Source organism: Triticum urartu, chromosome 2A, assembly GCF_056163025.1.
Source record: "Triticum urartu cultivar PI428250 chromosome 2A, HENAU_Tu73, whole genome shotgun sequence".
NCBI lineage: Eukaryota > Viridiplantae > Streptophyta > Magnoliopsida > Poales > Poaceae > Triticum > Triticum urartu.
In genome coordinates this window covers 144002252-144073299 of record NC_141874.1, presented here as the reverse complement: position 1 = coordinate 144073299, position 71048 = coordinate 144002252, and the positions used below count along the sequence as shown (strand labels likewise).

General features: G+C 45.7%; 4 protein-coding genes, 1 long non-coding RNA gene and 2 pseudogenes across 16 annotated transcripts; 2 read left to right on the top strand and 5 right to left on the bottom strand.

Moving 5' to 3' along the window:
• Positions 1 to 3517: 3517 nt before the first annotated feature.
• Positions 3518 to 10521, bottom strand: LOC147984306 (uncharacterized; annotated as a pseudogene).
• Positions 10522 to 11304: 783 nt separating this feature from the next.
• On the top strand, positions 11305 to 15888 carry LOC125529095 (uncharacterized). Of its 6 annotated transcripts, XM_087543479.1 has the most exons (5): positions 11305 to 11675; positions 11748 to 12106; positions 12964 to 13014; positions 13712 to 13776; positions 14230 to 15888. In XM_087543479.1, exons 1-4 carry the CDS (start codon positions 11452 to 11454, stop codon positions 13729 to 13731), a joined length of 654 nt encoding a protein of 217 aa, XP_087399605.1. In that variant the 5' UTR covers positions 11305 to 11451; the 3' UTR covers positions 13732 to 13776; positions 14230 to 15888. The 6 variants fall into 6 exon arrangements, 1 of the variants encoding a protein (XP_087399605.1); XR_015615939.1 differs by lacking the exon at positions 11748 to 12106 and having other exon boundaries at positions 11308 to 11675; XR_015615938.1 differs by having other exon boundaries at positions 11312 to 13014; positions 14230 to 14328; positions 14808 to 15888.
• An 11978-nt stretch (positions 15889 to 27866) lies between these two features.
• Positions 27867 to 28518, bottom strand: LOC125522256 (uncharacterized). Its single transcript, XM_048687333.2, has one exon. The coding sequence runs from the start codon at positions 28451 to 28453 to the stop codon at positions 28079 to 28081; it is 375 nt and encodes a 124-aa protein (XP_048543290.2). The 5' UTR covers positions 28454 to 28518; the 3' UTR covers positions 27867 to 28078.
• A 1254-nt stretch (positions 28519 to 29772) lies between these two features.
• On the bottom strand, positions 29773 to 30415 carry LOC125522049 (uncharacterized). The gene has a single exon (XM_048687120.2). The coding sequence runs from the start codon at positions 30343 to 30345 to the stop codon at positions 29905 to 29907; it is 441 nt and encodes a 146-aa protein (XP_048543077.1). The 5' UTR covers positions 30346 to 30415; the 3' UTR covers positions 29773 to 29904.
• Positions 30416 to 30721: 306 nt separating this feature from the next.
• On the bottom strand, positions 30722 to 35465 carry LOC125522048 (Transducin/WD40 repeat-like superfamily protein). Of its 2 annotated transcripts, none has more exons than XM_048687118.2 (14): positions 35178 to 35465; positions 34988 to 35088; positions 34789 to 34895; positions 33590 to 33625; positions 33289 to 33371; positions 33084 to 33151; positions 32877 to 32987; positions 32650 to 32784; positions 32104 to 32247; positions 31679 to 31787; positions 31462 to 31598; positions 31331 to 31366; positions 31124 to 31252; positions 30722 to 31009 (listed from the first exon to the last, which is right to left on the bottom strand). In XM_048687118.2, the coding sequence occupies exons 1-13, from the start codon at positions 35323 to 35325 to the stop codon at positions 31160 to 31162; spliced, it is 1308 nt and encodes a 435-aa protein (XP_048543075.2). In that variant the 5' UTR covers positions 35326 to 35465; the 3' UTR covers positions 30722 to 31009; positions 31124 to 31159. The 2 variants fall into 2 exon arrangements, with proteins under 2 accessions (XP_048543075.2, XP_048543076.2); XM_048687119.2 differs by having other exon boundaries at positions 31145 to 31252.
• A 1011-nt stretch (positions 35466 to 36476) lies between these two features.
• LOC147984304 (uncharacterized) lies at positions 36477 to 48336 on the bottom strand. 6 transcript variants are annotated; one of them, XR_015615929.1, is made up of 9 exons: positions 47796 to 48335; positions 46469 to 47084; positions 45724 to 46189; positions 44818 to 44917; positions 44597 to 44693; positions 44197 to 44285; positions 43839 to 43938; positions 37527 to 37676; positions 36481 to 37032 (listed from the first exon to the last, which is right to left on the bottom strand). It is a non-coding gene; the product is annotated as an uncharacterized LOC147984304 (long non-coding RNA). The 6 variants fall into 6 exon arrangements; XR_015615931.1 differs by lacking the exon at positions 37527 to 37676 and having other exon boundaries at positions 36575 to 36785; positions 36939 to 37032; XR_015615932.1 differs by lacking the exon at positions 43839 to 43938 and having other exon boundaries at positions 36477 to 37032; positions 47796 to 48336.
• On the top strand, positions 38581 to 41390 carry LOC147984305 (uncharacterized; annotated as a pseudogene).
• Positions 48337 to 71048: the final 22712 nt, after the last annotated feature.

The window sequence follows — 71048 nt, the reverse complement described above, 5'->3', positions numbered from 1 at the left end:
TGATGACATCTTCGCTATCTTTAACCTTCATCCGCTGCACTACACCTTCGTTCAGCTATTTTCGCTGAGTATGGAGATGCGGATCATTAGAGACAAGACCCCGGGCGTCGTGATAGTCGACCCCTTCTATGTGCGTGCCAAGATCTTGGGCAGCGCTGGGGACCAGCAAGTCACGAGTTCATACCCCGAAGGCATCATTCTGGCAAACCCAGATAAGGATAACTTCCTCGTGCCTTACTTTCCCGAGTAGGTCATCCCATCACCGCCCCGTAACATATGATTTCTTAGATTTCGATCGTTCTTTTTTTTCTTCTAACATTTCGTGTTTTGTGCAGTGACACACATTGCACACTCACCCTCTTAAGCCCGAAATATTCCATGGCCACGTATTTCGACTCAGACCGTCAGTCGAAGAAAGACTACACAAATATCAAGAAAGTTCTTGATGATGTTCTCCCCGGCTACGCCAGATCTGGAGGCACCTTCAGCAGGCCAATTCGTAGGTAAGGCAAGCACGTGTTCGCCCATAATACAGCGTTCCCCTGCGTCAAGCAGCTGCCTGGCGGTTAGAAGGATGCCTACTAGGCCCTCCATCACATGCAGGCGATCATACGGGACCATAATCACCTACTGCTACCAAAAAATCTCAAAGATTGGGCTGCAAGCTTGTCAGCAATCCAGGACGCGGACATCAGACAAGAATTCTTTCTCATCCAGTCGGAGTTTGCGGAAATCATCCACCAAGATGTCCTTCGTACCTCGGGGCAGTTCTACCTCAGATATCAACCGTCCAACAGTGAGATAGAAACAACGCTACAAATGCAGGCTGACAACGCCCGCGATTTCATGAACATCACGATAGACGACGGCTTCATCCATGCTCCGGTCCTTGAGTTGAGTCGAAAGTAGTGATGCTATGTGTAGTTCTGAAATATCGATTAGCTCATGTTGTAATTAAACTTTAATGAACTTGTATGTCTTTTTGGTTTGGACAGTCGTTCAACTTATATGTAATCGATGCTATTTATTAGTAGGACCATGAATCATGCTATTAATGTCTTGCTTTTCTCTTCCGATCCTTTTGTTGCATTCTTATATATTGCTTATGTATTGTCTCTGAATTGCTACTAACGTTTTGTTTGGCTAGTGCATAGAGATGCCGTTGCATGTCGTGTACAAGGGTAAGGTTTCCGGAGTCTACGACGACTAGGAGGAGTGTCGGAGACAGGTTCACCATTTCAGCGGTAATAGTTACAAAGGGTACACCACTAGGGCGGAGGCGGAAGCTAGATACGCGCGCTATCTAGTGGGAGAGAGGAGGGAGCGGAGGAGGAACCAGATGAAGACCAGTTTCATCGCGATGATGCTAATCGTGATGACCGCAGCTCTCTTCTATGTGATGGTAGTTTAGATGATCGATATCGACTTCTAATGTGAAGACAAACTCGCTACTCGCGGTCTCGAGACTTGTAATGTTCTAACTTTGTTCGGTCTTTTGAATTCGGAGACTAATATGATGAATTGTATTCGAAGACTAATCTTCTATTGTATTCGATAAATCTGTTGTTGCTGTGTGGTGCTGTCTATATTCTGTCCAGTAATAAATTTTGTAACCTATGCAAATATCAGAAAAGGAAAAAAAATAATTCCTAATATTCATACTAGTGACGCACCACACAGCACTTTAGTGACGCACCGCAATAAACACACTAGTGGCGCACTGCCTAGTAGTGCGCCATTAGTAACCCAGAGCACAAGGTAAATATGACCCCCTGGGAGACATACTAATGACGCATCATGGGACATACTAATGGCGCACTGCCTGGTGTGCCACTACTGTCTGGTATACTAATGGCGCACCAGGGGTGCGCCATTAGTATTAGTTACTAATGGCGTGATGATAGTGGTGCACCTGTAGTACGCCATTAATGACCAAAACAGATGCGCCACTAACATGCCTTTTCCTAATAATGGCTGCTCGGTGGCCCTCTACTCGTGCACCGGAGCTACCTCTCTCCATCACACAGAGACCCACGGCACAGACTCTATCTCTCCTCTGGTAGCCGTGGCCTGTGTTTTGCTTATTCATGATGCGAGTGCTGGATGGATAATGAGTACAAGTACTGGATGTGTGTACGGAGGGCACTCGATTAGCAGTGTGTGTGGTCTGCTGGGTAAAGATTGTACCAATCAATACCTTGCTAGCTAGTCCAACGTGCAGCCCTGTTGACGAACATTGTCAATCTGCCATGGAGATGAGGGTGCGCGCCTGGAGTAGGCTGGCAGCCTCAAGATGATGAAAGTCCTGGGTGCGGGAGTCTGCAAGTGGCGTTGCGGCGTTGGGATGTGGAGGCTGGAGGTGGCCGGCGGTGGCCTGCAGACTGGTTGGCTGTGACTATTGACGATGTGGGGATGACGGAGGTTGAGGATGACCACGTGCAGATTGAATCATATTTTAATTCAATATTATATAAATAGTTATTAAAAGTTGGAAGAAAGGACAAATTTACCCCTAAATTGGAATTATCAACGAAAACACGAATGCTCACACGTGTGGGCGTCTGGCAACTCGCCCACACGGATGGATCCTCGTCCAACCAATTCTGCATGTATCTTGGCGCGTTCTAGCAGTTTTTGTGCGCCACGTAGGACTAAGCTGGTGTGTGGGCATTCGTTCGGTCGCCCACACGTCCTTTTTCACCACACGGGGGGCTGGTGTGTGAGCGTTTAACAATTCAACCAGGCACCAGTTTTCACGCATGCAGAGGTGGCTGGTGTGTGGGCGTTTATCACTTTGCCCACACGCCCGCCTCCTCGTCCACACACAAAGCTGGCAGTTGCCATGTGTTTCTGCGGGGTACATGGCAACTGCCCTAGCTTTGCTTGTAAGAAGATAGCAACTCTCTTTTACCCGAGTTGTCATGTGTTTTTGCATGGTACATGACAACTGCCCTAGCGTGCACGTAAGCAGATGACAACTCTTACTCTTTACATGGCAACTGCCCTAGCATGCTTGTGAGCACACGACAACTCTTTCTTTTAACCGAACATGTTTTTTTGCCATGCCTTTTTGTAGTGCTACACAGAAACTGCATAGTGTTAGTGGGTGGCAACTCCTAAAGTTTTGAAATCATAGCAACTGCAGTAGACCAGACCATACATGGCAACTGCAGTTGAGCAACCATGGCAACTATAGTTGTCCGACATGGCAATCGAAATTCAGCAACATGGCAACTACAGTTAAACGAACATGGACGAGGGTCTAGACCATGGCAACTACGGGACGCACGGTGACTGTCACGCGAGGCGTGCGAGACCACGAGGTACGAGGCCTGACGTACGGGGTGTGTGGGCGTTATCTATTTCGCCCACACGCACATGTGTGGGAGGCGTCGGGAGGGAAAAAAGAGGTGTGTGGGCATTACTTGTTTTGCCCACACGTAGGTGTGTGGGCCTTTCCTTTTATACACCACACAAAATTTGTGGGCAGACCCCCTAACGCTCACACGTGTGGCACTTATCGGCGTCCATTATCAAACCGTTGGATCAGTTTAATACTACCAGTTATATTGGGTAGTATGATGCACCGTAAAATATCTCTAGCCTCTGGCTTCGGGAATTGGAACTCCAGGATGGTGGGCATATCTGGCTTTGGTGGCAGCTCCACCTTAGGCAGCTCTAGCTTGGCTGGAAGGTGCACCTCCGGAACGTCGGCAGTTCGGGCTTGGGTGGCAGGTGCACCTCAGGGAATGACGGCAGCTCTACCTTGGGCAGCTTAGGCTTATGTGGCAGATGCACCTCCGGGAACGGCGGCAGCTCGACCTTGGGTAGCGCTGGCTGTTGGAAATATGAGAAATTTACCAAATGATTTTATTAACAGAAATACTAGATAAAGCATGACTAATATAGAAGAGATAAAACAAGTCATGCGTTCTGACAGAGAGAAGGTAAATAGCTTCTGCATATATGAACCGTAGCCTATCATATCTAAAGCAGACAGTATAGCAAGTAGTATATATGAAGTAGAACCTAACATGTGTAGGACAAGGACTAGAAGAAGGAACTGTGGCAGAACCTTTAACAGGAAAGACAAGAACACGTACAGGACAGCAGCAGCAGAAGCGCTGGACTTGGGGTCGGTGTCCTCGCCTGCCATGTCGTCGAGGAGGTCGTGGACGTTGGGGAAGAAGTCGTCGTCGGGGAAGTAGTCATCGGCGACCGGATCGTCTGTGATGAAGCAGCCAGTAGTCGTGCTGAGCGCTCCCCAAAAACCTTATCACCCTTCTCCCGTACAGGACTCAAAAGGTGCGGTTTCGGAGGCCTACTGTCCCGACGTGCGGTGCACGCCGCAAGCCGGGATGGGAAAGATCGTAGCAGAAGCGCAGTGCTCAGGAACTTTGTGGCGAGAGGAAGGGGATCTTCTGGTGTGTCTCTCTGGAGAGGAGCGACCTCTCTTATATAGGCACAGGAGAAGGATGCGAAGAGGCTGCGACGGGAGGTGAAGCAACGAAGGGAGACAAAGCAAACAGGCAGCGGCCGAAGAGGCGCGCCGTTCGAATTCAGTGTCCACTACAGAAAAACGTTTCAACTCCCACGTGACCTTTCGTATACCCGTCGTGCGTGCAAAAATTTAGACATCGGCTCGGCTCATTCCCGCAACCCGCGGCGCGTCGTGATGAGGCGTGGCGTGGCGAGGCGGGCGGCGGAGGAGGAGCGCGCGTGGATATTCCTCTTGTTCTCATGCTCGTACAAGTGGGGAGAGAACCTCCCTTATAAGGGGGTCCAACTCCCACTCAACTAGCAATGTGGGACTAAACTTTTGTTCCACCTCTTGCCTTGCACAAATGGGCTGTGTGGTCCTCTAGGATTTATTAGGAATTTCTGAAACTGCTATTGGGCTAGGCCCAAAATAGACAAAATTCCAGCAATCCCCCACCAGATCCCAGAGGCACACAAAAATTTGCCTTTGGTTCCAAAACACTGTTTTATATACCGGTACTGCAGTGGAGACTGTTAAGTTAAACTTCCAACTAGAACTCTATGCTACACTAGTAAGCAACTTGAACAGTGGACTGGGCCTTGAACTGCAAGTTTTCTGCGAATCTAGCTTCACATAAAGCCTTGACCGATATGTGGCTACCATGGGTCTTCCTCGCGGGTGGAGCTTATGCGTCATACTCCGTGACCTTTCATGAGTTTACTAGAGAGAACCCTACTCTCATAGATTGCGACGTTTGACAATCAGACTCATATAGGTGCGTTCTTCAAAAGATGTTCTGCAGGATAACATCTCTGCTTAAATAAGCCACTTAGAACACATTAAGATATACATCAACCTGCCATGCAGATAAGGAGAGTATTGCATCTTCATGGAGTGGTATTGTGAATAATAAGGATACTCTCCTCTCAGTTGACCAACAGCTTGTCTTCCACATCTAATTCACGGGATCTCCGATCACAAAGAATAGGTTACCACTGTGAACAACTCATATTGTGGGTCTCATACCCATCTCCCTCGATGCATTATCTATCACATTACGTGATAGACCCTTAGTAAAAGGATCTGCCAGATTTTTAGACGTTTGGATATAATCCAATGCAATAACTCCGGAGTTTTTCATTTTTCTGACAGACTTTAACCTTCTCTGAACGTGTCTTGATGACTTCATGTTATCCTTTGAGCTGCTCACTTTCGTGATCACAGTTTGATTGTCACAGTTCATAAGGATACCCGGTACAGGTTTCTCAACAACCGGTAAGTCATTCAAGAGCCGACGAAGCCAATCTGTTTCGACCGTAGCTGTATCTAGTGCTGTGAGTTCTGCTTCCATTGTTGACCTCGTTAAGATGGTCTGCTTGCAAGACTTCCAAGAAACAGCGCCACCTCCATGAGTGAATACATAACCGCTCGTGGCCTTTATCTCATCAGCATCTGAGATCCAGTTTGAGTCACTATACCCTTCAAGCACCTTTGGATTCTCGGTGTAGTGAATTCCATATTTGCAGTGCCTTTCAAATAACGCAAAACTCTCTCTAGAGCTTTCCAATGCACATCTCCTGGTTTTGAAACAAACCGACTCAGTTTGCTAACAGCAAAAGAGATGTCAGGTCTTGTAGCACTGGCTAAGTACATAAGCGAGCCAATAATCTGAATACTTCAAATGGTCTCTAGCAATTCTTCGATTCTTTCGAAGCAACACACTAGCATCATATGGTGTTGGAGAGGGCTTGCAGTCACTATAGCCAAAGCGACTCAAGATCTTTTCCACATAGTGAGATTGAAGCAAAGTAACCCCACCATCATCGTCTCTCAACAACTTGATGTTCAGAATGACATCAGCCACTCCTAAATCCTTCATCTCAAAACAACGAGATAGGAAATCCTTGACCTGCTTAATAACTTCCAGATTTGTTCCGAAAATCAGTATGTCATCGACATACAAGCACAGGATAACTTCCTCGCCCCCATCATGGCGATAGTACACACATTTGTCGGCTTCGTTCACAACAAAGCCTGCAGCTGTTAAAGTTCTTTCAAACTTCTCATGCCACTGTTTGGGTGCTTGCTTAAGTCCGTACAAAGACTTCAGCAACTTGCACACTTTCTATTCCTGACCATCTAGTACAAACCCATCTGGTTGTTCCATATAAATTTCCTCGTCCAACTCTCCATTTAGGAAAGCAGTCTTAACATCCATTTGATGAACGAGAAGACCATGCGAGGCAGCTAGTGAAAGTAGAACTCGAATAGTGGTCAGTCGAGCCACAGGTGAGTAAGTATCAAAGAAGTCTTCACCTTCCTTTTTGGTATAACCCTTAGCCATGAGCCGAGCCTTGTATTTTTCAATAGTACCATCAGGCCTAAGCTTCTTCTTGAATACCCATTTGCATCCTATAGGTTTGCACCCATAAGGACGATCAGTTATCTCCCAAGTTTCATTTGCCAAGATGGAATCCATCTCGCTATGAACCGCTTCCTTCCAGTAGTCAGCATCTTCAGATGCATAGGCCTCTGAAATAGAACTGGGAGTGTCATCTATGAGATACACAAGAAAATCATCACCAAAGGACTTTGCAGTCCTCTGTCCCTTGCTCCTGGTAGGAACTTCATTGTTCTCCTCCACAGGACTTTCGAAGTGTTCCATCGAAATGGTAGGTTCGGTAATTGTAACCGGTTCCTGATTCGATGAACTAGGCATCTCCTGATTAGATGAGGTAGCCATATCCTTCATGGGAAAGATATCTTCAAAGAAAGTCGCATCATTCGACTCCATGATCGTACCGACATGCATGTCAGGTACCTCAGATTTTACAACCAAGAATCTATAGCCAATTCTATGAAAAGCATATCCCAGGAAAACACAATCCACAGTCTTTGGTCCAAGCTTCCGCTTCTTTGGAATTGGAACATTGACTTTCGCCAAACAACCCCATGTTCGCAGATAAGAGAGTTTTAACCTTTTCTTCTCCCATTCCTCGAATGGAGTTATCTCTTTGTTCTTTGTGGGGACTCGGTTCAGGACATGACATGCTGTCAATATCGCCTCACCCCACCATGCCTTGGAGAGACCCGATGTGTCTAACATGGCGTTAACCAAATCAGTTAGAGTACGGTTCTTTCTTTCGGCCACCCCATTTGACTGAGGTGAATAGGGAGGCGTCCTCTCATGAATTATACCATGTTCCACACAAAAAGCATCAAATTCATTGGAAAAATACTCTCCACCACGGTCAGACCTAAGCCTCTTGATTTTTCGATCAAGTTGGTTTTCCACTTCGGCTTTATAGATCTTGAAAAAGTTCAAAGCCTCATCCTTAGACTTCAGAAGATACACACGGCAGTATCTAGTGGAGTCATCAATTAACGTCATGAAATATTTCTTTCCACCTTTTGTCAACACACCATTCATTTCACATAGATCTGAATGTATGAGCTCTAGTGGTGCAAGATTTCTTATTTCCGCAGTCGTGTGAGACTTACGAGGTTGCTTAGCTTGCACACACACTTGACACTTAGATCCCTTGACGGTGGTGAAACTAGGGATTAAGTTCAACTTCGCTAGTCGCGACATGCAACCAAAGTTAACATGACAAAGACGTGAATGCCACACATTGGATTCACTATTGTTGCAAATATGATTAACAACTTTATTGCAAACATCTAATAAGGATAAATGAAACAAGCCTCCCGACTCATAGCCTTTACCAACAAAGGTTCCATACTTGGATATTACAAATTTATTCGACTCGAAGACAAGCTTGTAGCCATCTCTACACAGAAGAGATCCGCTAACAAGATTTTTATTGACGGAGGGGACATAATGCACGTTCTTCAGCCGCACGATCTTCCCCGAAGTAAACTTCAGATCGACCGTGCCAACACCACGAACAGAAGCACTTGAATCGTTGCCCATCAGCACGGTTGAAGTCCCTGCGGTCTGATAAGACGAAAACATGGAAATATCACCGCATACATGCACATTAGCACCCGTGTCAATCAACCAGTCAGGAGAATGACATACTGAAAGAATAGTGGGAAATATACCATACCCAGCATCCTTCATGTCAGTGTCTCCAATGACAACATTAGCGGTCTTGCCGCCTTTCCCAGGATTACGCTTGTCATAGCGATTAGGGCAACTAGGAGCCCAATGATCAGGATCCCCACACACATGACAAGCACCTTTCTTCTTGCCATTCTTCTTCTTGAAGTTCGTGTGTTGCACAGCCTTGTTCTTCCCATCAAACTTTGCTTTACCATCAAACTTGCCCTTGTTCTTGAACTTGTGGGGCTGGAAGTTCTGCTTCTGTACCACATTGACACTAGATCCTCCCTGAATACCTCGAGCACGTGTGTCCTTTGCTCTCGCCTTTTCTTCCACATCAAGAGTGCCAATGAGATCCGGGACGGAAAACTCCTGCCTCTTATGCTTCAGCAAGGTAGCAAAGTTCCTCCATGAAGGAGGAAGCTTAGTGATGATACCTCCGGCAACAAACTTGTCCGGTAGCATACAACTGAAGTGCTCAAGTTCTCTAGCAAATGACTGTATCTCATGAGCTTGCTCAACCACGGAGCGCTCTTCAGTCATCCTGTAATCATAGAATTGCTCCATGATGTACAGCTCAGTGCCAGCATCTGAGACCCCAAACTTGGCCTCGAGTGCATCCCACATATCTTTTCCATTATCAATTGACGCATAAGCATCAACTATGTTCTCACCAAGAACACTCAAGAGAGCAGCCTTAAATAGAGTATCCATTTTCTGAAAAGCTTGTGCCTGTTGAGCATCAAGCTCTCCTTCAGGTTTGCCGAGAGTGGCGTCATAGCAACTCATGGTTTGAAACCATAAGACTGCTCTCACGCGCCACCTCTTATAGTGGATACCCTCAAACATAGGAGGTCTCATGGAAGTAGCAAAACCACTTGGGGTAAATTGCCTATAATAAGGTTTTTGGATTGTTGGAAATATGAGCAATTTACCAAATGATTTTATTAACAGAAATACTAGATAAAGCATGACTAATATAGAAGAGATAAAACAAGTCATGCGTTCTGACAGAGAAAAGGTAAATAGCTTCTGCATATATGAACCGTAGCCTATCATATCTAAAGCAGACAGTATAGCAAGTAGTATATATGAAGTAGAACTTAACATGTGTAGGACAAGGACTAGAACAAGGAACTGTGGCAGAACCTTTAACAGGAAAGACAAGAACATGTACGGGACAGCAGCAGCAGAAGCGCTGGACTTGGGGTCGGTGTCCTCGCCTGCCATGTCGTCGAGGAGGTCGTGGACGTCGGGGAAGAAGTCGTCGGCGACCGGATCATCCGTGATGAAGCAGCCAGTAGTCGCGCTGAGCGCTCCCCAAAAATCTTATCATCCTTCTCCCGTACAGGACTCAAAAGGTGCGGTTTCGGAGGCCTACTATCCCGACGTGCGGTGCACGCCGCAAGCCGGGATGAGAAAGATCGTAGCAGCAGCGCGGTGCTCAGGAACTTTGTGGCGACCTCTCTTATATAGGCACAGGAGAAGGACGCGAAGAGGCTGCGACGGGAGGTGAAGCAACGAAGGGAGACGAAGCGAACAGGCAGCGGCCGAAGAGGTGCGCCGTTCGAATTCAGTGTCCACTACAGAAAAATGTTTCAACTCCCACGTGACCTTTCGTATACCTGTCGTGCGTGGATATTCCTCTTATTCTCATACTCGTACAAGTGGGGAGAGAACCTCCCTTATAAGGAGGTCCAACTCCCACTCAACTAGCAATGTGGGACTAAACTTTTGTTCCACCTCTTGCCTTGCACAAATGGACTGTGTGGGCCTCTAGGATTTATTAGGAATTTCTGAAACTGCTATTGGGCTAGGCCCAAAATAGGCAAAATTCCAGCACTGGCAGCTCCGGCAGGTGCTCCTCGCCTTTGGAAGGAGTTGTGTCCTCCTCCAGGATTCTTGCTCCGTTGCTCATGGCGACGCGGGAGAGGAGCAACCCGACGAGGAATAAAGCCGTGTTTCGTGAAGCCATTTTGATGGATGCCTATGGTTGTACTAGCTTGTGTGATGTGGTTTTGGTGTGGAAGAGATAACAGCTGCTACGTTCTGTTTATAGAGTTTGAAAACGCTTGTATGTCATGCAAGTCCAATGCTTGGCCACCTACTCGCCTACGGTTCTCAGTTTATGTGTGTGCTCTTTAGTTTCATATAGTCTAAGTCGGGCTGCGTTCTTACAATCTGATTTGGGTGAAGGGAGAATCTGCCTGGTAGTTCTCTTGGCTGTTAGGCCAGCTGCTAAGACGAAATAACTTGTCCAAGGGGCCATCAAATCGCACATAAACACAAAGAAGTTTGGCATCTGCATTGACTGTTGCTGCCACCAATCGGACTCCTCCCCAGCGTACAAGTGTTGGGTTCAACTGAACCCAACGGATTTTGCTCCATACGTGGATGTACCTGCAAGTTTACCTGATGTGAACCCATTAAAAAATTATGACTGGCCCATCAACACGAGGTTGTCATGGACTAAGCAACTAAAGCAAAGGGCCCACAAGTGAAAAGCCCACGAGGATTCGTTGACTCTTGCCGTGATTAATGACCGTAATTAGTCATGTATGCAACCGCACGCCTCACCGTGTCTTCGTTTTTCAATTCACATCTGATCTCTCCTATCCTCTGTGTGTGTTCCTGATGCCTCGCCGCCTCGGCCGGCCGCAGTCTACAGATCGACAGCAGCAATAATTGTATCTCAAAATTTGAGGTAATTAGATTACATTGCCCCATTTCCTCTTTTTTCTTTTTTTAGGACAAATAGCAGGTGCTCTGCCTTTGCATTGAACATATATTGAACATATAAATGATGAAGGGGGTGCTAGGCAGGACCGTTGCCTCCACGTCCTCGCTATTCCTCGCTATGAAAAAGGGCAGCGGGCAGTAGGAAGTCGTGGCTCATCCCAAATCTATGCTACACATCTTCTGCTTCGCCACCCGCTCCCTCTCGCCGGCGCCGACACATGGGTCAGACCCTGCGCCGCACCTTGGGGCGCCTGACGCCCCCTCCCCCGCCTCCGCCCCCGGCAAGCCCCCCGCGCGCCCACCCTCCCCCGCCTCCACCACGGGCCGCACCAGCGGCTGCTGCTGGCGGCGGCGGAAGTCCTCCCCCGGATCGGCTCGACGTGCCACATGGTATGACGGCTTCTGCTTTTTTCTTGGATCTCGCTTAGCATTCCCGTGCTCACAAAGATACCTGAGACAAAGGATTAGGAGGGCGGCCGGTGATGAGGTAGGACGCTGGGCAGAGAGACGGCAGTCGTGCGGGAGTAACCTGGATCCTGCAGCCGGCGGTGTGAGGAGCGAATCAAGACGCCGCCAGGTCATGCCCGACCTCGCGGGTGCAGGCCGACAGCAGCCGATGACCCTCTCCCGTCTGCTGCACCTCCCTCTCCTATTTCCTCCCACTTTCTCCATCGGCGGTGGCGGCGGCGGCGGCAAGAGGAAAGAGGGTCCCAGGGGGAGACGCGGGCTAGGTCTCGCTCTCGCTGCCCACTCGCTTCGCTCCTTCTTATGTCCCTGCTCGCCGGTTTTTTCCTTCGCGTGGCGCACTCGCTGTACTGATGGTATGACGGCTTCTGCATCTTTCTTGGATCTCGCTTAGCATTCTCGTGTTGTGCCATTTGACCTGGCTGTTGGTTCTTGATGCCACCACAACTGTCGCTGCTGTGTGGCTTTGTTTAAATGCTGATGCCTGGATATTCTTAGGTTCTTGACCTGGCACAAATGCTCTGATTTTCTGGTCATATTGAGGTGCGGTTCTGATAGACTATGTAGAAGCTATTTCATGATCCTTAGTGCTTTTTTTTGGGCATCGTCCTGCTCACGAAGATAACGTGCAGACTATTGAATTGAAATGCGACATGCTAATTAGGTAGTGGGTTCTGTTTCATCTAATGAAGTGTAGCATGTGAATTTCTGCAAATCAGTTTTGTGATCCCTTTGGGATTTTACGAACTGAAAGACTAAAACCAACTACGACCAATTTAGCATGGGCTATATATTGGGTTAAGTCAGCCAATTCATAAGTTTCAGAATTTGTTGGTATGATCATACTATACAAGAAAACTAGGAATGTCAGTTAACTTTATATCGGGTGTTTTCTGACACTGAATAGCACCGTTGTCAGTAAGTTATTGTTTCCGCCCGAGTGCAGCAGGGCATGAACAGTCTATCCAAAATTGTTATTGAAGTTTGCTCATGACATGATTGACCATAGAATTTGGTAAGCTGTTGCATTTTACGGATTTTACTATGAAGAACTCAGCGGCTGTTTGGATTGATTCCTACAGCTGCCCATCCAAAATATTGATCGTTGACCAAGCTGGTGAAGTCGTTTGGATGAGCACTGATTTTTTGACTCACCCAGCCCACCAGATTTTAATTTCTTGATTTATGTTTTTTCTAAACAAGATGTGTGCAGATCGGATGAAGAATACAAGAGGAAGGACCTTGAGGAAGACTGAAGAACAATGTACGTGTGCATACTTAATTTCTTTTTAGCTGTTCTATTGCGTTCTTTCTTCTTTCTTATTTCACAGAACTAAAAATATGCTCTAGAAAAAAAATGTGTTTCAGCCATGCCTTTCTTCTGTTTAAAAGAGTACACCATTCTTAGTTCGATCACTCTTGGATGATTCCTTCTGTTTGAGGAACTCAAATTGTCAGTAGCAAATATAGATATATGTGAAGGTCACTCGCTTGGTAGAGAAAACGAGTGGTTTATATAGATCTGTATGGTAAGTGCATGTGCTAGCATATGCATATCTCCTGTCAATACGAATAGCACACAAACACTTCAAGGATATATCAAGCAAAACTGAAGCTGCAATAAGGAAGGATTTTATTCATGGGGTGCTATTTCATTGTAGTGTAATGCGTCGCTGAACTAAGTGAGATGTGCAGTTCCTGCCTTACATTATACAATGTACACCTGAAAGTTACCATTTCATTTAGGTCTGTATCAAGCCAATTGGCAACATGCAGTATTCTTTTCCTTTTGATTTATATTTGATTTTTAGAAGTCAAGTCTTACACGAGGTGAGTTGTCAGGATGGATGTTGACTACAACCCAACAGGATGGGAATTTGTTACAAGCCACTTTTGCAGATCCAGATTCACACGGTAATCATTTTTAGGTGATGTCTCACTATTTTTTACTGCTTTTGCAGGTATGGATCTTCAGTTATAATGATGATCATAGCAGGGAGATATACCATACTAAGAGCATGCAAAGGTTTGTTTCTATTATATTCTTTTCACTCTACCTTGCTTATTTTGTCTACCTCATCTTAAACCCAAAATTCAAAATGGTTCCCAACTTATATACCATAGAGTAGGGATGCAGGCGGACGGTGTCCATATGTCCGCAAAGCAATAACTGCACTAATTTGCATTACATTAATAACCGTGTTAGTGTTTATGTTTCTTCAGTCTGCACACCCCTGATGGGCATACTGTTGTTAGTTCAACCAGTGAGTTCAACTATAGGAAATTATGTTCAAGAGGGAGATATGGTTGTAAACCTTAGTTCTATAAAGACAAACATGCATGCTGACAACGGTTTGAGCATACCACAACTTCATCATGTACTGACGAAAAATCCTTTTACTTGATTGTGTGTACTGCCGTTTTTTTTCCTTTTCTAAATCTCTGTGAAGTGCTTTAATTTATTTTCTCAACTTTGTAGATAAGCACTGATGTAGAAATATCAAGTTCGGAAGAGCACAAAACAATAAAACAGTTGATTAAGGCTTCACTTGGTAATGACAACTCCATGTGGTCAAAGGTTTGCAACCTGATTTCCTTACAAAATGTAGTTACTAGGGGAACCCAAAGTACTTAATTTTATAATAGTTCAGTTTGTTTTTTCTGAAGCATAATCTTCTAATTTCTGTGCTAAACAATAATGAGTATTTGAAAAATAGGGTTCAAACTATTTGCATTCTAATTCCAGCCTTTCAGTACATGAGGTACTGGCTGCTAGGCAGATTGCTTTGTTTTTAATTGCTGAGATGCTCAATAATCAGGTCCACTATTCATGCCTATGCACAGGAAGATTAGTTTAATTAATCATTCTTTTTTATAGCAATGATTAGTTTGCTCTCAAAAAGATGCTTTAGAAGAATCTATTCAGTTGTTTCTTGAAAAAGTTCTGCATGTGGCAAAAGATGCGGTGGCAAAGGTATACCCTTTATATTATCATTAGATCTGTTCTTTGTTCGGCTTTACTGTTTTCTTACCTTAATATTTTTTTTGGGTATGCAGATTTCAAATGAAGCGAACCGATGCATAAATATTTTGTTGGCAAAATAAGATCCTTTCAGATATCTTGTTGTATGTACAAACCATTTCTCTTTATGTATCACTGTTACTTTTGTTTCTGCTTCGTGCATCCCTACATAGTTGGTATCATGGGTTATCAACCCCTCAAACCTGTTCTGCTATCGGATACCAACCAGATCAATTTAGTGTGAGATTAGTTTTCAGTTGAACCAATTTTATAGTTGAATATGTTGCTTTGTTGGAACGTATGAAGGTTTGAGAAGAAGTACATTGCAACTTAATGCAAAACCATATAACCATGGTTCTTGGAATCGGCTTGAATGTAGCAGTTTTGATAGATATGAATATATCTATATATTTCTCTGTTTCTATCTTTAACAACTTGCTTTTATGTAATTTCTGTTGTGTTGTAACCAGATTTACCCTTACCTTGGCAGTGTGTCTTGTGTGAAATACACATATGATGTTCTTATAAATAGTAATTCCATTAATTGTCCTTTGTTTGTAACTTAGTTGAGTGGTCTGGTTGTACATGATTAAATTCTGGATAGAAACTACTTTGTGGAAATGTGAAAGCTTGACTTATGCCTCCGTGGGCTGGAGCTGGAGGCTGCGCTGCTCTATGTGCAGGTGGGTAGTCGGAGGAGGTCACCGAGGGAAAGCTGGCAAGTTGCAGCGACAGGAAAGCTGGCAAGCTGCGGCGACCGCGGACGTATGGGGTGGCGGCCAGGTCGTTGGCCCTCGGCGCGAACTTGATGTTCTATGGTCTGAATTCAGTTTGATTTTTTTTGTTTTACTTGCTATCTGCTGCCTCTTAGACCAGTTTGAAGGATGTCCGCTTGCTTTCCAGTATATCCCAAGCCTTTGCTGTGGATACTAAAACCACCACTCGCAAGGACAAGTGAAGACTGCTACCCTGTTGCTGTCCTCATACGCTTGTACTTTCAGTGTTTTGAACAAACCCAGGCTTTAGCACTAATAAAGGTTGCCTGGACAGCAAAGCCGTTTTCAATATTCATGAAACGTGCAACGATGACTCCATCTAATGTTCGTTGCCTCATAAGATGTATCTCTGGGTATCTACCTTGCTTCCTAATAACATTGTAAATAATTGATAAAAAACTTCTATAACACTGTATCATCACTAAGTATCTATCTACCAGCAGTAAGTATTTATTATTTTGGTATGTGCCTGAATTTTCCTATCACCCCTCTTACAATACTTGGCTTGCTATCGCCCTTTGCGCCATTGGCGCAACGGGTCATCTAGTTATAGATAAAGAATGTACAAGAGGGTTGCCATTGGCAGAGTATAAGTTACAAAAGGGAGAAACCTCAGTCTGGTTCAAGGGGTGGTCTACAGAAGGCTACACGTACATGATTTAAGTCTCAGACAATTAAGGCGACAACCTCGTTAGCAGTCGAAGAGATGTGCTTGAAGAGCCGCCGGTTACGTTCATTCCAAATGTTCCACGCAAAATACATGGCTTGTTGGGCATTCTTCTTGGGGCCAGAGCTGTAATGAGTCCACCAATCCTGAGCAGTGAGGAAATGCATGTTGTTGAAGCTTGCAGCAGCATTTTGACTGGATTGCAGGGTGCAGTGCAGCTTGAAACAGACTTCAGAAGTGAAGGGACAGTGGCAAAACAAATGAGCCGCATTTTCAGCAGTCTGATCACAGAGAGAGCATATGTTATCGATGTTACTTCCTCTGGCTCACAGCCGATCGATAGTGGGAAGCCTGTTCTGCGCCAGCAGCCAGGTGAAGAATTTCACTTTTCCTTCAGACTTGACATGCCATATGTCCAGGGCAGGACGGTTGATGGAGCCCAAGAATTGAAGGTCGTATGCCGAGGATGCAGAGTAAAGATTTGATGCTGAGGTCTTCCAGCAGATGGCATCTGGTTCATCAGTGAGGTTGACTTGTTGAATATGTTGCCAGAGATAAAAGAAGCAATGAAGGTCTGTAGTTGTTGTCAGCTGCTGCAGCCCTCTCATCCAGTTGCCATTGGCTAGCGCAGCTGCAACCGATGCATTTTTTCTCGACGCGAGCTTGTACGGGTTGGGTGCAATGTTTTTGGGCGCTGAACCATTAAGCCTCTTTCCTATGTATGTTCTACCTAGCCTAATAACCTAGTGTGATAGTGAATTTTTGCCATAGTTTTTTTATCTGTTTTTCTCCATGAACTTTGATTGATCTATGCTATGGAGCGATATTTTTCGAAGAAAACTCGGTCACCAGATCGAGATAATGATACAAGTACATCAAGGTCATCAATTAGACATAGGCTAAGTGCATCAAAGGTACCATATTTCTATTCATTATGTTGTTTTTGGTGCTATAACTTTGTTGTAAGAGAATTTAAAATTATACTATAAACCTCACAAATTAGTACCAAGTTCTCACAATAACTCATGGAATGAACCCAATGGTCAAATTTTCTCGCTCCGCCCCTGTCCCACATCCGAGCTCGGCGGTTAGCGGCACCCAGACGGTGATGCTGTAAGACTAATGCGTGACCATCTGGTCCTTCGGTTTTTCTAGATGGAATTCAATTTCTCAATAAACAAAATTTATTGGTATCGAAAAGAGCTACTTGATCTCTGCATCAATACGCTGAAGACATGAATGATGCTTTTGGCAAAAAAAGTAAAATAAAGGATGCACACAGTGAAATACTATTTTGGGTCTCTAAAATTGTCCACCCTGATCACCTAGGCCCTGAAGTTGGTAGTTGACCATTTGTCTCGAGAGTACTATTAAGTTCATGTCATAAATTAATTAAGATAAGACGGAGAGAGAGTAGACAGGTGAGACGACAACGGTGGCAGTGACCGGCCAAAACTTCTATTACGATTGTTATTGCTTCAGCTTCAAACCTACTTAATCTGGCAGCCTGGTCGCTTAAGTAGTGATGTATTCACTGTGCCAGTGTGCGTCTCAGTCAATATTCAGGATAGTTGGGCACTCGGTAATGTTGTTATGGTTGTTTTTTGTACTATTATTATTTGTCTTTTGGGAAATATGGGTACATATTTTCCCACCGAACCAAACACCACAATTCGTATTAACGTAAAAAAAAATGGTCCCGCACACCCTTCATCAACGCCTTCTGTGTTGACACTTGACACTCAAATTCCTGCCACCATGGTTCACTCGGTCAATCATGCATGCACCAGTTGGCCGCTCTATTGACACCCTCCTGCTCACCAAGGGTACGACCGATGATGCAAACTCAAAAATGACAGTGCGTTAGCCATAAATAGCAGGTGTTGTAGAAGAAAAAATGTGTAGGCTTTTACGTTTTGTCAATGGGAAAATGATAGGCGCAAACAAATCTTGCGCTGAAAACTGTAGTAAGCAAGGAAGCATGCATATTTTTCAAGTGATCTTATGATAAATGGTTAACAGTGAGACCAAAACATATTTAACAGAGATCTTATCTTATGTTACGTAAAATTATGAATGTAAAAATATAGTATAAAACATACATAAAATATGATTTTTCTAATCTTATAACCTATATTTTTGTTTTTTATACCAAAGGTTACATATTGAATCAATATGCATGTAACTATTTATATTATAAATGTAATTTATTTAGAAAACGATCGTAAGATTACCTCGTATGAAGAATAACTTATTCTGCACTCTGGATGATGAATAGTAACACTATATATATATAGTGTTATATATATATATATATATATATATATATATATATATGGGTTACCTCGGGTGCATGGGCCATTTGGGGCACCTAGGTGCCTGGGCACCTTGCCTACAAACCGTCGGATTACACTAAAATGCGTGCACCTGTATTAGTACTAGAACTAATGGGTTAAACATTGACACTTTAATTAAGAAAGAACTATTGCTTGATCTGGACACTTAATGCTCTCATCAAACAAGAGAGAGAAAATCAACAATTAATGGTCCATGCATGGTACGTGTATTTTATTGATGTGTTATTTTCTTTACATACCTTGGCACGTACTAATTCATATATCTATAAAAATTCACGTACTAATTCATATACCTATAAAAATTCATATATACTAATTTATATAACTATAAAAATCGTATACCTAGTCACGTACTAATTCATATACCTAGTCACGTACTAATTTATATACCTATAAAAATCGTATACCTAGTCACATACTAATTCATATACCTATAAAAATTGTATACCTAGTCACGTACTAACTTTTTCATATACCTGGTCAATATCTGTCATATATGTAGTTGTACTATTTCTATCATTTACCGGTATGTCTCAAAATAATTTGCGTGTGTTAAAAATGGTGCATAATTTTTTGGGTTATATATCGTTCAAAGTATATCAGTTTTATGTATATCTTCAAAGCATGCATGTATTAATTAACCTGGAATATAAATCACAACATCTTCTATATCTAAATAGCTAGCCCCCACTCAAATATTTCTCTCAACATGCAAGCATGCCACCTCACCATTCAACATGCATAAGAAAAGGTCCACCTCAACATACAACTATGCATATTAAAAATCCACTACAACATGCATGCATATAAAATTCCATTTTATTATGCTGTTTATATTTAATTCTTATATACTTTCAGAAACTATTGTTTCAAGATTCATGTTCCATATAATCAAAATCTCATTAAAATATTGAAAACATTCTCGTAACAACGTGCGGGGCATCATCTAGTTGTTATAATATGTCGTTTTTTTAGAGTTTCCAGATATAAGGGCATGTTGGCCCGCAAATTTGCTCCAGTATCTCCGGTCAAAAAATAAAATTGCTCCGGCATTTGTCCGCGAACATTAGGGGACTAGTCCGCGGACACTGTGCCGGGGGCTGTCATCCAGCGCTGCCTACATACATTTCAACAACGGTTCAAACTAACCGGATAAAATTTATGAAACCAAACGGATTTCATTCGAGTTCGGATATAATTTACATAAACAGATGATTTTTCGACCGTTTTACTAAAAAGTCTAAAAAAACTAAATCCAATATCGGACGACCACTTCATAAGCATGGTCGCCCTGTCTTGCCGCACCGTCGTCGCTGTCCGTGCCATCGTCGTCCCTCCAGCGGCGCAAGGATGCCGGAGGGTTGTGATAGCCTTGTCCGGCGGCTGCTTGCCGCTCGTGGAGGAGCCACTCCACCTTTTGTTGCACGTTGCAGAGGGCCGCCTTGGCCACTGCCTGTTAGAATAAATCCCAGACACTCCGTGAATCATCCGAGGACCAAGCAATCACACAAGGCACGACACCAAGATTTGTTAACGAGGTTCATCGATATGGCTACATCCCCGGGGCTTGACTATGGGCGCTCCTCCCCATGACACCGCTACAATACCGCACCTGGTCGCCCTGGACACCGGCACATGCCGCCGGCTTCCCCTGCGTTCCGGTGCTATTATGTTGGCATTAGTTACATCGTGTCTCTACCCTTGCTATATATAAGAGGCATAGGATACAAGTGTCCTACTAGGACACGACTCCACATCCTATGTATACGCAATACAACTCATAGTCCAAATGTAACCTACCTTGTACACAATATTCGACACAATTTTAACAAACTCCACCTTGGCGAATATTCTTCACCACCTTAAATTCGTCAATGCATCAAACTTTCATGTACATTGGACTTGAGCTTATCCCATGAATACCGCTGCTACTTCGAAGACTCCATGTGACTCCACCTGCAACTTGTAGTCCCTTCTTTTTTTGACAACAGTCAACGCTCGAGCAAAATTAAGTTCCTTGTTACTCTAGGTGCTCCCAACTTCCAGAGTATCAGTCCAACGCCATCATACACTGATCACTGACCTGCATGAAAGTGAACAAATCACATATTGGGTGTCACACATAAGAGTTACCTGAACTCAACATCACCGCTCCTTTATTGACCACCTGTCTGAAACTTGAAGAAATTTCACCATTGCTTGTTGTCATCCCGAGTCAAATTCGCAGTTGTCTCACCACATGTATGACCACCAGAGCCCTGGACCGTCTCCATGTCCCGTGCATACCGCACGCCTCGCCGCTATTACCGGGTCGAGCCTCCGCTGACCCGGTCGAGTCTCAAGGGTCGCGAAACCACACCACTCAACCCCCACTGCAGAGTACCACCGATCATCACCGATCGATGACGAGTTTCACGCTTCCATCAGACCACTGGGCTTCAGTCCAAATTACGTGTCACTCGCTTTTCCCACTGAATAGGCTTCGATTCTTTGGATCCTTACACCGTAGCCCCTCAATCCAGCTCCACCTTCAACATGACTCTATGGTAGATGATCAGTCCACCCTCGCGCCCCGTCAACTTCAAGCTCTCATGTGCACCGTCTTGAATCAACCCCACGCCATAGTCTTGTCGAAGCTGCACAAGCTCTCGGGCCTGCGCCACGTGTTACCACGCCCCAGAAGTCGGTCACTATCAGCATCACGCACCTATGTCGTCGCTGATCCCACCACCGTCTTCTGTACCAACCGACTTTGCGTCGATCCGTCAGACTGACAAGTCTGACCCAGGCTCCCAAACCATTCCATGAATTTCCATCCATCGCATGATAATTCCATCACCGCTGACATGACTTCCCGCAACGCCTTCAAGCATTTCTGTTGTGCCAACAAATCTTTCATCCTTATCTGCCATAACCTAAGATTTTCAGTTCCGTGAACTTCTTCACCTCAAACTTGGTACCCGTTGGTGCCATGGTTCTTTGTATGGCTAATCCTGCGGAAAATTTTCCAAGCTTTTCACGCGATACCCCAAGCACACGGACAAAACCTCCGGGTACTACTAGCAAAACCAAAAGAATTATAATCTTTAGCCTTCACGTGGTGGCTCGGCTCCCTTGCACAAAACTCCAATGCTAGCTTTGCTTTGCCTTGTGCTTGCCTTCCAATGGATGCGTATCATCAATGGATTTTTCTTCCTTCCGATTTGGACCTGGCCGCCTCTGTTCTGTAGGTTTCCCAGTCGAACACGAGGACTTAGTTCTGGACTCGGTCCAGTTTTGTTTTCCAAACAAATCTCCAGCTTGCTCTTTGCTTGCACACGTAGCTCTAGCGCACGACAGCCGTCGCCTGCACAGACGCTGCTGCCCAGCGGTTCCTTCTGATCCGCCGCCGCTAGCATGCTTTTCCGTTGTACGCTCGCCCGATTTATCTTCTGATTCATCGCCGCACGTCGAGCTTTCTGTGCACACACGACCGTACTATCCGCCGCTACTGCAGTCCGATCTCGTCGAGATTGCGAACTCGCCGCTTGCCGCGATACGGCGCTTCTGATTGCTCTCGCATATCAACGCGATCAACATCTTCAAACAACCTAGCTCTGATATCACTTGTTAGAATAAATTTGAGACACTTCGTGAATCATTCAAGGACCAAGCAATCACACGAGGCACGACACCGAGATTTGTTAACGAGGTTCATCGATATGGCTACATCCTCAGGGCTTGACTATGGGCGCTCCTCCCCATGACACCGCTACAATACCGCACCCGGTCGTCCTGGACACCTGCACATGCCGCCGGCTTCCCCTGCGTTCCGGTGCTATTATGTTGGCATTAGTTATATCGTGTGTCTACCCTCGCTATATATGAGAGGCCTAGAATACAAGTGTCCTACTAGGACACGACTCCACATCCTATGTATACGCAATACAACTCATAGTCCATCTGTAACCTACCTTGTACACAATATTCGACACAATTTTAACACTGCCAACGGAGCCCCGGCGGCGGCCTTGCCCCTGCCGGCGTTGGCGGAGCAGTCACTAAGCAACCACTCCTCGGCGATCTTGGCGAGCTCGCTGTCAAGGCGGCGGCGGCGCCTGGCGGTCGTGTCCGCGTTGGTGATGGACCGATCAAGCGCCCACGCGACGGCGAGGTCAAGGTCGTTGCAGACCCATTCCGGCGCCACATCGCTCTTGGCGAATGTGGAGCTGCGACCAGCATTGCGCCGGTCGTACCATGCCTGCTGCCTCACCGCGCGCTCCACCTCGGACACGACAGCCCTCAAGCCCGAGGCACCGCCGTAACCACCTTCTCCGAGGTAGTGGAGGATGCGGCCACGCGCCTTCAGGATCGCGGGCGATGGCTACTCCTTTATCAGGCGTCGGTGGCGTCATGGTGGCGGCGACGGCAAGTCAACCTGCGAATAGCGGCTGTGCGGTGGGGGCGACGCAGCTCATCCTTCACACGGCGAAGGTGTTGGCGAGACGTCAGCTCCTTCACGCGGCCGCCGATGCAGAGGCCGCAGTTGCGCAGCGGGGACGCCGGCTCATCCTTCACCTGCCGGAGTGGGGATGCTGGCTCCTGCTTTACGCGGACGCGTGGCAGGGACGGTGGCTCCTCCTTCACGCGCGCCGTGGTGGCACCGGGCCCATGTGACAGAGCAAACACTACGTCATGATCTCCATCTGATAGATGGATTCTTCGTCCGTTAAAGCCGCCTACGAGTGGAGACGGGGCCGCTGCTGCGGCTAGTCCTTCTTGTCGCCGGAGGAGATGACTATGTCCTCCTTGCCGGAGGAGATCGTCGTCGTGGAGATGGATGGTCCAAAGAGCGAGGGCGGCGGCGCCACGATCCGCTTGAAGAACTTCCACCGGCACGGAGAACCAGGACTTCGGCGTCGCCGCTGGGCTTGGGAAGGTGGAAGGGCTCGGCGAGGTGACGGGAAGGGAGAGGGGAAGGAGGACGGTACTCGGGAAGGGAGGGTGTTGCTCTATGTGTTGGCGGTGCACGGCTTAAATAGCCACGGCCAGGCCAGGCGAAGGGACGGTCAGCCCACTTCAATGCGGCGCAGCAGACGGAGTTGATTTCTCGGGACGCGGCATCTGCATTGAAGCGGCGACGCTCGAGAGGTCGCATGTGTTTGCGCAGCCCTCCCGTCCGACCGAATCGCGGGCATCAATTTCGGCCGTTGCATGCTCTAGGCTAGCATGAATGCGGCGCGGCAAGTGGTGCGACCATTTGATGGAGAGCACGGGAGAGGCGGGTGGGGTCTGGAGAGGGCGTGGCAGCGGCCTGGACACCTATAAAACCCCCCACATTTCTCTTTGGTTTGCGGGAGAAAATGCGTACGGACCGCACGACGGAGTGATACAGGCCAGTGTTGGATGGCACAACACACCTGGACTGCGTGGTCTGAACGTATGTAGCAATTTGAAGGTCGGCATTGGTGATGCCCTAAAAAGCACAAACCAAAATAGGATTGCAAAATCTGGCGGTCCCTAACGTAGATCTACTTGTGTGCAAGGGCTGGCACTAAGAGCATCTCCAGCCGCGGCCCCAACAGGCCCTTCCCAGGCGTTTTTCCGCGTCGGTGCTCAAAAATCGTCCCAGTCGCGCCCCAGGAGCCCGTTTTTCGCCGGTTTGCGCCGAAACTGGCGCCGGCGGCCCCAGGCCAAACCCGTCGCGCTGGGGGCACTCGGGGGCGTCCGGACGAGCGGTTTTGGCACGAGAGAGCCGCGGGCCCGTCGAGTCAGCGACACGCGCCTCATCTTCCCCAGAACGACTCGGTTTCCCGCGGGAAATCAATGGCAAGGCTGCCGCCGGTCAGCCTTGCCATGCATTCCTCACAGGTGGCGCGTCACGGGCGGGCGCGGCGACGCCTCCCCTCCCGCCACGCATACACACGGCGTGGGGCTATAAAACCAGCGGCTACCCCTCGCCGCTGGCCACACCAGCCCGAGCCCAAACCAGTTGCCGAGCTCTGCCTCTCTCCCCTCTGCCACCGAGCTCTGCCTATCTCCCATTTCCTCCCCTTCCCTTCCCTCTCAGCGATGGTCGAACGCTTCCCGGGCGATGCAGCGGCGGCCAACGGCTTCGGCCGCCGCTCGGTCCACGAGTGGGAGGCGTACCTCCTCTTCGAGGCCAACAACCCGGTGCTGACGGACATGCGTGTCGGGCCGATGGGGTGGAGGCTCGGCAACGGGGGCGTCCCCATCCCCCCGGTGCCCGACATCGACGCGCGCCCTGGCATCTTCACCGCCGAGGTCGACCGCGTGCGGGCGTCCCTGCCGGAGGAGCAGCGCGCCCTTCCCCAGTACGCCGCCGACAACCACGCGTCGTGGGCGGCGTACTTCCAGCACCAGCAGGCACAGCGGCTAGCGCCCACCAACGAGGCGTCAGTGGTGGGCGGCGTCAAGAACAGCGATGGACGCCGCATATGGTGAGGCGCCCCGGGGCACACTCCACGAGGTGTTGGCATACCTCGAGGGAGGCAATAACCCGCCGCTGGCATACCCAGCCGCAGCGGCCGGCCCGCCCGCCCGTCGGAGCGCCTGGCAATGGGTGCCTAGGAGGTTCAGCTCCTCCTCGTCTTCCTCCTCTCAGTCCTCCTTCCGCTCCTCCTCCCATTCCTCCGGCTCGCCGGCGCTGTTCGGCGTCAAGGCCGAGCCCGCCGCGGAGACACCGCTCGACCGATGCACCCACAGCGCTGGCATCGTCATCAACGAGGACGGCAGGCGCGCCTCCTCCTCGACTCCTTCGCGCTACGTCAAGCCAAAGACGGAGTCGGGGCTCGCCGCCGTCAAGACGGAGCTGGGGCTCCCCGTCGTGAAGACGGAGCCCAGGCTCACCAGCGGCGTCAAGGAGGAGGAGGTCGACGATGCGACGGCCTTCAAATGGGCGCGTGAAGACTGGGCACGCACGGAGCTGGAGCGCCAGCGCCTCGCCTACGAGCGGTTCAAAGCTCGGCGCCGTGGCCGGGACGAGGGAGGCATAGTCGTCCTCGACGATAGCGACGACAACACGTTGCCGCCACCGGTCTGCCAGGGCGACGCCGGGCAGGGGTCCAGCAGGGGCGGCCACGTCAAGAAGGAGAAGGCCGCCGACGACGAGGAGGATGGTGGCGACATCAGCGACTTCGCCGCGCTCAGCGACTTCTTCGCCCCTTAGTTGGGTTTTTTTTAAATAACTTATGTAACGTCGAACATGTCGAATATATGTCAAGTTTGCCGAATTTTAGCCGAACCTTTTGTCCAATTTGCCGAACTTTGCCGAATCCCCTTTTTTTAAAAAAATCCGCGTCTGGGGGCGACCCTGGGGCGAGCGGCTGGGAATCCGCTCGCCCCCACGCCGATTTTAGCGCCGGCTCGTCCCCAGGCGGTGATTTTACGCGCCTCCCGAGGGGCCAACGGCTGAAGATGCTCTAAGGCGGCAAATTTTCATTTGACATTTTGATCTGACAATATAGAGAGCACATGCTTCGAACCATAATTGGCATGGTTTGGTTTTAGCTGGTCATATCCAACATATCGTTGTTGATCGTGGCAGGAAAGTTATTGCCTATTTGTCTCCATATTTATTATTAAGATAGTTAAGTTACTTGAGCTTCAAATCTTGATAGTTTGCTTGCTCGAGCACTTAACTAGAGATGTGTTCACTATGCTAATGTGGGGTCTCGGTAAAATATTTTATAGTCGGGCACTCTATGACATTGGTTTGGTAATTTGTTATATTATTATCGGTAAAGCTATCTGGCGAACGTTTGTCAGAGACCAAATCCCGTCGAACGGCCCCAGAACTGTTTCTGCTCAAAACTTCCCGCATTTTAAACAAACTGCCACGGCAGTTTTGAGAAACGTAACCCCCAGCCACATAAACTACCATTCCGGGGGTTCGTGTTTGCCATCCCTCCTGTCGAACGGTCGCCAGGGATTGGGGTCCATTATTATTAGGCTTTCGAACATTGCGAACCTATCGATTTCATCGTACGAAACAACAAATTGAGACATATTTGTCCAACGTACTAGCACCACAATACGAATCAAGATTAAAAAAATGGTCCTGCCCCCCTCATCAGCATCGTATATTGACAAATGACATGCAGGAATATTGACAAATGACATGCAGATCCCTACCACCTCCTTTTTGCTCGATATGCTGGTGATGCATGCACTAATTGGACACCCTCCTGCTCGCCAGTGTTAAGACTGTTGAGGTAAATGGACTTTTATGTTTTGTTGGTGGAAAAAATAATGTACGCAAACCAAGCGGTAAAAACTACACCTCTGTTCCTAAATATAAAGACGTTTTGACAGTTTAATTTGAAACAAAGGTAGTGGTAAGGAAGCTTGACCGTTAGATATATTTTCTAACAGAAGCTTCATTAAGAGGCCAGGGAGCTTCTCTCCATTTCTTACAGAACAAGACTGAACAAAACTAGATCAAAAACCATATAAAGAATGGTTGATTTAAGGATAACCAAAAAACCATGACAACAAGAAACATTGTGTATCAAGTAGCAACTAGACCTAAGATGCAACCTAGCAGAAGCACCCATGCGGGAGGCATCAGCGCTCACCAATAGCAAGCAAACTCCACCGCCAAACTCGATTAGTAGTTGCCTATTCATCTTTCAAGCTATTTTCAATCTATTCACATAAAAATTATGACCAGGAGTATTAACACCATTGAGCTATTATTAAGAAGATAACAAGATATTTGGGTTTATTGATCACGCAAAATACACCAATGGTATGTGATCTGCTCTACATATTGATCAAACCTAGGTGGAGACGTCGTTGCAATTCCACAAGGTTGTCTCACGTTTCTTTTTTTAAGTTATTTAAAGGAGAATTCATCGAATATGAACAAAGTCTGAGCCCTCTAACTGGCAGGATTTCAAGAATTTGCTACCACCCATCTCCCGCCGATACCTTCATGCCCATGAGATTGTTCATATCACTCCAAGGAATTTCAGAACGGTGCCTGGATTTCCGTACGGTAACCAAACCCTACTTAATTCGCAAGGTATCTAGGCCTAACAACGCCAAACTCAAAGGACAATGCATGTGCCGTAAATATTGCGTGCCAGAGTTAGGATTCCGTGCGGTGGTTTATCGGGCAAAAAGTTCCGATTGGAATTACTGATAAGGATGAATCATGCATGAGCGTGCTTTTCAAATATTTTTAAGTTAAAAGGAAAAGTGTGCAATCGACACTATTATATGTATACATCAATGTACTTGAAATAAGGCAAAGCTTTGCCTTTTCCATTAGTTAAGAAGATGGTTGCTCAATTAATTGTGGAACTCAGCTGTCACCTTGTTAATGTAAACATCCATCTGTATTGTTCATGTACATTCCATCTAAATAGGCGCCATAGATAAGCGCTTGATATCACACAAATGACTCACGGAAAATACACACTAAACAATCCCATGAAAGACACAACACGAGCAAAGGATACATGTAGGAGCACGAGCAAAAAGAAGATAAGTGAAGACAGTCTTCATGGCTTAGCCTCCGGCTCCGGGAAGTGGAACTCCGGGATGGTGGGCATCTCTGGCTTTGGCGGCAGCTCCACCTTAGGCAGCTCCGGCTTGGCTGGAAGGTGCACCTCCGGGAACGTTGGCAGCTCGGGCTTTGATGGCAGGTGCACCTCAGGGAACGACCGCAGCTCTACCTTGGGCAGCTCGGGCTTCGGTGGCAGATGTACCTCCGGGAATGGTGGCAGCTCAACCTTGGGAAACATTGGTAGCTCCGGCAGGTGCTCTTCGCCTTTGGACGGAGCTGTCTCCTCCTCCAGAATTCTTGCCGCGCTGCTCATGGGGACGCACGAGAGGAGCAGCCCGACAAGGAATGCAGCAGTGTTTCTCGAAGCCATTTTGATGGACGACTATGGTTGTACTAGCTAGCTCTGTGGTGTGGTTTTGTTGTGGGAGAGATAGCAGGTGCTGCATTCCATTTATAGAGTTAAGAAACGCTTGAGTGTCTTGGGTCCAATGCTTTGCAACGAGTCTGTTCACCTACTCACCTGCAGTTCCCGGTTTTATGTGTGCTCTTTAATTTCGAGTCTCAGTCTGGCCACCTGCTTACGAATTGGGTGAAGAGAGATTAGAGAGTTCTTTCGGCTTTTGCGGCTGATGTTGAGGATAGACACGCAATTGTTAGGCCAGCTGCTAAGACTAAACGCCTTATCCAGGGGACCATTAGGTGGCACAAGAACACAAGCAAGTTTGTACATCAGCAATTGCCATTGCTAGCTGCCGCCAACTAGACTCCTCCCTTTTCTTCCTTCTCCAGCATCTGAGCTAGACGACTGGCGGCACCCCAGAGGTTACGCTATAAGAATAACACGCGCACGTCCGTTTGTCAGATTTTTCCCAGATCGGATACAATTAGTAGAGACAATGAAAATTAGATAAAATTTTGAGTTCAGTGTCTGGTTCAATTGCCCTTTTGGGTCTCCAAACTTGTCTACTTGCCAAGGTCCTGAAGTGTACTATTATTAAGATAGTTACTTTACCAACAAACCCTGCTTAATTTGCTTGCTCTGCCGGTGTGGTACTTAAGTGTTGAGCACTCGGTCACGTTGGTTTGATTGTTGTTGTCTTATTGTTTGGCTTTTGAATTTGGCCAACCTATATAGATTTCATCCTACACAAGAACAGATTGGGACATATTTACCCGCCGAATGGAACACCAAAAATCTGGAGTAAGGTAACAAAAAAGTGGTCCTGCACTCCTCATCAGCGGCGTTTGTGTTGACACTTGACACCCAGATCACTGCCACCTCCATTCGCTCGATGCTAGGATACGACATGGAGTTAAAATAAGGACCAGGTCAAGTAAAAAAATTACAAAAGGAGAGACCAAGCGGCCATACAACACGGAAGTGAGCTACCACGCCCACGCACCCAAGAACAGTGTGATTCTGGGACACCCCCGAGACACCCTCTTACTCAAGCATTAGTACTATTGATGCAAACTCAACAACAATGTGTGGGTTCTAAATATCAGCTGTTAAAGCTAGGACGGCTTGAGGTCGAAGAAAAAATGTTTGGGCTTTTATGTTTTATTGATGCAGTCAAAAAAGCTTGCTGTAAAAATTGTTGTAAGGAAGTATGCATACTTAAGAAGCACCCTTACGAGAAAAGGGTAATTGTGAGAACAAAATATAAATTTCTCATATATACCAACATATGAGTAGATCACTCACAACACTCGCTGAAAACCACAACTAAACAATCAGACCATGGACACGACGCGACAAATAGGTACATGTACGAGGAGCAGAGGAGGTACAACAAGGCAACAATATTGATAAGGCAGTTCTCATGGCTTGGCCTCCGGCTCCGGGAGGTGGAACCCAGGACCAGTGGGCATCTCCGGCTTGGGTGGCAGGTGAACCTCTGGGAACGTTGACAGCTCCATCTTGGGCAGCTTCGGCTTGGGTGGCAAGTGAACCTCCGGGAACGTTGGCAGCTCCACCTTGGGCAGCTCCGGCTTAAGTGGCAGCTCCACCTTGGGCAACTCAGGCTTAGATGGCAAGTGCACCTCCGGGAGCGGCGGCAGCTCCACCTTGGGAAGCTCAGGCTTAGGTGGCAGATGCACTTCCGGGAACGGTGGCAGTTCTACTTTGGGAAGCGATGGCACCTCAGGCTGGTGCTCCTCCTTGGAAGAAATGGTCTCTTCTAGAATTCTCGCCGCGCTGCTCATGGCAACGCAAGAGAGAAGAAGCCCGAGGAGGAAGACAGCAGAGTTTTTCGTAGCCATATTGCTCGACGTGTGCACTGGCTAGCTCTGGCAGTGTGGTTTGAGTGTTGTGTGGGAGAGATAGCAGGTGCTGCTTGCTATTTATAGGGTACAGAAGGCAGCGTGCACAGAAAGTCCGGCCATATGCAACGAGTTTGGTCATCTCCTTGTCTGCACTGCGTTTCAGAGTCTACATCTGCTCAAGATTTGGGTCAGGAAAAGGGCAGGCTGCACTTGAGGACACCGTGCAGATGCCGTGTGCAGGGTGGGTACCACCGTGCAAGCTCATAGAGCTGTTAGGTCAGCTGTGAGAGAGAAGAGATCTTATGACACAAGCAAGTGTATATCCTTAAGTAAAACAAAAACAAAAAATTGCCGAAGCAAAAACAATCTGGAATTTAACATGCTAGAACAATTATCTCGAAAGTATGAATCACAACATTGTTATAAATGTGTTGGCTTTTCACAGTTTCAGCAAATAAGGAGCACAAAACAAAACTTGATTGCAAAATCTGGTGACCCCTAACATGGATCTACTTATGCGCAAGCGCTGGCATAGGATGCAACAACTTCATTTGAAGTCATGATCTGACAATAGGGTGCACGTGCTTCCAACCATAATTGGCATGGTTTGGTTTTCGGGATGTCTTGTCAACCAATATAGTCTGGATTGAACAGCTGTTAGCTGCAAAACATGCAAGGAGTTCAACAAAGGAAGCTAAGGCTGGTTATGCAAGACGAAATAAATGGTTATAAAACTGGATTGTTTAAAACGATTCAAACTGAGATTGGTTAAAACCTTGATAGCACAAGAACATACAGGAGGGAATCCTCGTCACGCTATCTCAACCCCTGATGAGATACACAGCTTGGAATCAGCTCCACCACTTATCACGCTGTCTCCTTTCCACCAATCGGCGCATAAAACCTACATCCAGTGAGTTCTGTTGAGCATCTCATTTGTCCTAGAAGTATGGAAATGGTAACCACAAAATAAAAGGTTTACCTTATCTTTGTGGGAGTCCACAGAAGCCAGAGGCCACTACAGCAGGAGCAAAACCATTAATTGTATGTTTACGCAGTGATTTGAAAGAAAGAGAACAAATCAGGAAGTAAATGAGATTTACAGAATCTTACAGCTGTTCTTAGATCCCACAACATCACTTTCCCATCAAACGAGGATGATATCAAATGAAACCAGGAACTTGGATGCCATTTGCAGGCGGAGATCCAGCTTGAGTGTGAAGAGAACTGGAAAATAGGAGCTGTCGTTCCTGATCAAAGGAAAACATATGAGCTAATTTGAATGTGTTTCCAACAAAGCTATACAAAACATAGTGCTTAGTATGTTTACCAGGTTTGCGGGGATCCCATACCCTCAATACAGGGTCAGAACCACCAGCTGCAATCAGTGAAGAGCCCTCGCCACCACAGTCCAAACAATTCAAGGCCTTCCCACAAAACTGGAAGAAAGATTGGAGATAAAATAGAATAAGATTGGTACAGTTATGAAACAGAGCAATAGAGCTGCACTAGTCATATGACCGCTGGACAAATATACTGTTTGGACTGTACAAATGAGTTGATGATAGAGTGTGTACTCTTTCAGTTTGCAGGAGGCAAAACTGAGATAAACTAGAAAATCAGCACCCAGCTTGAAAAGTTGTTCCTATCCCTACTGCTATGCTAGCACAAAAACAGCATATGATTTGTTTTCACAGCTAGTCAGATAACAACAGAGTGCACTACATAATTTGCAATCTATTTCTCTCGCCATACCATGTTCCATGTTTCTCTCCCTGTTTGAGCATCCCACTGCCGAACAGAATGATCCCAAGATGCCGAATATATTGTTCGCTGCTCAGGCCAAGCAACAGAAGAAACACATTGTGTATGTCCCAGAAGTGTTGAAGATGCTGAACCCTGGAGTACAACAGGATAAAAAGTGTGAGTTCAACAGGATTTAACATGAGTTCATGACAACCAATGAATCCATTGTAGCACAAGGATTTCAAAAACAAGCCAAGGCCCATTTTCAAGTGAATAAATGGAATAAAGAGGTCCAGTTACTATGAAAAAGTCAAGAGTAGCTTACAACTTTGATAGAACCAAACCATTTTTACCTCTGCTGTGTATTCATACTACTTGGACTGGAATAAAAAAACAGCATATACAAAATGGAATAAAAAAACACCACATACACAAAATAGAATGACACGTACTTGGCTTCTTAAATATATCAAGCAACAGATAAATATACTTCACCACACAGGCATTACGCGTATAGGAACCAAGAATTTGGATTACAACATAACTAACAAGTACCTCTAACTGAGACTCTTCAGGTCCAGATGCATCAGAGTTCATCCTTCTCTTTTTCACAGAGACGGTGTCGCCATCTTCTTCAGATCCTTCGACTGCCCATAGCTTAATAGTGGTATCCCAGGAAGCAGAACATATCTAGGTACGGAAAAATACGTTCAGAAGAAGAAATCAGGATAAAAATAATAATATAACATTGTTGTGCAACATCAGATCAAGTGAATCATTACCATATTTCTGGAAGGGTCAACAGCAATACTTTGAATAGATGATGTATGGCCAGGAAGAATTTTGTAAGCTCCAATTCGCTTCGAGGAGCCGATGGTGACTGAAGTATCAAACTTCAAGAAATGCATAGCATAATTTAAGATCGAAAGAAGTATATGTTACAGCGTAAATAAAACAAGTCTTGGAAAACGAAAACTGCGTAGATTTACCTTGAACAGGCGCAATGACCTATCCTTTGAGCCAGTCACAACATGCAAACTGCCATCAGTTTCAACTCCTGGAACAACATTATTCAAGTTAGTTTGCTTCAAGATACATATGGCCTGATACTGGCAATGGTAGGAAAACAATTAGCAACAGGAATGTACCAGTATATCAATTTTAATAAATATTAAATATTTTTAGTAAAGTAACCTTTATTGATGAAGCTGGCAGAAGTAATTGCACCACTGTGTCCCTCCAAAACTTGTGTACATTCAGCTGCATCTTTCCATATTCTATGCAAGAATGGAATTTAAAAAGGTAAGACATATAAAAGTACTACATCTCCCTCCGTAAATTAATATAAGAGTGTTTAGATTACTAGTTTAGTGATCCAAACACTCTTATATTAGTTTACAGAGGGAGTACTTTTTATGCAACAATTGACACTGTTTATTCGCTTTTTAAAAAACAGGGTCAAACAGAATAAACAGAAGATCTGATAGATGCACACCTTGCAAGACCATCATAGCAACCTGTTAATATGAAGCTGCCAAAAGATAAGTGGTTTAGTAATACTGGAATCCACAAAGAAGCAAACATCAAAGAATGGTCAACAATGTAGATGGTTCGCTTGAAAAAAAAGGCGGGTTTATGCATATCAAGTAAACGATCAAAGATGCCACTATGTAACTGTGAACGAGTGCATAGTTGTACAATACTGATCCGGTTGAGACACCAAAGAGGATATTTTTACAGGGTTTCAATTGGGTTAGTTAGTGCAGTTACATGTCGAATCTTTTAACTCGCAAAAGACCAGCCCCAGAATGATATAGTAATTGGGAAGCCTAGGATTTCTCGGTCACGACTCTCTGGCTTAGGAAGGCACACAACTAAATTTTACTAAAGCCTTAAAAGGCTTGAATATATCTTGGCTTGGCTATTTAAGGGTTAGCTCCTTTTAGTTGTATCAATAATTTACAAGTGTCTTACGAAAATATTGATAAGCAAGGTGAGTCACACTCAAAACCTCATCCAAGCCATAAACGTTCTATTGCTTACTAATCAAACTTCTCAAGAATGTTTAGAACCTTCTTGGCAGGAAAGTACTAGAAATATTGCACAGGTGACACATAGGTACAATCCTGATTCTTTAACCTTCATAAATCGTTTCCTTGATGATACATATCATTTACACGAGATAGTTGCCTAAAGCATGTCCTAGGAAACAGATATTCGAAAACCAACTCGTTTTTTGACATTGCCTGAGCACAACAGCATGTCAGAATACGAATCTGCCCTCTATTTCAGCTTACTTTGAAGTTGATGTTATCGTCCCTCAGTATTACCACTTGATCACAACATATCCCCTGCTTCTACAGGGGAAGCCAGTGTGGCATGGTATAGAGAAGTATCTAAACAATGGATTATTAAAGTATTCATAAACTATTTATGCAAGCAGACCGATGATGATCCTCATTTTAACCTTCGCCAGCTCAACTAGAACCTACTGTGAACCGAAAATGGACATAATCAGGGTTTTTTTTTTTGGCATCAAGTAGCCACTTGCTATCCAACTAAGGCAAGGCATCCCTCAAATCCAAAAATAGAATGCCACTTCATCCAATTGTACCCAATAGACACATCGCCGCAAGTCCTTGACAAATTAGAGCATCATTGACCAACTAAATCCTCATAAGACCACAGCCATACCTTGGGTTGGACCCATCAACCGCGCTAACCCAGTCATCGTGTGGCAATGGTGGCTCCTGCTTCCTCGGCGCCACGGCCTTTATGTACTCGAGCTCAAGCACCCGCTCCTGCAAACAAAATCCCCACGCAATTTTCACAACCACGTCCATCGCACAGAAACACCTCTAAAACAAAAAATTCCCAAACACGAATTCATTACCGCCGAGATGCCCTTGGCGAGCAGGAACTGATGGAGCGGCATCCGCACGAGCTCGCCATCCACGATGAAGTCGAAGGGCTGCGCCTGGTGGTCCGGCTCGGCTGCGAAACGGAGCGACCGGCTTAGTAGAAAACGAAAAATCCCCGTCGTACCGAGGCCAGGGCTAGGGTGCGGATGCGGATGCGCTCACCGGAGAGGAGGAGGCTGTTGACGATCTCGGAGAGGCCCATGCGGGAGAGCTCGGCGGGGACCGCGATGGCGGTGGGCGGCGCGCGGAGCGGAGGCGGCAGCTTCGTGACGAAGCGCACGCGCACCTGGCGCGACGCGTCGGCGTCCATGGCGGCAGCAGCGGCGGCGGACGGGAGGCGGGCGTGCGGCGGCGGGAAGGGTGTGGGGAGGGTTTTGGGACTGAAAGGTGGGCTTGCTTGGTTAGGGTTTTTGGAGTTGGCGGGGCCCGAGTGCAGCGACGGGAACCCGGCGGAGACGCAGGAGGCAAGGTAGGCAAGTCAACCACTTTGCAGGAAGCCCCTGCTGGTGTCCCCTTATTCCATTTCCACCCAATCTTACTTACATGTTCTGGGCTTGTGACGCTGGCCCACGACACTGGCCCATTAGGCCCTTCCCAGTGCTCCACCGTGGACGGGTGCTAAGCATGTCACATAAAAAAAATGACATGGCACAACATTTAAGGAGGGGAGAGAGTATTTTGATGACCCCAGAAAGAACCAATGCCAAGCGCGAGAACCTAGGCAAACCATTTAAATGAAACAATTTGGCCAATGCATGAAAGACTTTAGGTGCTAACTCATTAAGTAAAGTGTGCTTAGCAACAAAGCACCTATGCATTGAGGAGTTGAGTTGCTAAGGTATTTAATACACTTAGCACCTCATCTAAGCACATTTGCATTGGAAGAGGTCTTACCAGCTGGGAACTGGAGTGTGTGTGTGTGTGCGTGCGTGCGTGTGTGGGGGGGGGGGGGGGGGGGGGGGGGGTGCGCGCGTGCGCGCGCGCGTGCGTGCGTGCGTGTGTGTGTTAACCTGACATGTATTGTAATTTTTCTAATTCCCAAAAAAAATGTATTGTATGTTTTCAACAACAAAAAGATAAAAAGGGAATTGCTGGCTAGGTGGTGAAAGAAATCAAAGTTACTGCAAAGGAATTTGCTTCTGTTACTTTTGTGCATGAAGGGATGTCTTTCCAATTTGAAAGTGCACAATTTAGCTAAACATACTTTACATTTAGCTGAGGGTTGCCACATGTAGCTTATAAACCCTCATGATCCTTTAACCATTCCTTTAAACTATAAATTGTGAATAAAGTAAAGCATGTTTACCCTTAAATATATTATTATTTGTAAACAAAATACAGAGACGCAGACACTTTGCATGCATATACTTACTCACCCATATAAACCCGTGGATGCACGTCCTATCCGTATTAGCACCTCAAGATACTTGAGCGGGCGGGTCTTATAATTGACAAAGTCACCATAGACACCTTGCTATTGACGAAAACGTCATCTCCCATTGAAAGAATACTAGCGGTTGGGGCACCACCTGGTGGCACCTCCTAAGGCGGGCTTGTGCACACTTATGTTGTCTTAGCACATTCAGCAGCCATATTTCATCCTCAATCTCAGATCAAATACATTAATATGAGTGTATGCTATAGCATTAGGATCTCTTGATATCTTGGATGTAGCCATATAAAATATTCATTACAACCATTCCTTGATGGATCAATACGAAAAACTGTGAATAAGCTTACAGTAGAATCAATTTCAATGTGTGTCGCCATCTACAAAACAGAGAGATGGAAAAGGGAAAGAGAGCTGCCATTAGATGGAAACCTATATAAGAAAGAGAGGGAGGAAGAGGAGTGGGAGCAACAAAGCTGAGTATACTCGGCTGCTGCTCGCGGTAGACTGAAGGGGGGGGGGGGGTTGAAGACCTAGGAGCGCGCCAGCTGTTGCTTCCTAGATCGAGCTGCTACTGCTTCCTTCCGTCGCCCTCATTCATCTCTACATCGCCTCCATCCACACCAACTAATAAGACATTTTAAGAAAAGAAATGTACATCAAGTAAGCAAACCTTCCAGCAAAAACATCATACAGGAGACATGATGATTACTATATCAAGGAGATATCTTATCTGGAAAATTAAGCAACAAGAAGATCACACTTGAATTGTTATAATTACTTAGGAATATAGATTCTTACTTTTCTTTTAGAGGCCCAATATCCTTAATCAATTTGAGCAAATTTTGCTTAAACAAATATCTAAGAGTAAGCTCTGGTTGATGTACTTTACAGAAGTTCAGTCTAGCGAAAGCACGGAAGCAACGCAAAGGTCTGAAGCTTTTAGCATTCTAAACGCTTGAAGGGTACCTGACCTAAACGGTGAGACCGTCGAACTGGACTACAGATTTCAGCAACCACATAGTCCCAAGTAAACACGACAATTCAACCGCTTAGTACAGTACATCTCCCATCACCTGGTTTATGTGCAATATGAAATAACCAAGAGATTGAAATGGTACCTATAACACGTGGTTTGCAACATAGATGCCAAAATCAAACAGCAAGAACCAGAATATATCATTGACTTCGCAAGCTCCAACCTGGGCACCAAATCTCTGTATCATTCCAATGTTATTGGATGTCCCCGAAGGGACACCTGGGCACCAAATCTGATAACATGCGCAAAGAAAAGAAAAATCACTTGCAGAACAATTCTCACTACTGCAGTATGCTTACGTCTTAGGGGTAAGAAAGAATATGGCGGCTCACCTGAGCACCATATTCCGCAGCGGAGCAGGCCACGGCAGGTGGCGGCGATTACCACGACTGTTAGGCATGTGGCGGAGACGGATCTGGGTATCTGACTAACAACCTACATCTACAAGTACTTCGTCCGTCCGGAAATACTTGTCGGAGAAATGGATGTATCTAGACGTATTTTAGTTCTAGATATATCTATTTTCATCCATTTCTCCGACAAGTATTTCCGGAAGGAGGGAGTATTTAAATTGCAAGCTTTTCAAGTGTATAGCCCGACATCACAAGCAATGTCAAATTCAGGAATAACTGACCCACCTGGGTTCTATGATAATGGATTTGTCACGCCTGTAGTTCAGGGCGAGTCGCCTGAACTTGCAGCGGACAGCGAGTGCACGAATGGTGCAGCTACAGGTCAAGTTGGGCCGTAGCCCGAGAGCCCTCTGGGCCAAGCCCATGTAATGCGAGTGAGCCCGTGTGGGGTGCGTGTGTGTGTAAACTACTTAAGCCAGTCGTTGCCGCTGTGAGGGCTCATTTTAATAAGAAAGTGAATTGAACCTCTCCCCTCTGCTGTCTCCTCTCACCTACCCTCTTCTTCCTCATCCTGATCTCCTTTCCTGATCTACCTTAGCCGGGCATTATAGTTGGTAATCAGAGCCAGTTTTTCTCCCCACCTTCACGCTGCTGCCGCCACACACCCTCCCGCCCAGATCGAAAAAATTCCACCGGGTCAGGTGCGATTCACCCTGGTGACTTCGTGCAATATCCTGCCTGGGGTTCGATCCGTTTTGGAGCGAGACGACGGCGCCGTCCACCAAACCCTCGATCCAGACCCGGCACGTTCTTGCAGCGATGACAGAGACCACCGATAAACTCCAGAACCTGCTTGAGTCCGTCATACGCCGGCTCGATGCGAGCCAGACCACCGCCGACGAGCGTTTCCAGGCCCAACTCGCCTTCAATGAGCAAGTGTCTCATGAGCTCAAAAATTTGTCCAAGCAAATTGACCTTACCCAGGTGGATGTGGATGAGGCTCGCAAGTCAACACCGGTCGCCGATCCGGCCGCGGCGGCCGCCGCAAGCGTGCTCTCCGCCTCTGGGGTCACGGCGACTATGGGCTCCTCCAACCATGTTCCACCCCCGCCACCAGCCACCAATCCGCCCCAAGCGCCACTCCCTCTGCCGGTTCGCCCGACGTCGCCACCGCTGCTCTACACCGAGGGCGCGGCCCAGCTTCCCTTCGCCCGTCTGGTCAACCACGGCCCGCCTCTGCTTCCCCCGCATACGCCAACAACGCCAGAACACTGCCGCACCAGCGAGTACATCTTCAAACCTCCCAAGGATGATTTTCCGTGGTGTGATGGTGATGCACCGCGAATTTGGCTGGAACGCTGCACTTCCTACTTTGACCTGTACCAAGTGCCGCAACACACCTGGGTCACTACAGCCTCGCTGTACATGGAGGGGCTTGCAGCAATGTGGCTGCAGGCATTTCGTCAGACACATCCCGGGCTTACTTGGCCAACCTTCCGAGCTGCAGTTGAGGAAGAATTTGGGTATGAGGAGTTTGAGGTCCAAATGCATCGTTTCGTGCAGTTGCGGCAGACTGGGACAGTGCAAGAGTATCGCCAACAGTTCGAGACATCCATGTACCATCTAATGGCACTCGACCCATCGCTGAGCTCCAAATTTTTTGTCTCGCAATTTCTGCTTGGGTTGAAGGACTAACTCCGGTTGGGCGTCAGGCTGCAGTCACCGAACATCATTACTCGCGCAGCGGTGTTCGCCCGGATTCAAGAAGAGAAACTGGAGAAACAAAGAGTACCGCGCCACCGCACAGCCCCAGGGAGCTGACCACCACCAGCCTTGCCAGCTCCCATCCCAGTTCGCGCCATTCCCCCACCACGACCCGGTGGTGATGACTACGGCCGCGAGCGGCAGCTGCGCGATTTCAGGCGCGCCAATGGCCTCTGTTTCCATTGCGGCGACAAATATAGCCGGGAACATCAGTGCAAGCGCACAGGCCAGGTGCTCATGATCGAGGTCAGCAACTACGAGGAAATCCTCTCAGACGACACGGTGCACGCCCTTCAGTCGCTCGATACCCCAGCCGCCCAGGAGCCAGAATGCTACACACTCTCCCAGCATGCCCTATCTTATGAAGAGGCCCCATCCATAATGCGTCTGCGCGCCCAAGTTGGCGATCAAGTCATGCTCTTACTGGTGGACTCGGGGAGCACCCACAGTTTTGTCAGTCAGTCGTTTGCTACTCGCCTGTCTATTTCCACGGAGCCACCGCCGCCCGTATCAGTGTGCGTGGCCAACGGCCAGCGTTTGCGCTGCGACTCCATGGCGAGGCAACTATCTTGGCAAGTTCCTGGACACTTTTTCCACACTGATTTGCGCGTGCTGGAGCTCAGTGCATATGATGGGGTTTTAGGCATGGATTGGCTATCGGCGCATAGCCCCATGACCTGCCATTGGCTTGAGAAAACAATCTCTTTTCAGACTGCAGGGAAATGGGTGCACTTGCGGGGAATCAAATCTTCCAATCTCCCTTGCATATCTGAACTGGATGCTTACGAGCTGCATCGGATGGAAGTTGTCAACGATATTTGGACAGCGGCGCTTGTCACCGTAACTTCAGTGGAAAAAGAAGAAGCTGCAACACCAGTACCACCACAAATTCAGAAAGTGCTAAATGAATTTGAGGACGTGTTTGTGGAGCCGACGGCCCTTTCCCCACACCGGCAGTACGATCACAACCTCAACCTTGAGCCTGGAGCAGCTCCCATTAACACAAGACCTTACCGGTACTCCCCTGCACAGAAAGATGAGATTGAACTGCAAGTGCGCGACATGCTCGATGCCGGCGTTATTGTGCATAGCATGAGCCCCTATGCCGCGCCGGTCCTGCTAGTGAAGAAGAAGGACGGCAGCTGCCGGTTTTGCATCGATTTTCGTCGCCTGAACAAAGTCACGGTGAAGAACAAATTTCCTTTACCCGTCGTGGACGAGCTCCTCGACGAGCTCGCGGGCGCCGCATACTTCTCCAAGATTGAGCTTCGCTCCGGCTATCACCAAATTCGCATGCACGAAGAAGACGAGGAAAAAACTGCATTCAAGACCCATCACGAGCATTTTCACTTCCGTGTCATGCTGTTTGGGCTCTGCAACGCGCCTGCCACCTTTCAATGCCTCATGAACTCCATTTTCTCCAAGTACATCCATAAATTTGTGATCATCTTTCTCGACGGCATCCTTGTCTTTAGTGTTGACCTGCAGGAACATGAAGAACATTTGCGACTAGTGCTCTGAACACTGCGCCAACATGAGCTATACGCCAAGGCCTCCAAGTGCACTTTTGCTCAGCCAAGCATCGAGTACTTGGGCCACATCATCTCCAAGGAGGGAGTTGCCACGGATGCGAGCAGAAGCATCGAGTACTTGGGCCACATCATCTCCAAGGAGGGAGTTGCCACGGATGCGAGCAGTACCACTGGCCCGTGCCCAGCAATGCCACCGAACTGCGCGGGTTCCTCAGGCTCACCGGCTATTACCGCAAGTTCGTCGCCAACTATGGGATTCTCGCCAAGCCACTCACCCAGCTCTTGACCAAGAAAGGGTTCCGTTGGGACGACCGCACTCAAGCCGCGTTCGAGCTTCTCAAGCAAGCAATGGTGCAAACACCGGTCCTCGCTCTACCCAACTTTGAGCGCCCGTTCGCCATTGAGACGGACGCGCGTGACACCGGTGTGGGCGCAGTGCTCGTCCAAGAGGGCCATCCCGTGGCATACATGAGCAAGGCGTTCGGTGTCAAGAATGAGAAGCTATCTACCTATGAGAAGGAATTTCTCGCGGTGATGATGGCTGTCCACAAGTGGCGACCATACCTGCAGCGGGGACCATTTGAGATCATCACAGATCACAAGAGCTTATGCACACTCGGAGAGCAACAGTTGGACACGGAGCTGCAACGCAAGCCCATGTCCAAGTTGGTGGGCCTATAATTCACCTTCAAGTACAAGAAAGGGGCGAACAACGGAGCAGCGGACACGCTCTCTCGTGTCGGGCACCGGCACGCTCTTGACGCGCTCTCTGTGTGTCAACCCCAGTGGCTTCAAGAGGTGGCCAACTCCTACGAGACGGATGCCACCACTCAAGAGCTCCTGCAACAATTGGCGGTCCACAGCCCGGACGATCAAGGCCGCACGCTCCGGCAGGGCAACATTCGGCAAGGTGATCGGCTTTGGATTGGCGCCAATACTGCCCTCCAAACCAAGCTCATCGCTGCCCTCCATGACAGTGCTCTGGGAGGGCACTCCGGCATCACTGCGACCTACCAGCGAGTGCGGAAGCTGTTCGCATGGCCTGGGCTCAAGCGCGCCGTCGAGGACTTCGTGCATGAGTGCCTCGCCTGCCAGCAAGCCAAGCATGAACACCGCCACCCCGTTGGGAAGCTTCAGCCTCTCCCTGTTCCATCGGAACCGTGGCACGACTTGATGATGGATTTCGTCGAGGGGCTCCCCAACTCCGAGGGCCACGACTCGATCATGGTGGTGGTGGATCGCCTCACCAAATTTGCACATTTTGTGCCACTCCGGTATCCCTTCACCTCAGCGTAGGTAGCTCGCGCATTCTGGGATTCCATCATCAAGCTTCATGGGGTGCCACACTCCATCGTCTCCGACCGCGACAAGATCTTCACAAGTGCGATGTGGCGGGAACTCCTTGCCGCAGCCGGCACCAAGCTCCTCTACTCCACCGCCTACCACCCACGAACGGACGGACAAAGCGAGCGCGTCAATCAATGCCTCGAGATGTATCTACGATGTGCTGTCCAAGATCGTCCAAAGCAATGGCAGAAGTGGCTACCTGCTGCAAAATTTTGGTACAACTCCACTCATCACAGCTCTCTCATGTGTTCTCCATTCAAGGCACTCTACGGCCACGAGCCAAATCTGGGAGGATTGCCGGTTTTCCTTGACAATATCTCATCAGACACGGCCACCAGCGACTTCGACTCGGCAGCACATACAGAAATGTTGCAGGGCCACCTCACCCGAGCACAAGACCGCTTCAAGAAACAAGCAGACAAGCAGCGCACGGAGTGCGCCTTCACCATCGGTGACCAAGTCCTCCTCAAGCTCCAACCTTATGTGCAGGTATCCGTCGCCAGCCGCCCCTGTCGGAAGCTTGCTTACAAGTACTTCGGCCCGTTCACCATCCTGGAGCATTTCGGTGCCGTGGCGTACCGCTTGGAGCTGCCGCCGGATAGCCGCGTCCATCCAGTCTTCCATGTCTCCCAGTTGAAGCCCTTCATCCCCAACTACTCGCCTGTCTACTCCGAGTTGCCCAAGATCCCGGACTTGACGACAACACCTGTAGTCCTGGTGGCCATCCAAGAAAGACGCATGGTCAAGAAAGGTTCGACCGCGCTCAGCCAAGTCCGAGTTCAGTGGTCTTCACTTCCTGCGGACGCCACCACCTGGAAAGACTACAACGTCTTGCGCTCGCGCTTTTCATCAGCCAACATCTAGGAAGACGTTGCATCTCAAGGAGGGGCGCCTGTCACGCCTGTAGTTCAAGGCGAGTCGCCTGAACCTGCAGCGGACAGCGAGTGCACGAATGGTGCAGCTACAGGTCAAGTTGGGCCGTAGCCCGAGAGCCCTCTGGGCCAAGCCCATGTAATGCGAGTGAGCCCGTGTGAGGCGCGCGTGTGTGTAAACTACTTAAGCCAGTCGTTGCCACTGTGAGGGCTCATGGAAATAAGAAAGTGAATTGAACCTCTCCCCTCTGCTGTCTCCTCTCACCTACCCTCTTCTTCCTCATCCTGACCCCCTTTCCTAATCTACCTTAGCCGGGCATTACAGGATTCTCCACAACAAGATCAGGAACACCGTCTTCATTCTTGGCGAACAGTAGCACATATCTTTATTTTTGTCAGTAGACATATCTAGCTTATTCAATTGAATCATTAAATCTGCTGACTATGAAAGCTCGTGGAGAAGATACATTGCTCAACACAGTAGGACAAGTTCATATGTACCAGCTGTACTTCAGATTTAACATACATTGGCGTCGCAAAGAGAACTCAGTATCCCTACTCGAAAGTCTCATTCCTTTGATCTCCCAGCAGAATTATTTTGAGCTAATATCATCATTGTGGTTTACCTGATTTGGCAAAGTATCAAAATGATTATAACTGAATGTATTCACTAAAGATGTCGATTTTTTTTGAACAAGTAGCATGAAAACCTAATCACCAATATTACAAGGATGTCCATTGGAACAATGTGAATTGATTTGGAGCCTTTGGATAACTAACATCAGACTATGTAGGCATGTTTGAAGACAAAATAAAAAGGTTTACCACCATTTTTCATCAGAAAAAGGAAGAACTAAATATGCAAATAAGTAATCAGAACATACCATGTTGCATGTCCTTGCAAGCCAGTTCCTCCATGTTTCTCCAATAGAAGGTTAACGACACCTACTTGTACAGTCACCCGTTCTGCAACCTATGCATAGTATAGCATATTAAACTCACTTGTATTTGAAATTTTGTAAGGGTATATTGCTTCAATAAATTTCGATGTAATGAAACAGTTGTATAATTATAAAAATTACTATTACTAAAATAAAAGGTGCAGACAAAGCAGAAACACAAACCCAAGAAAGATTGAATTTAGCTATGCTGAAAACATGTACTATCTTGATGAATTTAAAGTATAATCACCATTTCAATAGAGGCAGCTCTGACTGACGGCCTTGAGATAATTTTTTCCAATATGTACGTAAATTAATGAACAACAAGTGCAATGAAGACAACCTTATCAACATATCCATATCCAGTGCTTGTAGTTGGTGTGACCATGCGAGCGACGGCGGCAGCCTTGCCCGAGTAATGGGTCCGCAAACAGTTGTAACTATTCACAGCCAGATATGAAATGGTTATGAATTCGGAACTTCAAGGCTACAAGCCTACAACCTACGGAGAGCTAGCTATTCAAGCACCAAAGAAAAACATTAGAGAAGATCAAAGGAGTGGACCTGATATATTTTTTTAATGCGTCCTCCAGATATTACCAATGCTGGGTGGCGTCGTCTTCCCCTCCAAGACTCTAAAATTCTTTAGGTAGTCCTCAAGAACCTGCAAAGGAATAAACTATGTGCGTCATCCAGATATACCCAAATGATCTCAGCATGCCATCAATATGTAACATCAACTTAAAAGTCTTAGGCCACAGGATTAAATACACTCACGGTCAGAACAATACAAAATGGTTGCCATAAAAAAAGCCAAATATTTCAGAACTTTCATGCTCACTTGTCCAGTCCTTCAAGAGCAGTAAGAGCAACTCAACATTAGGCACATATAAGTACCATTTCAGTCTATTTCACAATTTAACTCACATGAAATGTTAATCACAAACCAAACACCAGCACATCATATCACCTCAGAACCATATTAGTAACCCAGTTAGCACCACTGGACTAAATCATCAACATGACATACAAGATGCGGGTGAGCATTTTATGTGCTAACATAGATAAACCTAAACCTTCTGGAGGAGAATGGCGAATTGATCAAAGGATCTCGGTGTCGCTGCAGAGCACAAAAGTAGGAACTCTGCACTCTTGGAGATTACCCAATGATCTCTTTCTTGCCAGATCTAGCACCATCCAGCCCATCCTCCTTTAGCATTCGAAGCAATCCCATCACCCGAAACTGCCGTAGAAGAGCAGCCTATTTCTAACTACAGTGCTATGTGTACAATTGTTTTCTCATGCATAAAGAACAAGCCCACAAAAACTATAATATCAGTCAATGGGTTGTGTTTGGAGAACCATAATGATCAGATCTAGAAAAACATTTTCACACTGGTATTTGGAGACAACGTGTGCAACAGACGTAGCCGGATGTTGAGAACGAAGATCTAATACCAAACAACATACCTCACAGGTCGGCCACCGCGGCAGGCTCCCGCTCGAGGTGGTCCATGGCTACGGCCAGGAGCCCGCTGCAACCGAGGCTGAGCTCATCGGCATCGGTGGGGATGACGTGGTCAAGCGGCACTGAGCGTGCCACCTTCCCCGTGTCCGCCTCCTTTCCCAACGACCTCGCCCAGCCATCGAACCAAACCGTGCCGCCACAATCGAGCCATGTCGTGACGCCATCCACGAGACTGATGTACTCATGCCAGAAGTGATGTGATCAGCTATCCAGGTAATGCAAGAGGTTTCACCATTTCAAAAATGCATCACTTCAGGAGAAGTTCATCAATCATTTTGCCGCAGTACAAGGGAGCAATGGTTGCTCAGTTGACCTAATTCAGATTCTGTCCAGCTGCCCTAATCAGATAAAATCTCCTATGGTGATAGTTCCATAGAGATCATTTTTACGCTGCCGGTTTGCTTTACCCTAAAATGGAAATAACTTCTCATTAGTAAGATTACAAAATCATTTCTTAGGAAATAGTCTAAATCTAGGAAACTGGTGAAAAATTATAGATCGACATAATATGGTTTGGGTGTCTTGTAATTACGGCCATACCAAAATACATATATCAATTATCATCCGTGTGTTAGAATCACTATAGTGACACAAAACATTAGTAACACAGAGATACACGGACATCATCATGTATACAGTAGCAAAACAATTGACCAGTTTGAAATACAAAGCCTCGTCAAAATTTACCTATGAATCTGCGGTGTTCTCTACTGTATCAGTACAAGGAAATCCTGCATTTAGAAGAAGATATATGACCTCATATTTCAGGTAGGTACCAATTCAACAACTGACTTTGTAGCTAAAAAAATGAAATAGGAGTCAGTGACCAACAAGAAGTAACTCGTGTTTCTATGAAACTACCAAGAAACTGCAAAACAACCTCATCGACCCTCTCAACCGGCCAAAGACAGCTTCTTTCTCCCACCCGATGTCTCATCTCCCTGTAGCGTCAGGCACAAGCCTGTGACACACAAGGGTATGGCCTGCTTGACAGGAGGAGTGCCGCCACCGCCATTAGGGCTTCGCAACGTGAAGTGAGGCCATGTTTGAGAGAGAGTATCAAAGGAAACAAATAGATTGATCTCCTACCTGATACATACTTGATATCTGAATCCGTAATGTAGTTATGGATATAAGACATGCTACGGTGATTGTATAGGTATGCCTAGTTTACATCTTTACTCTTCAAGGCATTTAACTAAACAAAAAAAACTGGAGTTGTGTGTACCTGATTTCCAGATTCAACACCTACTTCATCCACCAAAAGTAATTTTTTTGGGGTAATACCAGCAATGCAATTTGCCTGCTACAACGAAACAACAAAATCACTATAACAAAATGCATTAGCAATCTTCCATGTGTATGTGTGGCTGGTGATCTGAGTGAAGAAATAGAGAAAAAAATCACACTGAAATAGTCAGACTTGACATGTCAACTGCAGACAACTTGAATTATCAGATGTTATGGCACCGGGGTAAATTTTCCTTAATAGGAAAATGGCACTGGATAGCACCAAACTTTACTTTACACATGTATCAATGTCATAAGCAGCACAACTAAAACAATCAAGTAATGACACTGCAAATTTGTCTGCTACAAATGCATATCACATCCAACTATATAGAGCTATACGCACAGATCCCATTAGGATTGTACATGGATTAGAAATTGAAACCCTATGGGTAAGGAGTGTCAGGAGGGGGTCAACTGAAACCCCACAGGTATCAATTCCACTTGGTAAATCAAACCCCAAGATAAGAACATGGCCGTAAGTTCTAAAGTTTGTGATAACATAAGAGCTAAGCACCCATTGATAGTACCCCCCTAATCAGGTGTCATGGCCCCTTCACTAATTAATAGCATGTCATGAGAAGCAAGTCGAGTTGGTGAACAACAGAAATTGATTGAGGACAGTAGTAATGATAAAACCATTAGCAGCGGCAGGGCATCAATAGCAAGCAGCAGCAATCAACAATAGGAATGACCGGCAGTACAGGGAGTAGGGAGGGAGTACCTTGCTGCATTTAGCTACCTTTCCGCCTGACGGAAGAAGAGCAGCAGTAACAACGACCTGTAGAGACGCTGGTCATGGCGAACACGGTGGTGGAGCGGGGCCATGGGGAGCTGCAACGACGACCAAGGCCAGGTGCTCCAGGCGGCAGCCAGGGGGGCGGGGCTGCGGGGAGGAGGCAAAGATGACCTAGGACAAGCGCTCGGGGCGACAGCGAGTGCACCTGCGGCTCGTCTTCCTTCCATCCCGTGACGCAAACTCCGATCCACCGCTCCGGCCTCAACTCCTCCGCTGAATCGCCCCAGTTGCGTCCTCTCCTCCTCTTTGAGGAAGATGGGAGAAACGAGGTAAGAGAGGGGAGAGGGGGTGGCGTGCCCGCCTAGGATCCTGGGAGAGGGAAGGGGAGATGGGACTGCAGCGGTCGGCGAACCAGTGGCACCTCCGACGGCGGCAGCCCTAGCCGCCTGGAAAGAGCGAGGGAGAGGGGAACTTTCGTGGGATGAGAGGCAAGCGCTCTTTTCTCTATCTTTCTTAATTCCACGCGTTTTCACTGCGACAGTAAAATCTTTGACGTGGCATAGGCTAGCGTCCGACCCTTCCGCGACTCTTAAAGGGCTTAATATTCCACTTTGACGAGACACCAAAGTGTAAAACCTAAAATTTGATCCCTCGTGGGCTGGAGGCATAGTTTAAAAAACAGACTGGGGCGGTGATTGGACCGGGGAAACAGGAACCGACGACCTCGACGGTTCTGTAAGCTCCAAAGACCGTCGTGCAATCAGACCAATGAAAAGCGAATGAACTGGCGGGTCTTCTGGAAAACTAGGGAATAAACCGACGACTGAACCAGAAAAACGATTTAAACGAACTTTCGAGAAGTGGGAGCCAAACTCAGGTTGGCTGTGTAGTAGACCAATGCAAAGCTTAGCCTAGCAACCACCTTAGATGGGTACATTTGCTGCCAAGTGTGAGGAAATGTTTCTACTTGACCATTTTTCAGTCATATATTACCATATATTATTACTTAATGTATTATTTATGGTATAAAACCAGTGAATGCATCGATGAAATATGGTTCAATCACATGTTTGATTTTTTTAAGCTATGGCTGGAGATACCATTGTCCTCCTAACCATCCAACCAAAAGTCGATTCTTACCTGACGCGACCGTTGTTGCCAATCATAATCAATGCAAAGTATAGATCCTTCAATCAAGAAGAGAGGGAGAGAGAAAAATAATGCAAGTACCGTCGCACGAAAGTTGGTACACTAATCGGTGCTCCGGGAATCCGGGACAAATATGTACAGGAGCAAGAGTGCAGGAGGGAGCCCTGGCGATGAAGACAAGAGGATACGTACGCTCACCTATGAGCATTGCAAAGCTCGGATAGTGTGCGTCCATGGACGTACGCTTCTTCCCCCTCTGGTACATTGTAGAAATGTCACGGATTCGATGTCTATTCTCTATGGTGCCTATTCGGTGTTGGCACTTGTATCTGGACGCCATACTTGAGGGCATACCCGCCACTTGAGCTTCTTTCCCCATGTGATACCTCGAGATGTCGCTTTCTATTTGGCTTCTTAGGCGGGCTCGGACTGTCGCTTTCTGTTCGGCAACTTAGGCGGGTGGACTTCCAGCACCTCAAGGACAAATTTGTGACCAAGCTTGTGCCATGGGAGGGTATGCATATCACCTCCATCGGGTGTGGGCCGCTCGTGAAGTCGGTTCTCACCTCCTAGCCATCCACCACCTCACTCCGATCATTATGCCACCACTCGTTCTCCAGAGCATCAATAAGATTGAGCGCGCCTTCCTTTGGGCAGGCACGAATAAGGTCTCCGGAGGGAGGTGCAAGGTTAAGGTTGCGTTCGGTTTGTGGGAACTAAGGAGGAAAAGTGCAGGAATAGAAAACAGATAAAAGATTCCCTAAAGTAGCATTCGGTTTGTAGGAACGAAGTGCTAGTATTTCATAGGAAAAGTTTCTCTTGCCTATAGTTTTCACAGGAATTCAAACATCCAGTGCAAGCTCTTTTTCTGTGCGGAGTCCTAAGGCAAGGCAAAAGAAAAGCAAATCGAGGCCCACAACATCAAAAGTGATGGTCATGCATGGCAATAATTTTGGATGTGAAAAACCCCACACGTCCTTGTTTTCTTTCCTATTTACCGAAAGCTCTATTTTTTTACCTCCTTGTTTCTAGTTTCATAGGTTGCTACTGGCACCTCAACATGGTTCCTACGAAGTTTTCTGTGCCTTTGTTTCCTATGCATCTATCCCGAACGAGTCCTAATTGGGAAACGCTCTGTAGGCCTACTCATCTAGGAAGATTATGTGCCATGCATCTTGACAAATTTTCCAAAGCTCTCCGCTTGCGTTGCCCATGGTGAGTGGCATGACCCAACGAAGATTTGGGTTGGTTCGGGAAACCGTGCAACAAAGAGGACATGGGATCTTTTTATGCTCTCACCACCATCATAGTTGGTAAGGGGGAAAGGATGCCATTTTGGGACGCCTCGTGGCTCAGCGGCAAGAAACCAATTGATGTTGCACCCCTTATATACAAAATCTCGAAGCGTATAAAATGGAAGGTTAGTGCGGCCTTGCTCCATGATGCGTGGATCAAGGCCATTGACATGCATGGTGGGCTGACTTGGAATCATGTGGCTCAACTCACCAAATTGTGGTCTCTGCTTTCTTATATAAACATTTCTGAAGACGTCCACAACACCATTGTTTGGAAGCTCTCCCCTAATGAGGAATACTCAGCCAAATCAGCTTATAAGGCGCAATTCATGGGAGCTATCCACGCGCCCATGAACAAGGTCATTTGGAAAGTCTGGGCACCCCCCAAGGTCAAACTCTTTGCGTGGCTAGCCATCCAAAATAGGGCAACCACTGATCGTCTGGAGCGGCGCGAGATGCAAAACTATGGTCTTTCCCATTATGTAAGAAGGAGTTCGAGTCTGCCGCTCACCTTTTGTACAGATGTCGGTGCACTATGTGGTTATAGGTGAGATTGGTTGGGATTTGGAATGAGAGAAATGCGTTGGTCTTCCAAAAGAAATTGACGCCTCCCCAAATCATGTTACAAAACTTGAAGGGGAAGCTAGCTTTGGGTGCTAGCAGGGGCGAAATGCATGAGTAATTTGATGCCACGAGAGTACTAACTTTTGTATTCAATGGGCCTCTTGTGGCTCTGACTTAAATCTTGTATTCTCCCTTGAGTAATAAATAAGGTAAATATTTTGCCTCCTCTTTCAGAAAAGAGACATCACGGATGTAGTACTCCGCTCTCAACGGTGACAACTTTGTGAGTTCGTAGGCTCACTTCCGAGATCGTGTTAGCACCTAACGCTCATGGAGACCTGAGAAGCAATCAAGATTATGGTACAGGCCATTACGTCTCCGCCCTCCACCCAACGTACGTGTTCTTGGCCCCTGTCGTCACAACTCAGAACATCTGGAACTTGGCAACACAAACCATATATGCACCCGGTGCCCAGAGCGATCTCGCTAATCTACCGCACGACAGTATTAAACTTTATTAGAGCATGTACAATGGTTCTATCTTAGCAATGCCACGTAGGATAAATGATGAGGTGGAGGAGAGAGAAATTATAAGAAAAGGCTTGTCTTCTCTTATTTAAGATAAGACAAGAGATGATCTCTTAGCACAATATGTCTCACCATATTTTTAGGAATAGCTAGTTATTAAAGATAAGGCTAAGAAATGACTCATTGTAGACATGTTTTTTATCATCTCTAAATTACATGCAAAACTTAAAATAAGACTATTTTATCAACCATTGTACATGCCCTTAGCTACGACGTACACACAAGCAGCCGAAGCGAATCGCGCTAGTATGAAAGCTGCACTGGTCCGGCGAGGTCCTTTCTTTCTCCATGTTCAAACGGTCGAGCATCAGAGTCAGAGACAGGGAAAATGCACCAGTGCAACTTTTCCCATAGAAAAAGAAAAGGCAACGAGACGATTGAGAGCCCATTCGCAGCAGCAGCATATATTCCCCGTAGCCCACCCCACCCCGCCCCACCCACCAACAACCACTGGATGCACGATCGATCTCAGCCCCTGGCCGAACGCGAACGGCACGAACGCGTCGAAGCACGGCTTCATTGTTTTCGGGCCCAACCGAAGTGAATGGTCCATAGGGTGGGTGATTGAGTACCATGGTCAGCTCTGGCAGTGTGATCTTGAGAGCGTGTGCGAGAAGTCCAGGCGGTGTGGTTCTTTTCGTGCGTGCAACTGGACCGTGGAGTTCACCGTGGTGCCTGGCAGGCAGTGTCATGGGAATAAATAGTTGGATAACTAGCTCACCGGGGTACAGTACCGACTGCGATCTTTACTGTTCGAGTGGTTTATTTATTATACAAGGAGAAAGTGGCGTGGTCATGCGGTGGAGCCCGCAAATCCTAATGACCTGCCCAATGTGGAGCCCTTGCGGTAAAACCGTGATTCCTCCTTTGGAGACGCCATCCCTTTCTTTTTGGATCTGGAAATTCATGAGACCGCGTCGTTCCTGCTTTTAGAAAGAGAGACAGCACGCGTGGTTGGTTTCGTGTGTGCTCACGAAGAGCTGCGGTGGATTTTCCACCGGAAATCAAATGCGACCGGTGCTCCAGGAGCGTCTCTAACCTCGATGATTTTTGTAAAGTTTTAGCCGATTGCTTTTCTACTGTTTTGAGTTTGTACCTTTATCTTTTATTTTTGAACTTCTGTATTTTTCTTCTACCTGTTGCAACCGCATTATAATGTTTTCACATAAAAGGTGATTATTATTATCGAAATTTCTGCCAGCACGACCTATATAGTCCCTTGTTTATGCGGTGCGGATTTTTGTAACCCGGGTCTAGGCGTACCCGGTTAGGCAATTTTCTTTAAAAAATACTGGTGGTAAATAAAACAGTTTTGCTAAGTCTCACTCCATTGAGACTTGGTTATGTCTCCATAGATGCTATATTCGTTTTATCTTGCATGGAGATTTGTGCATTTTTCCTTTTAGTTGTTTCTTCTTATATATCATGTCACTTGACTGAGACTTGCTCAGTCGAGACCTAGCCACACCCCAAATAAAATAAAACATGAAACTTTCTTGAAACAAGTATTGTATATTACTCACGTGTAAAGTTTTAGGACAATACTTTTGTGGTATTGTTGAAAAAAAAACCATAAGTACAAATTGTGTGAATAGTAAGCTTGATATAGGGAACCAACATGTGGTTGGATGGTTAGACGGACAATGGTATCCCCAGCCCATCAGGGTTCAAGTCCTGATGCTCGCATTATTCTTGGATTTATTTCAGGATTTTCGGCGATGCGCTTTCAGTGGGAGGAGATGTTCCCGTCGACGACGAGGCACCTAGGTGCTCATAGGGGTAGGGTTTACGTCTGTGCGTTCATAGATGTGAGTGTATGCGCATATGTATGAGCGCTTGCGTCTGTACTGATGTTTAAAAAAGTAAGCTTGATATATTATCGGTTTTGTTTTCGTTCGTCCAGAATATCATGAAACTCATTTTTTCGCAAAAACTTTACATGTGAGTAATACACTAGACAGTACTTGTTTCAAGAATATATTTTTAATATTTTTTACTATTTTTTTTAAAAAAATTGCAATTTGAGTACATGTGCACACATGTCCCAAGTGCATTTTCCCTTGTTTATGTGGCAACCATAGCATGTCACACTTCTTAGGAGGCTTATTTTCGAAAATACACTGCGAAACCTAGGTCCAGGCACACCCAAATTGAAAAAGAAAAAAATGCTTTTTTTTTAAAAAAAGCATACATGGTCTAGCATAATACTCATGGTAAAAGTTTCGGACAAAATGATTTACGCCGTATTCCGAGCAAAATACAACATAATCAATACTATATAAACGCTACTATTCACAGGTTTTGTAGCTGCACCTTTTCGCTTAGGATACGGCATATCACATTTTGTCCCGAAACTTTAAACATGAGTATTATGCTAGACTATGTTTGTAAAAAAAATCATGTTTTTTTGCTTAATTAGGTGTGCCTAGACCCATGTCCCAGAAAATCTACACCGACTTATTTTAATGTATAATAGCCTTATGTTTAAGAAAAAAATTATCTAACCAAAATCGATTGGTTTTATATTGTTGTTTCTCACAGTTTTAAAAATGTATGATGAAAACATTATATTTGATGGTTTTTGTGTGCATTGAGAATAACATGTAACTTTATTCAAACTTAAAGAATATTATTGCAAGTACAATGCTTTGGACCACAAATCTATGAAACTACTTGATGTAGGGTGGAACCCTAATCGGCCGATCTTTCACGAAAGGAGCGGATCCCGCGAAGAACACGGGGAGGGAAACGAGGGAAAACACGGGAGAAACACGAGAGAAACACTAAACCAACAAGAAATAGTCACACATGTGCTAGACCCTCGAATACATAGGGGAACACACAATCCACTCACAACTAAGGACGATAAAAAGGTAGCCGGTCTTCTCCGTGAGGAGGCCTTGAGGTTCTTCCCGTAAAGGGGTCTTGAATCCGCTTCGGGGATCTTCTCCGAGGAGGCGCTATATCCGAGGAGAAGGTAACCAAGTGGATGAGAAAATCTCTCACACGAAATATGAACTAAACCTTTGCTAACCCTAGCTAGGATGAATAGGAGGTCTATTTGTAGTCTTAGTGCAAAAGGGGACGAAGTGGGGGTACATGGGCGGCGGCCCAACACATAACAACACACAGGCATCGGACGTCCGGGAGTCACCGGTCGTCCGGAGGCTCGCGAGGGTTCGGACATCCGGTGCCTGTCGGACGTCCGTAGATTCGGCTCGGGTGGGCTTCGGTCGGACGTCCGGTCAGGGTCGGACGTCCGGAGCCTGGAGGTCGTCGGTCGGCCATAGCGCTTCGGAAGTCCGTAGTTTTGGCTCGGGTGTGGAAGTGTCGGTCGTCCGGAGAGGGCCGGACGTCCGGAGCGTGGAGGTAGTCCGACGTCCGGGGTTCGTCGGTCGTCCGGAGCCTGGGAACTTCGAGTAGTTCTTGTTCTTGTCCCGTGGACTTGGCGTCCTTACCGTCTTGTCTGTTGAATGTAGTTGGTCCGTGGCCTTCCTCCAAGCACCTGATCATACATACGGTTTCCGCTTGAGGTAGTAGCCAATTCTCATGCACGAAAAGTGGTAGTTCAGAGAGGAGTGAGTTCACCTTATCTTCGATAGCCTTCGCTCGGGCTCTTGTCATTGGTCCAAGTGGTGTCGTAGGAGATGTAGGTGGGCCCGTGTGGATGACCTTGGGATGCTCCGCATTATCTCTCCTCCCTTGGGGGAAGATCTGTCCTCGGATGAAAATCTTCATCACCATGGTAGCGAGAGAGATCTTTGACGTTGAAGATGTCGCTCACGGAGTACTTATCGCGTGGAATGTCGATATTGTATGCGTTGTTGTTGTAGGGTGCAAGCAATTGAAGGGTCCATCTGCTCGTGGTCGAAGTTTGGACTTGCGTTCTTGAGGAAAGCGGTCCTTGCGAAGGTGTAGCCACACAAGATCTCCAATCATGAATACCATAGGGTGCTTGTTTATGTTGAGCTCAGTAGCAAGTCATTGTACTTGGCGCTCGATGGTATGTCCTGTATCTTCATGCACCTTCTTGAGATGATTCACACGTGCACTTGCGTCCAAATTGATGCGCTCTTGGAGTGGTAGAGGAAGAATGTCCAATGGTGACAATGGGTTGAATTCGTAGACGACCTCGAAGGGGAATTTGCCGGTTGTTGAGTGTTTTGCTCGATTGTAGGCGAACTCGGTGATAGGTAAACACTCCTCCCACTCCTTGATGTTCTTCTTGATGAGTACGCGAAGTAGACCGGAGAGTGTGCGGTTGGTCACCTCCGTTTGGCCGTCGGTTTGTGGATGATACGTCGTGGAGACACTACAACAAAAACTGCCAGTAGAGACGTCAAATTTCATACCTAGAGACATGTTATTTCACCTCTAGGCAACTGTAGAGTCATTTTAGTAAAGCGTCTTTGGAGCGTCTTCCCACGGACCGTCTCAAACCATGTAGACACGCTTATGAAGCGTCTTTACATGACATGGGACGCTATATAGGAACGTTCAACATCATGTCTACACAGGTAGAGACGTTATGATAGACACGCTCATATCACGTCTCTACTCACATAGACACGTTTCATTTGCGTCTCAATACCATTGAGGCGCTTCTGTAAATACGTTCATCATGGGCCCGATGCTTATACCCGTTGTGTAGAGATGTTATACTTATCTTTAAATATACATAAGTGACTCGATACAAATGGAATATTTTACTTTAAATATGGTTTGATTTATTTCGAATTTGTATTTCATCATTTCAAATTCGATCATTTTATCATGACATGCCGCACATGCAGATTAATCAAACAATATCATTATATGAAGGAACCATTCCACGTCATAGATTGCATTTGCAAACATCGCGTTATCAAAATTGACAGGCTGAGTTCCCCTTAAAAAAAGGCAAGCTGAGTGGAGCAATTAGCCCGAACAGATACATACACCGAAGTTCAAAACTGAATATTAACAGACATTCATACAGAACATGCAAATAAATAAGAAAATATCCTATAGTCTAGAACTATGGTTCTCATTAAGCTAAAATATAACATAAGCCACAATACTTGTTCATTCACAGACTGTTTCATCAACTGATCCTGGCTCCTTCAGTGCACTCCCTTTTCAAATCCTCAACTACCCAATTACTCCTAGCTCCCTTAATGCACTCTCTTTTGAAATCCTCAACCGCCCTGAAAATGAAAATGAACAATGTTTTAGACAAGTGCAAGATAAGATGTTCTTTGATAAATTATAAGAAGTGTATCATACAAATGCTTCGTTTGAATGGTTGGCTTAGTTTTTTGTACCAAAAAGCCACAAAGATTTTATATCACTAAAGTATCTTAAATGTGGATATTGGAGCACACTCGATGCTTGTATGGAAACATACTTACATGTGAGCAAGGCCAAGCAAAAACATAACCAACATCTCCTACTGGTTGGAATTTTTCATATGGTCTAACCAGTTCACATCTCCTAGATTTGTAGAGCCACGGACAGAGAATGCAACATACTCCCTCCGTCCGAAAAAGCTTGTCACAAGCTTGTCCCTCAAATGGATGTATCTAGCACTAACTTGGTGCTAGATACATTCATTTGAGGGGCAAGCTTTTTCGGACGGAGGGAGTACTGCTCTCCAAGCATGTTTCCTTCAACCACATATGTTCTATCTTTACCCCCTAAAGTTCCATTGGTCATGGGTTTGTTTTTATTTCTCAAATTGATTGAAAAGAACAAGACTTCAGTCTTATCCCAGTTTTGCAAGAAATGAAACATTGTTATTCATAAAACTGGGAAGATTTCACTTTACGCAAAGAAGGACAATTCCATAGAGAATTAGACCAACTACAATTATACAACTGTTTGGATACCCAGCATATATGTACCTGCTTAGTGACTTGGTGAAGACCACCTAACTTGGCTGCATTGCTATTTTCAGTATGAGCATTCTGCAATTAAATAGGAAGAGGTGTGAATGGAGACACACAATCAGCTCAAGAATGATAATTTCCAGGAGTTCCGATATCATGTACTAGGAATGCACTAAGTAGCGTTATCCTACACATACTTTCGGTCTTCTTAGATTAAGGTTTTGTTACAACATAATAATTTATTTTGAAAGCTAAACATGCATGCATGATGCAAACAAATGAAGTACTCGTCATGTAAACTAGAAGCGTATGCATGTTCTGCCGTGCCGGCCTATAGTGCCGAGTGATCTTGCGACATTGTTTCCATCATATATTCATTGTACTATAATGTAAACCAATGCTAACATGCCAGGCCCGGAACAATTTAAGTTCATTTATGTGATTATAAATTATCAAATGTAACAGTGACCATAAATCAATGAATTATGACGTGTTTGATCATAGTATATCAATTGCTAGCCAACATTTGGAAGTTAAAAAAACATTAATCATGAGCCAAATAAACAGGGAAGTTGACTTCATGAATTTTTTCATCAAACTGCGTGAGCAAAATAGTTTGCCATCTAACCTTACACCTCCAGTCCATGATTCCTTTGAAATGCTCTCCCCTCAAATGGGCAAAGAGATGGTAAATGATTTGCATGCTTTATCAAAGGTAACACCTGCTGGGCCTGAAAAACATGACCATTTTGCAGTGTCAGGAATGACAACATGATTAGGCATTTATGTTTCTCCTTAGAGATAGCAAGGCTAGTAGGATGTTGAAGTAGCTAAATAATGGACGCTGAATGAAATCAAATCCTGCGCTATAGGCAGAATTAAACTACGAGATAATATTATCAATGGCAAATGATAGCCATTATTAGATAAGAACTGCAAGATAGCAGAAAGAAGAAAATCCTCTCTGCAAACAGGAGAAGTAGAGCGAAATCAGCAGAGTAACACCTATATAACTCTGTTATACTTCTGAATATATATATAGTGAGCATTTCATTAAGCAAATAATTAGCATATTTGAATATTATAGCTGATATAGTTGGTTTCCAACTAACAAATATTTCCTCCCGATCCTTTTTTTGCTGATTTAGATATACTATTCATGCAATCATGCTCATAACAAAAGATACATTATCGTTCTATTCTCTAATTCACTAAGGTAATGAAGAAATTTCAAGTAAAATATGTTCTGTGATCTTTTTTTTTGCCAGGTGAAACATAAATGCTATGTGATTGTTGAATACATGGATGCAATCAAAACATGGATGCGCCATTTTCGTGTCCCCTGTCTATCAGATTTTACTTGGTTGTGTGATGTGAAAATTCTCAACATGTTACCAGTTTTCTACTAACTTCGAAACTTAATTCCATTTGTTTGAATGCAGAGGGACATGTGCGGCTGTGGGCTGTGGCTAGACCAATTTGTACTTGCCAGAAAGTAGCAACTACAAACAGACAAGGGAGGCGGCTAGACAGACCTGTATGATCGCATCATTTGAGATCAAGTGGAGTGAGTCCAATAAATAGCGCTCGGGCATGAAACGTCAGAGGTTGAATTGTCCGCTGGTGGCTCCAAGGCAACAATGTTGATGGTCACCAATCCCCGCCCGATGTCTAGAGTTTTGCCGCCAGGGCCGCGCGCGAGGACGGATGGCAAAACGGTGACAAGGAGCGGAGCCAAAGGTGGTTGCTGGCGCCCGGCGCCAACACTACTGCCCCGCAAAGCTGTCATTGCCACGCAACAGGTTGTACGCCAGACACGACGAGCACTGTCCAGGCTGGTAGTTTTTCATCTCTCCCCATGATCTGTAAGCAACACGCAACCCAACCGAGAAGCAATCAAACCGAGCGAACATGCAAACTGTATGTACGCCCAATGTTCAGAACATTTTTCTATTGATGTGACTCCTACCAGGCTACCACGGAGCAGAGCACCTGCAGTTTGCAGAGTTGAACAACTAAACTTTACAGCGATTACGCAGGAAATCAATTTACTACATAAGTATGAGATACTAGAAGAATTTGAGGATTTTCCGTACCATAGCTTGAGCGATCAGATCATAATGGGCAGGGGAACGACGAATCTGGGGTGGCTACCCTAGGCGACACGGATGTACTTCCGTGCTTGCTCTGCATATTCCACCAGTAGGTTGAAGACGAAGTTGTTCGTTGCAGCAGATGCTTCCTCCGATCTGCCGCCCAATCGCCGCCGCCGCCGCCCCTGAGGCAACCGCTGGCCGGTCTCTGTCCCCCAACCTCCGCCGCATCCAATCGCTCGCTGGCCACCGAGTCTCCCTTGGTCCGCCACCAAACGAATCGATCGCCGCTCCTGTGTGGAGGCGATGCACATCACCGGCCAGGGAGGTATCCCATTAGATGGATCTGGAGGTTGAAGAAGGAAATAAGTGGGGAGATGGCGGCGTGGGTGAGAGATAATATATACGGGGAGATATTTTCTGGCGGCAAAAGGAAAATAAGAGCGCCAAGGGCCAAAATAATTTCCTCCAAATGAAATGCAGGAAAACTTAATTTTAATCATTTAGAAAAATGACAATTTATTTCTATTACATACTGATATAAATTTCATGTTGTGGATATTGATATTTTTTTAAAAACATGGTCAAACATGCATTAGTTTGATTTGAAAAAACAAATACACTTTAATTAAATGAAGGGATGGGCCAGTGGTCATACACTCTGTTATTATTTTTTGCACAAATGCCATTAAGAAGCACACATCAGGGCCCGCGTCACTCCATAGACAACCGCCTCCTCCACCGTCTTCCCCCTCACCGCTATCGTGGTGCAACGCCGGAAAAAGCCTGTGTGACAGCGGCAGTGGCGGGCTTCTTCTTCAGGGAGCGGGCACCCCCGGAAGCGGTGTGACTCTTCAAGCCTGTAAGCTCGAAAACAGGGTCACACTAGTATCGGATCTCGTCGTGGGGAATATCCCCAACATTACATGTCGTGTGGAGATGTATGAAGATCTGTGCCAGAACTCGGTCACCTATGACTAGATCAACTAGGCACGTCTCTTATGGAGAATCATGGAGAAGAACTAGGCACGTCTAGTGCCTCATAAGACCATTGAACGAACCACCTGATTCCGTCATCATATGCCATCAAGGCCCCACCACCACAACTTCGACTTCACAACAACAAAACAAGCCGTCGGAGAAGAGCCGACTACGCCCCGACCATATCTACGTCTCCGATATTGCTCCCCTCATCATCGTTGCCACAAAAAGTCTCGACGCCAACACCGGCGTCTTCCACTAACCCCGCTCGCCAATACCCAGCTCCAAAGAAAAAGCCCCATGGGAGGGGGGACATGACACCAAGGTGCCGCCATCGTCTGATAAATCCAAGATAGACTGGGGGCTACACTGTGGATTGGGTCAATGATCACCTACGGCGGAGTTGAAGTTTTGCTCAGAGTTCAAGGATGGCGAGGACGCCTCTAAGGGAGTAGTGATGACGACGACGCATATGTGCTGTCTCAATGAGGCTCTCTTTGGAGTAGTGTGAGGTGGGTATACCTGGCCAAACCTCGGGCCGGGCCTAGCCAAGCCCGAGCCAAAAAACCTGGGCCCGAGCCCGGCCCGGCCCGGCCACCGGGCCTAGTTTTTGGGCCCAAGCCCAGCCCGTACATGCAAAAGCCCGCCGGGCCTCGGGCCTCATGCCGGGCCTCTTCAGAAAACTGCAAAAATGACGGGCCCGGGCCCGGCCCGGCCAGGCCATCGGGCTCAAAATCTAGGCCCGAGCCCGGCCCGGGAGCAGCGTCGGGCCGGGCCGGGTCGGGCCGGGCCGGGCTGCCCATGGCCAGGTCTAGCGGTGGGTTATCTTTTGTGTGTCGCTCATTGGTTGTGTTGGTTTTTCCTGGCTCTTCATAATTAATTGGGCAATTTGGTTTTCTCCAATTAACAGAGCAACTTTTTTTAATAAATGCGGGAATCCTATCGTTTCAAGAAAAAATTATTTATTGCTCATATGTTGTCTTGTTTTCTAAAGAAAAATAATAATGATATCAACATATAATTATAATGTTCTGATGTACAATGTCGACCATAAGGAGGAAGGGCATGATGGCACAATGAGCTCACTGAAATTGGCGTTGACCCGGTGTGAGCGCGGTGATCAACACGAGACGAGAAGCTACACAGAATATAGTTTTGTTTCTTCTTGTGCTAGAAGAGAGCACATCCTTCCCATGGGTGCCCATGCACAGTGTGCGGGTTTGCACACATAGCAACTACCTGAAAGTTAAAAAAAAGTTTTGTATCTTCTTCTTATTTTCTTATTTTTATTTTTATTTTACTCTCATTTTTTCTATTTCATTTTCCACTTCTTTTTCATTAATTCAAAAATATTCAGAATTAATTTTTTTATACATCCTTCCAAAATTGTTCTGGAATTCAAAATATTATTCATGTTTTCCAAAATATTTATTTTTAAATGCTCACATTTTCAAAAAAAAATCAGAATTTCATATTTTCTTCACAATATTCAACAAATGTTCGAAAATACAAAAAATGTTCAGCAATTTTAAAATTTTGTTCATGTTTTCAAAATTTGTACCCTTCAAAATTAATGTTCACTTTTTAAAATATTCTTCATTTAAAAAAATTCTCTTGTTTTTAAGGAATGTTGAGAATATTAAAAAAGTATTTTCACTTTAATTTTTTGGGAGGATTTCCAAATTTATTGATGATTTCAAAAAATGTTCAGAATTCCAATTCATGCTAAAAAACTGTAATTTTAAATGTAATTTGCATTTTTCTTAATATTTGAGATTTCAATTTTTTGGCAGTTTTTGAAAATAATTAGAAATGTTTCTGAATCTCGACGCTGCAGTGTGTTATTAAATATTGTGCACTTGGCAACATTCACCAAGAGTTATCTGTTCCATTGGCAAGTAGCGGAGTTCAGCCGCGCTAGGTTTTGAGTTCAAGTTCGCAAGGTCACTCCGTTTTTTGGGATTTTTAGGTCGCGCGTTAAACAAAATCGCATTGCGTCTGGTGGGCCGGCCCAGTCGTCTGAACCATGTGTGTCGCACTCCTATATGACACAAGGTCTGGGATGCACGCTCAAAGAGATTTATGTTCCGTGTTTCATCGCAAAAAAATGAGACCTCATCGCCAGCGCTCTCTCCGCCCGATCGTGTTGCTGGCGCCTACACGCACGAACAATTGGGTCGTCCCATTAGAAAAGCACAACATTGATCGCCTCGATTCGCACTCGCTCGGAAAGAAAAAATCTATGTCGATTTGCGGAACTCCCTAAAAAATGTATACCAAATTTGAAGAAAAATCACAAATATGAAAAAAGTTCATTCATTTTCAAAGAAAAGGATCATCCATTTGAAAAAAAGTTCATCAATTTTGAAAAGAAACTTGTGGATTTTCAAAAAAAATCATCGGTTTCAAAAAAAGTTCATTGATTTTGAAAGATTTCATCAAATTTGGAAAACAATTCATCGAATTTGACAAAAAGTTCATTGAGTTTGAAAAAAAGTTCATCGAGTTTTAAAAAGTTCATCAACTTTGAAAAAAAGTGCATCGATTTGAAAAAAAGTTCATCGAATTTCAAAAAATTCATTGATTTTGCAAAAAATTCGTCTCCTTTGAAAAACTTTATGAATTTAAGGGAAAAAGGTAGAAAAAAAAGAAAAGAAAAAGGAAAGGAAACCGGGAAAACAGCTGCCATTTTTGCATTTATATAAAGAACAGACAAAAAAGGATAGTAGCACATGGGTCATCTGATCCAACTGGTTGGTGTGTTCGCTACTTGAACTAATGAATGGGGTTCGCACCTTTTTGTGTATTTAAAAACAGGAAAAGCAGACCAGTAGAAGGAAGTGGGCTGGCCCGCTATAAATCCGAGTGTACAGCGGGGGGTGTGCGCCTAAATGACCTATATTTAGCGCTTGAGGCGCTGAATAGGATTTGGCAAAAAAAAACTGAGTTTTGTCAAGAGATTTCTGTTTCATTTGTTGGCAGAGACGGGCAGGTCATTTCCGATTAGTGTTTTGTCGATTTTATTAGTTTGATTCTATTTACAGCCTACTATTGCAAGATTATATGTTATTACTCTTAGAAAAGATTATAGATTATTGTTAAACTCTTCTCTAAGCCATAGGGTCGTCTTCTAAAACGTCTCAAAAATCGTCCCTACGTATTTACACATCAAAATAATAATGAATGTGATGCACCTGTAAAGGTGAAATTTGTGACGTTATGCACATCGTCCTAAAAAGCGTCTCTACATAATAGATACTTCCTAATGTAGGGGCGAATATAAAAGCGTCTTAGAAAAAGCGTGCCTATTGACATGTTTTGTTGTAGTGAGAAGAGTAGCTTGATTCCGAGCTTGGCGCATAGGGTCTTCCAAAAATAGCTTAGGAACTTGACGTCGCGGTCCAAGACGGTCGTATTTGGCACTCCATGTAGACGCAATATTTCCCTACAAAAGAGATTGGCAACATGTGAAGCACCGTCTATCTTGTTGCAAGGTATGAAATGTGCCATCTTAAAGAATCGGTCCACAACGACAAATACCGAATCCTTTCCTTTTCTAGTCCTAGGCAATCCTAGTACAAAATCCATGCTAATGTCTTCCCACGGTTGATATGGAATTGGGAGAGGCATGTAAAGGCCATGGGATTGAGCTTTAGACTTAGCTTTGCGACATGTAGAGCATCGGTTGGTGAAGCGGTTGAGGTCGCGAAACATCTTGGGCCAATAGTAGTTCTTGGAGAGCGTGGCGAAAGTCTTGTCACGTCCAAAATGTCCCATTAAGTCTCCTCCATGAGATTCCTGCAAAAGCAACGAACAAAGAGAAGACTCGGGGATGCAAAGCTTGTTATCTCTCATAAGATATCCATCTTTGATGTAATAGCGTTCCCAAGATGTATGCGTCAAACATTTGGCATAAGGAGTAGCAAAAGTAGGATCATGCTCATACAAGTCTTTGATATGCTCAAAGCCAATGACATCCAATTCAAGTTGAGTAACAAGTATGCATATGCGGGAAAGAGCGTCCGCCACAACGTTTTACTTACCTTTAATGTACTTGATGACATAAGGAAAAGACTCAATAAATTCACTCCATTTAGCATGACGCTTGTTCAACTTGGTTTGGCCCTTAAGATACTTAAGCGTTTCATGATCAGTATGAATGATAAATTCATGAGGGCGAAGATAGTGTTCCCATTTATGCAAAACGCGCACTAAAGCATAGAGCTCTTTGTCATAGATGGGGTAATTTAGTTGCGCGCGGGAGAGTTTCTCACTAAAGTAAGCTATGGGGCACTTCTCTTGCGTTAGCACACCTCCTATGCCATTACCACTAGCATCACAATGAATCTCAAAAGGCTTGTCAAAGTTGGGTAAAGCAAGCACGGGAGCATGAGTAAGAAAATTCTTAAGTTCATTGAAAGCGGTATTTTGGGATGGTCCCCAAACAAAAGGCGCATTTTTCTTGCTCAAAGCATGCAAAGGCGAAGCAATGGTGCTAAAATCTTTCACAAAGCGATAATGGAAACTCGCAAGGCCAAGGAAACTTCGCACTTGTTGAAAGTTGGTTGGTTGGGGCCAAGTCTTAATAGCATTGATCTTGGAATCATCAACGTGAACACCCTTAGAGGAAACAACAAAACCCAAGAAGACGAGTTTATCCACGCCGAAGAGGCACTTTTCCATGTTAGCAAAGAGATGCTCGTTTTGAAGAGTTTGCAAAACGGTTCGAACATGGGTGACATGATCTTGAAGAGATTTGGTATAAACAAGGATATCATCGAAGTAGACCATAACAAACACACCAATGTAAGGGCGAACGACATGATTCATAAGGCGCATAAAAGTACCCGGTGCTTCTGATAGACCCATAGGCATGACTAACCACTCATACAACCCAAACTTGGTTTTGAAAGTGGTTTTCCATTCATCACCCTCTTGTAGGATTTGATAGTAACCACTCTTAAGATCAATTTTGGAAAATATAGTGGCACCACTAAGTTCATCAAGCATATCATCAAGGCGTGGAATGGGATACCTATAGAGAATGGTGATAGCATTGATAGGTCTACAATCGGAGCACATGCGAAAGCTACCATCTCATTTTGGCACAAGAATGACCGGGACGGCACGAGGGCTCAAACTTTCACGCACATGTCCATGGTCTATGAGATGCTTTACTTGCCTTTGTATTTCTTTGATTTCTTCGGGATTGACGCGTGATGACCCACAAGTATAGGGGATCTATCGTAGTCCTTTCGATAAGTAAGAGTGTCGAACCCAACGAGGAGCAGAAGGAAATGATAAGCAGTTTTCAGCAAGGTATTCTCTGCAAGCACTGAAATTATAGGTAATAGATAGTTTTTTGATAAGATAATTTGTAACGAGCAACAAGTAACAAAAGTAAATAAAGTGTAGCAAGGTGGCCCAATCCTTTTTGTAGCAAAGGACAAGCCTGGACAAACTCTTATATAGAGAAAAGCGCTCCCGGGGACACATGGGGATTATCGTCAAGCTAGTTTTCATCACATTCATATGATTCGCGTTCGGTACTTTGGTAATTTGGTATGTGGGTGGACCGGTGCTTGGGTACTGTCCTTACTTGGACAAGCATCCCACTTATGATTAACCTCTATTGCAAGCATCCGCAACTACAACAAATGTATTAAGGTAAACCTAACCATAGCATGAAACATACGGATCCAAATCAGACCCTTACGAAGCAACGCATAAACTAGGGTTTAAGCTTCTGTCACTCTAGCAACCCATCATCTACTTATTTCTTCCCAATGCCTTCCTCTAGGCCCAAATAATGGTGAAGTTTCATGTAGTCGACGTTCACATAACACCACTAGAGGAGAGACAACATACATCTCATCAAAATATCGAACGAATACCAAATTCACATGACTACTAATAGCAAGACTTCTCCCATGTCCTCAGGAACAAACGTAACTACTCACAAAGCATATTCATGTTCATAATCAGAGGGGTATTAATGTGCATATAGGATCTGAACATATGATCTTCCACCAAGTAAACCAACTAGCATCAACTACAAGGAGTAATTAACACTACTAGCAACCTGCAGGTACCAATCCCAGACTTAGAGACAAGAATTGGATACAAGAGATTAACTAGGGTTTGAGAGGAGATGGTGCTGGTGAAGATGTTGATGGAGATTGCCCCCTCCCGATGAGTGGAGCGTTGGTGATGACGATGGTGATGATTTCCCCCTCCCGGAGCGAAGTTTCCCTGGCAGAACAGCTCCAGCAGAGCCCTAGATTGGTTCCGCCAAGGTTCCGCCTCGTGGCGGCGGAGTCTTGTCCCGAAAGCTTGCTTATGATTTTTTCCTCAACGAAAGACTCCATATAGCAGAAGATGGGCATCGGAGGGCCACCAGGGGGCCCACGAGGCAGGGGGCGCGCCCCCACCCTCGTGGCCAGGGTGTGGGCCCCCTATGGAACTTCTTGCGCTCACTATTTTTTATATATTTTGAAAATAGCTTCCGTGAAGTTTCAGGACTTTTGGAGTTGTGCAGAATAGGTCTATAATATTTGATCCTTTTCTAGCCCAGAATTCCAGCTGCCGGCATTCTCCCTCCTTATGTAAACCTTGTAAAATAAGAGAGAACAGGCATAAGTATTGTGACATAATGTGTAATAACAGCCTATAATGCAATAAATATCGATATAAAAGCATGATGTAAAATGGAAGTATCAACTCCCCCAAGCTTAGACCTCGCTTGTCCTCAAGCGAAAGCCGAAATCGAAAAATATGTCCACATGTTTAGAGAATAGGTGCCGATAAAAATAAAATGCGGACATGAGGGCATCATGATCATTCTTAGAACAACAACTTATATAATTATTGTTATATGATCTCTTATGCTAAAGTAACAATTCAATCACAATTTCAAGTATGAATCATAAACTTCATTGAGAACCAACAAACTCTAATCTTAGTCATTGAGACAATTGTAATTTATCATAACATAGGAAATAGTCAATATAAGAGCTTTTCAGCAAGTCCACATACTCAACCATCATATAGTCTTTCACAATTACTAACACTGACGCAATACTTATGGGTATGGAGTTTTAATCGGACACAGAGAAAGATAGGGGCTTATAGTTTTGCCTCCCAACGTTTTACCTCAAGGGTAATGTCAACAATAATAGTTCATGAAAACTCACATCCAATTAGCCATATATACCAGGATCCTTCCAACATATTGTGCTTGCCAAAAGATAAAATGTAAAAAGGAAAGGTGAAGATCACCATGACTCTTATGTAAGGTGGGATATAAAAGTAAAAGATAGGCCCTTCGCAGAGGGAAGTAGAGGTTGTCATGCGCTTTTATGGTTGGATGCACAAAATCTTAATGCGAAAGAACGTTACTTTATATTGCCGCTTGTGATATGTACCTTTATTATGCAGTCCGTCACTTTTATTTCTTCCATATCACAAGATCATATAAAGCTTATTTTCTCCCACACTAATAAGTCATACATATCTAGAGAGCAATTTTTATTGCTTGCACCGATGACAACTTACTTGAAGGATCTTACTCAATCCATAGGTAGATATAGTGGACTCTCATGGCAAAACTGGGTTTAGGGATATTTGGAAGCACAAGTAGTATCTCTACTTGGTGCAAAGAATTTGGCTAGCATGAGGGGAAAGGCAAGCTCAATCATGTTGGATGATCCATTAAAATATAATTTATCTCAGATGTAAGAAAACATAACCCATTATGCTGTCTTCCTTGTCCAACGTCAACTCTTTAGCATGTCATATTTTAATGAGTGCTCACAATCATAAAAGATGTCCAAGATAGTGCATTTATATGTGAAGACCTCTCTTTCTTTATTACTTCCTATTAATTGCAACGATGACCAAAGCTATGTTTGTCAACTCTCAACAACTTTTATTCATCATACTCTTTATATGTGAGATCATTACTCTTCATAAGATCCATATGATCTCTTTGCTTCTTTTTATTTCTTTCTCTTTTTATTTTATTCCCTCAAGATCATAGCAAAATAATCAAGCCCTTGACTCAACACTAATTTTTATTATATAGCTCACGGACTCGATTACATAGAGGGATCATAAAGCAAAACTCAAAACTAGATCATACCAAAAACTTTATTCTACTAGATCAAGATATTACTAAAAGGATCGAACTAAGAAAAACAGTAAAGATAGGAGTATGATGGTGATACGATACCGGGGCACCTCCCCCAAGCTTGGCAGTTGCCAAGGGGAGTGCCCATACCCATGTGATTATATCTCTTTCTTCAGAGGTGGTGATGTGCTATTCTTGGCGATGATGCCCCTCAGGATACGATTCTCCTCCTCGAGCTTATTGACTTGCTGCTTGAGGTCCATTATTTCCTTTCGAAGCTTTCCTGTAACGGCCAAAGCTCCTTGCTGAAGGAAATATGCCCTAGAGGCAATAATAAAGTTATTATTTATTTCCTTATATCATGATAAATGTTTATTATTCATGCTAGAATTGTATTAACCGGAAACATAATACATGTGTGAATACATAGACAAACAGAGTGTCACTAGTATGCCTCTACTTGACTAGCTCGTTAATCAAAGATGGTTATGTTTCCTAACCATGGACAAAGAGTTGTTATTTGATTAACGGGATCACATCATTAGGTGAATGATCTGATTGACATGACCCATTCCATTAGCTTAGCACCCGATCGTTTAGTATGTTGCTATTGCTTTCTTCATGACTTATACATGTTCCTATGACTATGAGATTATGCAACTCCCATTTGCCGGAGGAACACTTTGTGTGCTACCAAACGTCACAACGTAAATGGGTGATTATAAAGGTGCTCTACAGGTGTCTCCAAAGGTACATGTTGGGTTGGCGTATTTCGAGATTAGGATTTGTCACTCCGAATGTCGGAGAGGTATCTCTGGGCCCTCTCGGTAATGCACATCACATAAGCCTTGCAAGCATTACAACTAATGAGTTAGTTGCAAGATGATGTATTACGAAACGAGTAAAGAGACTTGCCGGTAACGAGATTGAACTAGGTATTGAGATACCGACGATCGAATCTCGGGCAAGTAACATACCGATGACAAAGGGAACAACGTATGTTGTTATGCGGTCTGACCGATAAAGATCTTCGTAGAATATGTGGGAGCCAATATGAGCATCCAGGTTCCGCTATTGGTTATTGACCGGAGACGTGTCTCGGTCATGTCTACATTGTTCTCGAACCCGTAGGGTCCGCACGCTTAAGGTTTTGATGATAGTTATATTATGAGTTTATGCATTTTGATGTACCGAAGTTTGTTAGGAGTCCCGGATGTGATCACGGACATGACGAGGAGTCTCGAAATGGTCGAGACATAAAGATTGATATATTGGAAGCCTATATTTGGATATCGGAAGTGTTCCGGGTGAAATCGGGATTTTACCGGAGTATCGGGAGGTTACCGGAACCCCTCAGGAGATATATGGGCCTTAGTGGGCCTTAGTGGAAGAGAGGAGAGGTGGCCAGGGCTGGGCCGCGCGCCCCTCCCCCCTAGTCCGAATAGGACAAGGAGAGGGGGGCGGCGCCCCCCCTTCCTTCTCTCTCTCCTCTTTCCCCACTTCGCGAATCCTATTCCAACTAGGAAAGGGGGGGAATCCTACTCCCGGTGGGAGTAGGACTCCTCCTGGCGCGCCCTCCTCCTGGCCGGCCGCACCCCCCCTTTTGATCCTTTATATACGGAGGCAGGGGGCACCCCATAGACACAATTTGATCCACGTGATCATATTCTTAGCCGTGTGCGGTGCCCCCTTCCACCATAGTCCTCGATAATATTGTAGCGGTGCTTAGGCGAAGCCCTGCGACGGTAGTACATCAAGATCGTCACCACGCCGTCGTGTTGACGGAACTCTTCCCCGACACTTTGCTGGATCGGAGTCCGGGGATCGTCATCGAGCTGAACGTGTGCTAAAACTCGGAGGTGCCGTAGTTTCGGTGCTTGATCGGTCGGACCGTGAAGACGTATGACTACATCAACCGCGTTGTGCTAACGCTTCCGCTGTTGGTCTACAAGGGTACGTAGATCACACTCTCCCCTCTCGTTGCTATGCATCACCATGATCTTGCGTGTGCGTAGGAAAATTTTGAAATTACTACGTTCCCCATCAGTGGCATCAGAGCCTAGGTTTTATATGTTGATGTTATATGCACGAGTAGAACACAAGTGAGTTGTGGGCGATATAAGTCATACCGCTTATCAGCATGTCATACTTTGGTTCGGCGGTATTGTTGGACGAAGCGGCCCAGACCGACATTACGCGTACGCTTACGCGAGACCGGTTCTCCCGACGTGCTTTGCACATAGGTGGCTTGCGGGTGACAGTTTCTCCAACTTTAGTTGAACTGAGTGTGGCTACGCCCGGTCCTTGCGAAGGTTAAAACATCACCAACTTGACAAACTATCGTTGTGGTTTTGATGCGTAGGTAAGATTGGTTCTTGCTTAAGCCCGTAGCAGCCACGTAAAACTTGCAACAACAAAGTAGAGGACGTCTAACTTGTTTTTGCAGGGCATGTTGTGATGTGATATGGTCAAGACATGATGCTAAATTTTATTGTATGAGATGATCATGTTTTGTAACCAAGTTATCGGCAACTGGCAGGAGCCATATGGTTGTCGCTTTATTGTATGCAATG

Coding starts and splice junctions, on each gene's coding strand:
- LOC125529095 (XM_087543479.1), top strand. CDS start 11,452: ATGCTACACATCTTCTGCTTCGCCACCCGCTCCCTCTCGCCGGCGCCG. Junction 12,107..12,963: donor GCGCACTCGCTGTACTGATG/GTATGACGGCTT, acceptor AGATGTGTGCAG/ATCGGATGAAGAATACAAGA. Junction 13,015..13,711: donor GAGGAAGACTGAAGAACAAT/GTACGTGTGCAT, acceptor CTGCTTTTGCAG/GTATGGATCTTCAGTTATAA.
- LOC125522256 (XM_048687333.2), bottom strand. CDS start 28,453: ATGGCTTCGAGAAACACTGCTGCATTCCTTGTCGGGCTGCTCCTCTCG.
- LOC125522049 (XM_048687120.2), bottom strand. CDS start 30,345: ATGGCTACGAAAAACTCTGCTGTCTTCCTCCTCGGGCTTCTTCTCTCT.
- LOC125522048 (XM_048687118.2), bottom strand. CDS start 35,325: ATGGACGCCGACGCGTCGCGCCAGGTGCGCGTGCGCTTCGTCACGAAG. Junction 33,152..33,288: donor TGCCAGCTTCATCAATAAAG/GTTACTTTACTA, acceptor ATGTTGTTCCAG/GAGTTGAAACTGATGGCAGT. Junction 32,248..32,649: donor CTGAAGAGTCTCAGTTAGAG/GTACTTGTTAGT, acceptor GTTGTACTCCAG/GGTTCAGCATCTTCAACACT.